General features: G+C 40.8%; 2 long non-coding RNA genes and 2 pseudogenes across 2 annotated transcripts in view; 3 read left to right on the forward strand and 1 right to left on the reverse strand.

Moving 5' to 3' along the window:
• The window catches only part of LOC129051493 (uncharacterized), a 3265-nt gene extending 2724 nt beyond the window's left edge, over positions 1–541 (forward strand). Inside the window, exon 4 of the long non-coding RNA XR_008515785.2 lies at positions 266–541. This is a non-coding gene — a long non-coding RNA (uncharacterized LOC129051493). The remainder of the gene's footprint in view (positions 1–265) is intronic.
• A 10228-nt stretch (positions 542–10769) lies between these two features.
• On the forward strand, positions 10770–28805 carry LOC129051492 (uncharacterized). Its single transcript, XR_008515784.2, has 5 exons — positions 10770–17592; positions 18122–18215; positions 26234–26520; positions 27255–27366; positions 28476–28805. It is a non-coding gene; the product is annotated as an uncharacterized LOC129051492 (long non-coding RNA).
• PONPYGV1R-PS1890 (vomeronasal 1 receptor ponPygV1R-ps1890 pseudogene) lies at positions 12160–13078 on the forward strand (annotated as a pseudogene).
• Positions 45822–46763, reverse strand: PONPYGV1R-PS1891 (vomeronasal 1 receptor ponPygV1R-ps1891 pseudogene; annotated as a pseudogene).

The raw sequence follows: 72089 nt of genomic DNA on the forward strand, positions 1-72089 counted from the left end.
AGGGAGTACAGCATTGACCACTCATCCATTGGTTGCTGCTTTAATTTCCTGGTTATGTTCTCCTTTAAATGTATCGTGTCAGATTCACCTGAAGTTTCACTGTTTTTTCCATCTTTTTTATGTTTTGAAAATCTTTTGTGTTTAGTAAATAATTTTACACTATTTCAATATGCACTTGGTAAGGATATTGATTTGTTTTGTATTAACAGTTAACAAGCAGTGTAGCTAATTAATTGGTCTAACAGCAGCTTCTTTTCCTCCTCAGGTGATCTCAGGCTGTGAGCTGAAGTCTACAGCCAGGTCTATGTTCTCTTCAAGTTCCCTTTGTCCTCTCCCGCAGAAGTTGAAGGATGGGCTGGATGAACACGGAACTTTCTTCCAACACAGACCGTCTGTTCACGATGAATGGATTGTCCAGAGTTATTTCCATAGTTAACCCCCTCTCATATTTTTCAGTGCCAACTATTAGGCCTTCTCAGTTTCATGATTTGGGGAATTCAATGTTATTTCTCAAAATAATAAATTAAATGCTTGAGATCAATGTGATTAAAACCACAATAGAGAAGTCTGTCCTGCCAAGGAGGGTGGAATGTGGCCTGGAACCTTTAGCGGGCATGGGTGCCTCTCTCCTGGGCTCTCCTCATCACCTCCCTGCCTGCCCCAGCACACACAGAGTCACAGGAAGCTGGAATGGCAGAGCCCAGGCCTCAATCTCAGCACAGAGCAGAGGCAGCTCTGTACTGAGGAGGGGCGACTGGCTCTGGGAGGGGAGCCTGGAGAAGGAGGCAGAACACAGTTTGGGGGTTAAGGCTCAGGAATGGAAGGGAGACGGAAGCTCAGGACCAGAAAGGAAAAAAAAAACCTCTGCCCACCCTACGCTGGTGACACTGTGCTCAGCAGGGACCAGCAGGGACTGCAGGGTTTGTGACTTGAAGGGGAGGCTCACTCCAGCCACAGTGGCTGGCACCTAATGTGTGGGCTTCACTCAGATGGAGGGTGTTTCGAGGACCGGAGTAGAAATCACTTGTCTGTTGGTCTCCATGTGGGAGTTCCTTGTTCCCGAATTCCTCTGTTCCGCAGAACCTTTTTTTCCCACGTGTTAGTTCCTTCTTCATTGTGGGGTTGTGGCACAAGAAGGATGTACTTGAAGCTCTAAAAGGCAGATGACCAATACTGTGGAGTAACTTCTGAAGACTGACCTTACCTAAGAAAGAAGCCTGAAAGAGGAAGAGAGAAAGAGAGGCTGGCCCTGGCACTTTTCCAGGTGAAAGTTGGTCTGGGTTGGTCTGCCTCCTCCATGCAGTGGTGTGTTTGGGTCTCTGTTAACCTCTGACTCTGCACTTGCCTGCCTGAGATGAGTTTGCTGGCACTAACTGAGGGCCTTACCTCAGTCCCCTCCCATCTCTATCTGATATCCACTGAAGTGGGATTTGTGAAGAGGCTCAAATAGGGAATCACCTCGGACGGGGCTGCACCTCAGACCTTCGTTCCAGGAGGCAGGAATGGGGTCCTCTGGGATCAGTGGAGTTGGGCTGCAGGGATGGTTTAGGGGCCACATGTAGATGCACTTTCTGATTTTGTGGATCTGAATTAAAGAGTCTGTACACATAAGTGGTGCATTAATGCGGAGAAATAGCTGGAAAACCCTGGACAAAGAATCAGGGGAAGATTGCACTTCTACAGCTAAATCAAGTGAGTCAGCGTGGTTCTGGCCTCCAAGTAGAATCCATTTGGAATTGAATGAAAAATTCTGAAACATACTCACTGGTATGAAAGAAAGGTTTCACTTCTACCAGATGATAAATGATGTTTTATTCCACCAGTGTTTTTTAAAAAATAATATCAACCTAAACACATAACAGGAGGATGTTGTTAAAATTATTGAGAATAAGTACATCCTGTGGAAGTTTTGTTGTTCGTGGAGTGGCTACCACACAGCAGTTGTTTGAATTAAAAATATTTAATAATTCAGCTGAGATTTTGGGGACAAAAAACATTTGTTTTTCTTTTTATACCCCGTTTTCAGGGCTCTGTCCAGCAGCCTATTTCCTCTGCTTTCTCTGAGGACCCTCATTCTCTCTGGTTGTCGTCAGTGTCACGGTGGTGTTAGCCAGCGTGTGTCCATGTGGCCAGGCTACTGTATTGCTCCAATCCTTTCTGGTTAATCAGGCACCTGTTCTGATTGGTCAGTGCCCACCGTTTGTCCATACTAGTTGTTGATATCTTGAATATTATCTTTGCACCATACCTGCATTGCTCTCCATGTATCCTTGAGTCCGTATCCTTGAATGTAATATACCAAGTATCTTAACTGGCCTGACTCTCGGGAAACTTGAACCCAGTATATCCCAAACAACTCAGGAGCAGCAATTGCTCCTCTGCCTGCATTTCTAGCCTGATTACCTGTACCCTCATCTTTTCAGCCACGTGCACCACAACCCCGGATATAATCCTAGCTCCATTCATCTGCCTTTCCCCCATCAGCTGGTCACTAGCACAGCCCATCCTGCCCTTAGCCATCTCTGGGTGCCTCCCCTCCTTTGCATCACAACCTCCACTGCTGACTTCAGGCCCAATCATCTTCCTGATCAACCACAAGGCAAATACCTCCTAGATGGATCCTCTTTCCACATTCTCCCCAATACATCACTGATGTATTTCTAGATTTTTCTTTTTAAGCAAAATTTTAAAGCAAATTGTATTATGTCTGTTAAAAATTGTTGAATTGATTCATGGTATCTTCAGCATAAACTCCATGTTTTAAGCATCGACTGGCCACTGCCTCCTTCTGCAGATTAGTTTCCAGCCAGTGTCCCCTGGTTTTCCATATCCTAGCCAGTCCAAGTTATCTACCATGGGAATTTATGCCTGCACATACCTGTTAGTTCTTTTGTCTCTCCTTCCTCCTGTTCACCTGGCAAACTGTGAAACCTTCACATCCAGCTGAGGGTAGGTCTCTTCTGACCTTCTCAAGGTGACTTCTGCTTAAATACTTCATCTGCATCATGCACTTTGTCTCCATTTTTACATCTAACCTTGATTTATTATTCTTCATCTCTTCTTCTGTGGGCAACTTGATAGCAAGGGCTGTGTCTCAGCCATCTTTGTATCTTTGTTCTCTGCCCTCAATAAAACTATTCTGAATAAATAAATTATAAATATTTGCACTCATATGGTATTTAAAGTTTATTATTTAAAAAATTCTTCTTTAGGCTGGGTGCGGTGGCTTACCACTGTAATCCCAGCACTTTGAGAGGCCGAGGCAGGTGGATCACGAGGTCAGGAGACTGAGACCATCCTGGCTAATATGGTGAAATCCCGTCTCTACTAAAAATACAAAAAATTAGCCAGGCGTGGTGGTGGGCACCTATAGTTCCAGCTACTCGGGAGGCTGAGACAGGAGAATGGCATGAACCTGGGAGGCGGAGCTTGCAGTGAGCCAAGATCACGCCACTGTACTCCAGCCTGGGCGACAGAGCAAGACTCCGTCTCAAAAAAAAAAAAAAAAAAATCTTCAAAATTGTAAATAGATTACCAAAAAAGCCCAGAGCAAAGTCAAATTGTATGCACCCTGTGAATGATTATGCTCCTTTGAGTAATAAAATCAAGATTTCAGATTAGACCTCCTTATACCCAGTGAATTTCTTTTTATTTTCAGAAACCAGGAAGTGTTTTTTGAGCCAGTCTGATGTACTTGTTTTATCAGTCTGTAACTGCACAAAGCTCATAGTTGAATTGATAGTTAATCCACACGTTCCATTGTTCTCTGTTACTGTTTCCTTCCACAGTATAGTTCTAACCTTTCAATTATGTGGTTACTCCTTAGATTTTATTTTTGCCCATTGATAGCATGGCACCCCAAGAAGGCTGATGAACCATATAGGAATTGTCATGATTTTTCAATCAGCTCATATTGTCTGCTGAGAGCACCTAAAACTAACAAGGGAAGGGACAATCACCTGCTTCAGAATCACCTGGGGCTGGTGAACCCATTCCAGACCTCCTGGATGGAGTGGTCCAGGAGGCAGTGATTTCAACAATCGCTCAAGGCCACTCTGCACACTGCTGGAGAAATGGTTCTGTTACACAAACCAAACTTTGAAATGAGCCAATTTTTCTTTTTTTTTTTTTTTTGAGATGGAGTCTTGCTCTGTCGCCCAGGCTGGGGTGCAGTGGCGCGATCTCAGCTCACAGCAAGTCTGCCTCCCGGGTTCAGGCCATTCTCCTGCCTCAGCCTCTCGAGTAGCTGGGACTACAGGCGCCTGCCACCATGCCCAGCTAATTTTTTGTATTTTTTTTTTTTTTTTTTTTAGTAGAGACGGGGTTTCACTGTGTTAGCCAGGATGGTCTTGATCTCCTGACCTCGTGATCCACTCGCCTCGGCCTCCCAAAGTGCTGGGATTACAGGTGTGAGCCACTGTGCCCAGCCAAAATAAGCCAATTTTTCTAAAAAACAGGAGATTCCAGTCAGCTTAAGTCAGAGTAACAAGGAAGTCTCCTCTGTTTTTACCCTATAAGGAAAGTAACTTTGAAACAACCAATCCACTGCTTGTTCTGTTTCCGCTTTTTTCAGCCCTTTTCTGCCTATGAAGCCAAACCCTTCAGCTCAGCTCATCGGAACATTCTATTTTATAGAGTGGTGTTGGCCAATATTAGAATCACAAATAAAAGCCAATTCGACATTTAAATTCAATTTGCTGTAATTTTGTCTTTTGACATTTCAAAGTCATATGGATTTAAGGAAAATAACAGCTGTTGTTGGTCCAGAATTTCAAGCAGCCTATAAATATACATAATGTATATAGCTGTATTTCCTTTGGAGATATTGTAAATGGGATTGTGCTCTTGATTTGACTCTCAGTCTGGACATTATAGGTGTATGGAAAAGCTCTCTGTACATTGATATTAATTCTTTACGATAATGAAAATATGATATAATGAAAATATAAATATATATATGTTTGTCAGAGATCTGTGTGGGTGGGAGGGGTATCAGTACAATTTGAAACATATTACTTTTCATGGATTTTTTTTGTTTATTCTTCATTGTGCTGATTAAATACCCTCAGCTTATATTAGAGTCTGAAGAATACAGAAGAGCAACCTAGTAAAGCAACTGCTTGTTTTTTCCACTTGTTTAACAACATGGGGATTTTGCTTGCACAGATTTTAAATAGTTTATTTAAATAATGTGAACAGATGTATACTTTTCTTTTTTTTTAAGTTTCACCTTTTACTTTAGGTACAAGGGGTGTGTGTGTAGATATGTTACATGGGTATATTGCACCCAGGAAGTAAGCATAGTACCCAATTCATTTTTCAGCCCCCCACTTTCTCTCCCGTGGCTAGTAGTCTTTGGTGTCTATTGTTCCCATGTTTATCTCCAAGTGTAGTGTAATGTTTAGCTTCCGCTTATTAGTGAGAACAAGTGGTATTTGGTTTTCTGTTCCTGCATTAATTCGCTTAGAATTATCGTCTCCAGCTCCATCCATGTTGCTGCAAAGGACATAATTCCATTCTTTTTTATGGCTGTGTAGTATTTCATGTTGTATGTGTACCATATTTTCTTTATCCAATCCACCACTCATAGGCACCTAGGCTGATTCCATATTTTTGCTATTGTGAGTAGTACGGAAATACCACTCACAAAAAGCATACAAGTACATGTATCTTTTTGGTATAACGATCTATTTTCCTTTGGGTATATACCCAGTGATGGGATTGCTAAGTCCAGTGGTATCTCTGTTTTAAGTTATTTGAGAAATATCCAAACTGCTTTCCACAGTGGGTGAACTAATTTACATTCCCATGAGCACTGTATAAACATTCCCTTTTCTCCACAGCCTCACCAGCATCTGTTTATAATAATAACCGTTCTGACTGGTGTGAGGTGGTATCTCACTGTGGTTTTGATTTGCAATTTTCTGATGATCAGTAACGATGAAAATTTTTTCATATGCTTGTTAGGTGGTTACATGTCTTCTTTTGAGATGTGTCTGTTCATGTCCTTTGCCCATTTTTTAATTGAGTTTTTGTTTCTTCTTGTTAAACTTTTTCTTATAGATGCTGGATATTAGACCTTTGCTGGGTCCATAGTTAATGAATATTTTATCTCATTCTGTAGGTTGTCTGTTTTCTCTGTTGATAGTTTCTTTTCCTGTGCAGGGCTCTTTAGTTTAATTAGGTCCCACTTGTCAATTTTTGGTTTTGTTGCAATTGCTTTTGGGGACTTACCCAAAAATTCTTTGCCAAGGAAGATGTTTGGAAGGATATTTCCTAGGTTTTCATCCAGAACTTTCATAGTTTGAGTTCTTAGATTTAAATCTTTAATTCATCTTGGATTAATTATTATTATTATTAATTTTTTTTTTTTTTTTGAGACAGAGTCTCGCTGTGTCACCCGGGCTGGAGTGCAGTGGCGCGATCTCAGATCACGGCAAGCTCCGCCTCCTGGGTTCACGCCATTCTTCTGCCTCAGCCTCCTGAGTAGCTGGGACTACAGGCGCCCGCCACTGTGCCCGGCTAATTTTTTTTTTTTGTATTTTTAGTAGAGACTGGGTTTCACCGTGGTCGCGATCTCCTGACCTCGTGATCCGCCCATCTCAGCCTCCTAAAGTGCTGGGATTACAGGTGTGAGCCACCTCGCCCGGCCCATCTTGGGTTAATTTTTGTATATGGTGAAAGGTAGGGGTCCAGTTTTTTTATTCTGCATATGGCTAGCCAGTTATCCCAGCACCAATTATTGAATAGGGATTCGTTTCCCCATTGTTTGTTTTTGTTGGCCTTGTTGAAGATCAGATGGTTGGAAGTGTGCAGCTTTATTTTTTACTTTTCTATTCTGTTCCATTAACCTACGTGTCTGTTTTTGTACCAGTACCATGCTGTTTGGGCTGATATAGCCTTAGAGTATAGTTTGAAGTCAGGTAGTGTGATTCCTCTGGGTTTGTTCTTTTTGCTTAGGATTGCTTTGGTTATTCAGGCTCTTTTTTGGCTCCAAATTAATTTTAGAATAATTTTTTTTCTAATTCTGTGAAAAATGACATTGGTAGTTTGAAAGGAATAGTGTTGAATCTGTACATTGCTTTGGGAAGTATGGCCATTTTAACAATTTTGATTCTTCCAATACATGAACATGAAACGTTTTTCCATTTATTTGTGTCATATCTCATTTCTTTCAGTATGTAGTTCTCTTTGTAGAGATCTTTCACCTTCTTGGTTAGCTGTATTCCTAGATTAGCCGTATTTTCATTATGGCTATTCTAAGTGGGATTGTGCTTTTGATTTGGCTTTCAGTCTGGATGTTATTGGTGTATAAAAATGCTACTGGCTGTTATACATTTACTTTATTATTTATAATAAGATTTATATCACATGGACATTATTTCTGTTGTAAAATTTTAAGCACACTCACCCTTAAAATGAATCATACATTATCAGATTTCTGACAAATATCTTAATGCAGTTATCAGGTTTTCTCACCTTTTTTTTTTTTTTTTTTGAGACAGGGTCTTGATCTGTCACCCAGGGTGGAGTGCAGTGGTGCAATCATAGCTCACTGCATCCTCGACCTCCCAGGCTCAAGATATCCTCCCACTTCACCCTCTTGAGTAGCTGAGACTACAGGTGCACACTGCCACACCCAGCTAAATTTATTTTTTAATTTTTTTGTAGAGCCAATATCTCACTATTTTGTCCAAGCTGGTCTCCTGGATTCAAGCAATCATCCCACCTCAGTCCACCAAAGTGCTAGAACTGTAGGTGTGAGCCATTGCACTTAGCCTCACTTTTTAATAGACTTTAGAGTAATTTTAGGTCCACAGAAAAATTGAGAAGGTACAGCATTTCTATGTATGTTTGCCTCCAGACATGCAGACAATCCCTGATATGGTTTGGTTCTGTGTCTCCACCAAAATCTCAAGTGGTAATCCCACGTGTTGAGGGAGGAGATTGGATCATGAGGGTGATTTTCCCCATGCTATTCTCAAGATAGTGAGTGAGTTTTCACAAGAGCTGATGATTTTAAAGTGTGGCACTTCCTCACTGTCTCTCTCTCCTGCCACCTTGTGAAGAAAGTGCCTGCTTCTCCTTTGTCTTCAGCTATGATTGTAAGTTTCCTGAGGCCTCCCCAGCCATGTGGAACTGTGAGTCAATTAAACTTCTTTTCCTCATAAATTACCCAGGCTCAGGCTGTCCTTTATAGCAGTGTGAGAGTGGACCAATACAATCCACCATAATCACAATTCCTCCCCAGAGTGGCATATTTGTTACAACGAATGGACATACACTGATGAATTAATATACCCTGAGGTGAGAATACACTCTCAATGTTGCATGTTCTACAGTTTGGACAAATATATAATGACATGTAAATTAATCTGTATGACTCTATATGGTAGATCCATATAAGACTCTAGATCTTATATGGACTCTAGATCTTATAAGACTCTAGATCTTATATGAATCTACCATATAGAGTCATACAGATTAATTTCATTGCCCTAAAAATCTTCTGTGCTCTTTCTATTCATTACTCCATAATGTCTCACACCAGGCAAGTCATCATTAGAAAGAACATGATTGCTACTAAGATTCCCAGAGAAAGTGGATCACTTGCAGGAGATAAAGCTTTACTGAAGCCAGTAACATCTCAGCTCACCAGGAAATATACCAGGGATTCTCAGAAAAGGTTATAATGTACATTAATTGAGCAAAAATTATATCCATTGGACAACAGCCAAATTTCCTCCTTTCAGTTGTTAAATGTCCTCCCTGCACTTGCGGGAACACCAGCTGTGCGGCAGCCAAACACGTGGGGAGGCAAAGGCTCAGCTCCACATTTGTAGGCTGTGGTCTCCAGTGAGGCACCCCAAGCCCACATCTCCCCTTTCAGCACTGCCACCTACTGAACAGTACATTTCCATGTAAGTGTTATTCCATTTTTGAATTTTGTATTCCATTAGTTTACCAGCCTTTTCATGATTCAATACCACACTATTTTAATTTCCAAGTCATTATAATATATGATAGGGAAAGTCACTCTTTTTTTTCTTTTCATTTTTAATGGATATTTTTAGTTTATTCCTCATTGCAATAATTTTTTTAAATCTCCAGAACACAAGAAAATAGTATTTATGTTTCGGAGAAACTCCACTTTTCAACTGATGAAAGGATTATTGACCTTACGAGGTTAATAGGCTATTGTTGAATCTTCCTACCAAAACATGTGGTATCATTGTTTTTCATGTGTATGGATCTATTTTCAAGTTTTTCAGAAATATTTTACATCAATTATTTATTAAATTGTGAAACATTCTTTCTTGTAGACTTCTGCCTTTTTTTACCGGGATGAACATGATCAGTTGATATTCTCATAATTTTATTAATGAGATGAATTGTATTAATAGATTTCTTAACATTCAATCCACTTCCCTTCATGACATAAAGGGTGATTAATTATGCATTAGTGTGTTGATGAAATGGTTTCTAATATTTAGTGTTTTCACTTTTATATGTATACATTCTATTTGTGTATAATATTCTATATGACTAAATCTAGACAAAGTTCTGGTATCACTCTTGCATATGCTTCTTAAAAGCCACTTTAGGAAAGCTTGACTACATTAGAACTCTTGAGTGGTTTAAGCAGCTTTGGCTTATTAATTAGTTTATTGGTAGAATTTCCTTCTGAACTATATAAACAGTGCCTTTGTGTGTGTGTGTGTGTGTGTGTGTGTGTGTGTGTGTGAGGAAAATCTTCATTAAATAACTGTTTCTTTTATGAATGTTGCTCTTTTTAGAGTTTATATCTATTGAGATAAATTTTTATAATATATTCCTAGAAAAATCTATAAAACCTACGTGTGCACATTAACTTGTATTAAATTACTTGACTTTGTCTCTATTTTCCTTATCAATATTGGACTTCAGGTTCTTTCTGGCACTCTAATTTGTTGACAAATCCTTCTCAAACTCTTTGTGTGATCCCATTTTTCTATTCATAATTAAACAATAGTGCATCTCAAGAATTTGAAGATTAACAGAACATTAGACTTTAAGCAGAAGCACAGAATCCAGCCAGACATGAGTGCTCTGCTATCCATCCCTCATGTCTCAGACTCCACACTTCCGACTCCCTCCGTGGGAGCCCCTGTCTGCCTGCAGAGATTATGGAACAGGAGAGCCTTCCCCAAGCACTTTAATCTCTCTAGAGATGCTTGCTAAGAAGTTGTACTTGTTTTTGGTAATTGGTAACTGGAATAAGGTTTAAAAAAATCTCTTCACCTCTCCAAGTGTGTACTGTCATTGTTGCTGCAGACGAGATGAGAATTGCAGTTCTGTGGGGAGGTGAGGTCAAATGATCACAAGCCCATATCTCAGACCTGGCTGCTTCCCTCCACATACTCACGGGCTGTCCTGGCCATTCCCCTGAGCCCACTGGCCCAGCACAGGAAGAAATCAGGTGAGTGTTTTGTATTTTGATCTCTGAGACAGAGTCTGCAAGAGAAAGAAGTGTATCGGGAAAAAGAGTAAGTGCTCTTGTCTGAACAAGGGACTCTACTGGGCTAGAAACTGACCAATGCCAAAGTCACGAAGAGAGAAGGAAATCATTGCTAAAATTGCAGAGAGTGAATAAAGTTCTAAGACCATAAGCCATTCCCTAGCTGCATTAATTTAATGCAATTCTCACCATTTGTTATTGTTGATTTTTGATGTATGAGGCCATAGAATCTGGTGGGTTTTTTTTTTAAGTTTTATTTTGTTTTAGTTCTCTAGTACATTTGGAAATTAATCTGCTAGATGTTCTATGTTCCCTACAAGAGTCAGGGACATTTCCAGGATTAGTAGAAGTATTTCTACAACGCCTTCATGCCTGTGATAATGTATAAGATGTAGCGGATTGAATTATTTTATTCTTCTCAAAAATATTAAATTTTTTTAACCTACTGTTTTTTTAACCTACTGTGTTTTTTTAACCTACTAGGGCATATTATATACACTTAATAAAGGCTATGATCAGGGAGTGACAAAAAACATCTGATCTTTGTCCATTATGATAATCCTGTTCTTCTTCATGAAGTCACGGGAGGAACATTAAGGAAAGGTAACTTGATGACCTTAAATTTCCATATTAGAAAAGAAAATCATGAGCTTCAGCAGTTTTCAGAATTAAATAATTTTGTGACCTTTTCTCTGGTTTCAAAAATGTTCTAAAGCTATTCCCAGGCTCAATACTGGGTAAGCTGATTCAGTAAATAATTTTCCCTATCTCCAGTTTCTGTTTTGCAATATCAATTTATGTTTTAATATGTTTAACAATTCTGACATTGAAATAATTTTATTTGATGTTTTATTCATAAATAAGTACTCATTATTCCTATAATTATTGGCAAATTAGTTTCTCTTATTCAATATTTTAACTCCTACTCATGATTTATATATCCTTTCTTAGCACACAGTAATCTCATTGTATTCTTGAAAAAGGTTATTCTCTTTTAATTCTAATATGGAATCATCTGTGCATTCTGTAAATTTCATTTAGTTTTGTGTGATTATTCTTGATTTATGCTAAATCAGGGCATTCATATTCTACTAGGATCTCTAAATCATTATAAGTGATGTTTGCCTGTCAAATAAATAATGAGATTTAAATAAGAAATTGCCACAATCACAACTTCTTTAAAAAGTACAACCATTTTCTAAAAAACTGACAAGATTTACAAAATACAAAATGAACAATGTATGATGTATTAGAAATGTATAACTATGTCTATGTTGAGACACATAGTTAGATACACTGCCAAATCCTGGCTGTGCTTCTTAGTAGGAGGTGACTTTAGAAATGTCATGCATTCTTCCTGTGCCTAAGATCTCCTTGCCTGTAAAAAGGGAATAATAAAGCACTTCATAGATTTGTTGTAAAAAAAAAAAAATGCATGTAAAACACTACTAGAGTGCTCTTATGGTGGAGAGACATATTTTTTTTTCTTTTTAGAGCAAAATTGTTATCAAAAGAAAAATGAGGTTTAATAAAATATTTTTGGGTTGAAAACAATGGCAAGCAGACATAAGAGGATTTCAGTTTTCCAGCAAAACAGACCTCATATGTCCATGCAGGATCTCTCACTCTGAATGGAATTATCAGTCCCTGGAAAATGACGAATGGCTCCCAGGAATTTGGCAATAGGCATGATCTTCTTATCTCAGACCATAGTTGGACTCCTGGGCAGTTCCTTCCTCTTTATCATTACATTTTCCTGTAGTTCACTAGAGGCACATTAAGATCCACAGATCTGACTCTCAGGCACCTGACTGTGGCCAATTCCTTGGTCATACTCTCTAAAGGAGTCCCACAGACAATGTCTGCTTTTGGATTGAAACATTTCCTCAGTGATCCTGGATGCAAAGTTGTTTTCTATGTTCACAGAGTGGGCAGGGGTGTGTGCATTGGCACCACCTGCCTCCTGAGCATCTTCCAGGTCATCACCATCAGCCCCACAGACTCCAGATGGGCAGAGCTGAAACGACAAGCTCTTAAACACATTGGGTCCTCCAACATCCTGTGCTGGATCCTAAACATGCTGGTAAACATTATTGTTCCTATGCATGTGAGTGGGAAGTGGAACATCAAAAACAACACAAAGATAAAGGATTTGGGATTCTGTTCTGGGGTAATAAATAACATAAATCCATATTTATTTCATACTGGATTGTTGTCATTCTTTGATATTATCTGTTTGGGCCTCATGACCTGGGCCAGTGGCTCATGGTTTTCATCCGGTACAGGCACAAGCAGCGGGTCCAACACATTCATAGGACCAATCTCTCCCCCAGATTCTCTGAGTCCAGGGTCACACAAAGCATCCTTGTCCTAGTGAGCACCCTTGTGTCATTTTACTCCCTCTCCTCCATGTTTTCATTATTTTTGGGTCTTTTTCATAATCCCATTTGGTGGCTGGTAAACACCTGTGCCATGATCACTGCTTTTTTCCCCACAGTCAGCCCCTTTGTCCTCATGGGCCGTGATCCCAGGATATCCAGCATCAGCTCTGACTGCTGTGGAAGGAATATGGTTTTATAGCTTGGTCAGATAGCTCCACATTTTATGTAGATTGTCTTTAAAAAATATGCGGCCATTTATTCATTCTTTTCTGAAAAAAAGAAAAAGAAAAAAAAACAAGGCTCTTTTTTTTTAAGACAGGATCTTGCTCTGTCTCCCAGGCTGTGTAGCATTGCAATCATGGCTCACTGCAGCCTGGAACTCCTGGGTTCAAGTAAACCTGCCACCTCAGCCTCCTGAGTAGCTGGAACTATAGGTGTGTCCACACCCAGCTAACCTTTTAAATTTTTGCAAGGACAGGGTCTCACAAATGAGACCCAGGCTATGTATCTCAGGCTAGTCCCAAACTTGTGGCTTCAAGCAATCCTGCCTTGGCCTAAAGTGCTGGGATTACAGGCATGAGCCACCACACCTGGCCCATTTATTCATTCTTTTCTGCAGAGGTTTAAGCACCACAAAGAGCAGTCACATATCAGAAAATCTGTGAACCACTGACTGAGTCTCTGCCCTTGTAGGATTCACCATATGGTAGTAATGACAATTACAGCTTCAGTGTTTTGCAAAGTGCTTTCATAATTTTGTTTTTATTAAACATTGCAGTGGAGAAGTTTAGAGACTAAAAGTTTCTTTTAAATGGGGACTCTAATAAATTTGGAGACACTGGAAAGTTTATATGGGTATGTAACTTTAAACCAATTAGTTTAAAATGTCATGGAATTAACTGAGCACAGAAGTAAAGAAGAATTTAATGAAATGGAAAACCCTACAAGACGATCATTGAGAAAGTGTGAAGGAAGCCATACTTCACTGCTATTTTTGTTATTAATTGATCTTTTTTTTTCTATTTTTCAAGTTGTAGAATTTTCCTTTTGTTCTTATTTATGCTTTACTTTCATGTGACTAGTTTTGGGTTATTCTTTTATAAATATTTCTACCCCTCAATAATTTTTCTCTAATTTGTGGATTCTGTGTTTATGCCTCTTATATTTTTTAATAAATGTCTACTCGGATCTTTTGCCTACTTTTTAATTGGATTATTTGATGTTTCCCTATCGAGCTGTTTGAGATCCTTATAGATTCTGGTTATTAGCCCCTTGTCAGATAGGTAGGTTTCAGATATTTTCTTCCATTTTGTGGGTTGTTTCTTCCCTTTGTTGATTGTTTTCTGTGCTGTGCAGAAGCTTTTTAGTATATAGTGATCCTGTTTGTAAATTTTTGCTTTGATTGCCTGTGTGTTTGAGACATTACTCAAGAAATCTTTGCCCAGATCAATGTCCTGGAGTGTTTCCCTAATGTTTTCATCTATGAGTTTCATAGTTTCAGGTCTTAGTTTAAGTCTTTAATCCATTTAGATTTTATTTTTGTATATAGTGAGAAATAGGGATCTAGTTTCATTTTTTTGCAAATGGATATCTAGTTTCCCCAGCATAGTTTATTAAAGAGACTGTCCTTTTCCCAATGTATGTTCCTGGTACCTTTGTAAAAAAATGAGTGCACTGTAAATACATAGATTTACTTCTGGATTCTCTACTCTGTTCCATTGGTCTATATGTCTGTTTTAATGACAATTCCATGCTGTTTGGGTTACTATAGCTTTGTAGTGTATTTTCAAGTCAGGTAGTGTGATGCCTCCAGTTGTTTGTTTGTTTTTTATCAGAATGGCTTTGGATATTCTGAGTCTTTTCTGGTTCCATATAAATTTTAGAATTTTTTTTTTCTATTTCTGTGAGGAATGTCATCAGTATTTTGATAGCAATTGCATTGAAACTATAAATTGCATTGGGTAGTATGAGCATTTTAACAATACTGATTCTTTCAAACCATGCACATGGAGTATCTTTCCATTTTTCTGTGCCTTCTTCAATTTCTTTCATCTATATTTTATAGATTCATTGTAAAGATCTTTCACTTCTTTGGTATTTTCTTCCCAGCTCTTTTATTTTATTTGTAGCTATTGTCAACAGGATTTGTTTTTGGGATTCTTTTTCAAATTGTTCACTATTGGCAAATAGGAATGATACTTATTTTTGTATGTCCTCTATATTTACTAAATTCCAAATCTCTCTTTCAAATCTATTTTGTGCAGAAGGAAAAAATGTAAATCATGGAAAGCTTTTGTGTGGCTAATACACTCATTATACAAAAACTTTAAGCAAATTTCAGTATGAATCTTGATGTAAAATTAGTATATATGTATACAAAATAACTGAGAAGAGTTCATTTCAGAAATACAGGACATGCCAATAAGATAATCAGCTCATATTATCTGACATTAAAATTAAATGAAACGATTAACATCCATTGAATAAATTGTTTTATACCCTTATAATATTTATAAGTAAATTAACTTCAAAAAACACTCTATCAGTGAACATTTCAATTATTAGTGATGACAACACATCAGGATATAGGAATAAAATACAAATGGCCCATGCATGCATGAATAGATTCTCAATATCTCTATTCAGTAGGAGAAGGCAAATCAAAACCACAATGAGATATCACTTTAAACACACCAGTGTAGCTGTATTCAAGAAAAAAGATAATTATGGGTGGGGATGTGGAGAAATTAGAACCCTCAAACAGTGCTGTTCAGATTGTAAAAGGGTGTAACCATTTGGGAAAACACTTTGGCAGTTCGTCCCAAGGTTAGCAAAGAGCCATTGTGTGGCCCAGCAAGTTTACCCTGAGGATATACCCAACAGAAATGAAAACAGATGTCCACACACAAGCTTTAAAAAATATGTTTATAGAAGTATTGTTACTAATAGCCAAAAAGTTGATATGACCCAGATATTTATCAACGAATAACCAGGTAAACAAAATATGGTATATTCATGCAATAGGAGATAATCAGCCATAAAAAGGAATTAAGTACTGATATGTGCTACAACAGGGATAAATAATGAAAACATTATGCTCCATGAGAAAAGACAAACACAAAAGGGCGCATATTACTATATTTGTGTAAAATAACTACATAGGAAAATAGAGACGGAAGGTGGATTGGTACTTACCAGAGAGGCTCTGGGATGGGAGAATGAGAAGTGACTGCTTAGTGAGTATGGAGTTTCTTTCTGTGGGGGTGAGGAAACTGTTCTGAAATGTGATAGTGGTGACAGTTGTGCAACATTGTAAATGTACTAAAAACACAGAATTACACACTTTAAAATGGTTAATATATTGAACTTCATGCTATATGAATTTAGCTCGCTGAAAACAACAAAGAAAAACAAACTCAAAACCACTATTAATAATAAAATAAACTAGCTTATCAGCTGTAATTGTAGGAAAGAAACACAGAAACAATAAATCATCAAAAAGCAAAATTAGTAAAACAGACAGCCAACCAAGTTCTCTTGGTGTTTTGGATATACCTAGGAGAACCAAGAAAAGACATGTGGACCTTCAACCGTGCATGTGGTGCATTTTTCTGTCATAAAAATGTGTGTGGTAGGAGAATCATTTAGGTGTGACTTCAAACATGTTTAAAAGATAATTTTCAAAAAGGATAAAGCTTGACATTCATACTGATATGAACATTAAAATATTTACTTAACTCATGAAGGATCAGCAGATATTGTAGCCAGTATAAAAAAGAATCCAGAGAATAGGCACAAAAATTGAAATAAATATGTAAATGCAGGAAAAACTGGCTTCTTTACAGTATGAGAGGAAACAAAATTCAACTTCTACTGGACGAGACATTGTGCTTTTCTATTAGTGATCAAAAACATACAAAAAGATAATAAAAACAGCTCAAAGACTTGACAGGTTAGAATTTTTTTCTATAAAAAGTCAATAGAAAAATTAAAGTTCATTCAAAAAGAAGAATTCAAAATAAAAAGTGAGTTAAATATGAGAGTGACCAGGTTCTCATCATGGGTATTTCTAAGTCCAGGTGTGATCAAGGCCAGAAGGGCACCTGAAGCCTAGGGTGTCACAAAGGCTGCTTCATGACCAGTGAGGGGCTGGCCTAGAGGGATACAGTGACTGGGACGGAGCACCCATGTGTTCAGTGGCCCAGGCCGGGTGGAAAATCCAGCTGGGCCCATTGGAGAAAAGCTCAGCAAACTCTGTTTAGGCAAAGGAGACACTGCAGCTGCTACAGGCGTAGAATGCAGACGTGCTGTCTTCTGTGAGAGCAGACCTGCAGGGCCCTATGAGCCATATGGACAGGCCCTGTGGGAGAGCCATTGTGCCCAGTGCCTGAACCCATCCACACCTAGTTTTCCTGCTGACACTCTCGAGTACCTGATGGCCAACACCTTGAAACTGGCAAGTGACAATGCTCACAACAACTGCAGGAGGACCCATCCGAGAACACAGGGAGAAGGCAGTGTGCAGCAGCCCTGAGATCCGTGTTTTCTTGAAGGATGTACCCATCTCCAGTTGGTGAGATGTGCTGACCCCGGAAGAGCTACTGAGGCCTTGGTCCCAGAGCCTGGTAGAAGTCATCACAGCCATACCCAGCACCAACGCACCTCACAAGGGAGGGAGCCCTGTACCGCTGCCATCAGCACCTGCTACTAAAGGTGCGTTTTTGACTCCTCTCGATTGCTGTCATTTTGAGTTGGGGGTGTCTGTGGCACATCCAAGGGAAGATATCTTACAAATTGTTGAACAGAAGGTGGTGGTCAGTGTGGGAGGTTTGTCAGTGATTTCAGAGAGGAGCAGTTTCTCATGGTGACTGTGCAGTCCTGGGTGGCTGGAGGTGGCTGAGGTGGTAGGGCAGAGAAGACTTCCTCATTGGCTCTGAGGACTCCAAGGCATCTGTGAGGCTGGCTGTTAGCTGGAGGCCTGCTTGGCAAGTTGAAGTTCTAGAATGCTGGTAGTGGTTACCATGGAGATGAAGACCCTAACTGAGGTACTAGAGTCTTTATCCATAAAGGAAATGGCTGCACATCAGAGGGTGATGGAAATGGGCTTGGGGATGGAGATAGTGGAACAGAGCTTGGCATGAACTCAGAGGGAGCAAGAGCTTTTACATGAAGATTGAGAACTGATGGAAAAACATCAGAGGCATATACAAAAATAAATTATGTTGATTTCGCTTATTTGCAGACAACTGAACTCCAAGAAGACTTGAGGCAGGGATTATTAACCAGTGTTTTGATTCCACTTGTAGAATATATTCTTTCCTCTGTTTAAGTTACTGGTAAGTTAAGTGTTATTATATTACGTATTGTATTATAAATACATGTCTTATGCCATATTCTATGTGTGTGTATATAAAATGCATATAAATAAATATAAATTTTATATAAATAAAATGTAGACAATATATTATTTATAATACATGAGTAACATATGATACATATTTTATGTATGCATACACACATACAGTTTATCTGGCCTAAGACATGCTTTCCAGCACTTCCTAGTGGTTATTAAATATTGATGTTTGGACTTCCTTACAAATGTATTTCATGACAAATGCAAGTATCAATCTCATTCTTAGATCAAACACCTATCTGCCTAATGACTGTATGTTTGATAGAGGTATACAGAGTTGTGAGTGGCTGAAAACAAGATTTCTGAGGTAAAAGTATATTCCACATACACTGTGTTACTAGTGATGCACTCAAAAGCACCTGTAATGCTTACATGCACTTTCATCTGCTGCATGAAGTTAAAAATGCACGTCCTGTCAAGTGTTGTAGCAATATAACCCCTTGCTTGTGAGCACCAACCTTTGAGGTTTTCACCTGTTCATCAAGTGTGTCCTTCTCAATTAAGACCTCCCCAAAGTACCTCATGGGCTGCTGACTTATCCCCCTTCACCCTATACCATGTCTGCACCTGTGCACAGTTACACAACATGGCCCATCCCGCAGTCCCTGGGGAAAGCCTGGGTGCTACCAGTCACCAGCTTTGAGGAGACATAGCTGGACTCAGGCACAGCTCCTCCTCTTACCAGTTCTGTGTCCTGGAACAAGTCCCCATCCCTCTCAGGGCCTCCCTAGGCTCCCCACCCTCACAACGGGGATCATTCCAGCATGCACTGCCTAGTGGTCACTAGGCAAGAGGAAAGACCTATAAACCCCATGGACTGGTGTTGCATGCAGCTAATGCACAAGCTTAGAGACAAAATAATTAGAAAAAGAGGTGAAACACAGCATGGAATACAAACGAAAACAGCCTGAGTCTGGTCTGGAACCTGGGAAAATTAACAGAAATTTGGATATTGCTTCCTTCTGGTATAAAGCTGGCAATGACTTTTTTTTTTTTTTTTTTTTTTTTTTGTGACGGAGTCTCGCTCTGTCACCCAGGCTGGAGTGCAGTGGCGCAATCTCAACTCACTGCAACCTCCACCTCCCAGGCTCAAGCTATTGTCCTGCCTCAGCCTCCTGAGTAGCTGGGATTTCACCTGCCACCATGCCCAGCTAATTTTTGTATTTTTAGTAAAGACTGGGTTTCACCATGTTGGTCATGCTGGTCTTGAACTCCTGACTTCATGATCCACCTGCCTTGGCCTCCCAAAGTGCTGGGATTACAGGCGTGAGCCACCGTGCCTGGCCCCAAAGGCTTTTTATAATGTTTAGAATTAGACCCACATCGTTCACCTCAGCCTGTGCGGTGGGCAACCCCCACAATGGCTTCCAGCCATCTCACCATCTGTTCTACAAGTCTTTGTGCAAGCTTCCCCTCTCCAGGGTGGATCAGGCTTAGTGACTGGCTTCCAACCAAGACAATCTGTCAAAAATGATGGGATGTCACTTCCAAGATTGAGTTATTAAAAGTGCAACTTCTTTCTTGCTCATTCTCTTTGTTTTACTTCCCCTACCTCCCCTCCCTGCAGGGAAGCAGAGTGAGGAATTATTAATTTCCCTATGGAGAGGCTCCAGTGGCAAAGAACCAAATGGAGGCCCCAACCTTCAGAAAGAAATGAACAGAGACCCTCAGTGCAAACTGAGACCTGCCCATAACTCATGAGGGAGCTGGGAGGAAGTTCCTGTCCCAGGCGAGCCGCAGCTGAGACTGCAGACCCAGCTTCCTGAGAGTCCCCGAGGCAGAGACACCCAGTTCAGCTATGCCTGGGTCCCAGTTTACATAAACAGCCAGATAGTAGACGTCCATTGTAAGTTTGGGTGATGTCTCTCAGCAATAGAGAGCTAGTACATTCTGACCCTGCCCTCCTCCCTCTCACCCCTCTTCCCAGACAACCTCCAGCCACACTTTTCATCCTTATCTCTGGCCAGATTCACCTTTGTCTCTGAATTTCAGGACAATTGAGTCTTTCACTGGCACACTGTTCCCAGGTTTGTGCAGGGCTGGCCCCTCTTGTCTTTCTGGTGACAGTACAAAAGTCACCTCATTGAAGCCCCACATACCCGCACTTCTCGTAGCCCCAGCTCTCCCTCACAGCCCCTGCCCTATTTCACTACGGCACTTGCTCCTCTCCTTCACACGTATTTGTTGTGTGGATTTTCTGTCTTCCCCTCCAGATCATGAACTCGCTCAGGCAGGGCCCACGTTGGTCATTTTCAGCACAGCATATAGGCCTAGCACAGCGCCTCGCAGAGTGGCTGCTCAGGGCATAGTGGCTGAGTCAATCGGTGAGATGATCTCAGAGTCCCCCTCTCACTCTGAACCCCTCACCTTGTGGAGATGGATGCTGGAAACGAAAGGTGCATGTTGGGCCCCAGGAAAGGGGACACAGTGAACCACCTCTGGGTAGCTCTTCCCTGGCTCCGCCTGCTCCCGCAGAGCACAGTGGGCACCGTCTGCCCCCTGGTGTCTCCTCTGGTCACTGCAGTTCCAGGGAGAAGAACCAGAAACTAAAACATCACCCTTGTTTGGGTGTCCCCAAGGCAGCGGCTCCCTCTGGACCCCGGGGGGAGGGGAGGTGCAAATGAATGAGCCCTACAAGCTCCAGGACAATATAGGGGACCTCGAAAGCTTCCCTTGCTCCCCTGTTTGTCTCTATAGTGCTGGGGTATCCAGTTCACTCATGAGGCCTCCCCACCAGCCCAGGCAATGACTCTGGCTCCACTTCCAAAGAACTCAAAACTCTGACAGGGATACTCTTGTCCCTGGACCTCAGAACAGTGATCCGATGTTCTGCCACTTTCTACACTACCCCAAGGGCTCAGTCCCACAAACCCCCAGGCCACCCTCTGCTCTGAAGGACCTCCAGGAAGTAGAGAACATTTTCCAGGGGCCTCAGAGCACAGTGGAGAACCAAGGCCAACAGACTCTTTTCCAAGCCTTTGGGTTTTCGGGATCACCCAGGACAATCACCCCAATTTACAGAGGAGGAATCTGGGGCTTTCATTACTATGTTCGTCTCACACTGCGTGTGGAGGGATGCCTTCTCCTTTCCATTGCCCACAGCAGTGGATGCAGAACCTAGTCCTTAGTCTCTGGAGGCTTCACTGGGGACAGCCTCAGCCCAGGTGGACCCCTGGGAACCTTGAGGACCCCTTACCCATCAGCCTGGCGTCTCTCCCCTTCCCATGCTGTGGGCCCCAGGCATGTTGTTAGGAGCCTGGATGTCCCTACCCTGTGGCACAACCACCTTCATGCTCTGTCTTCTTTTTCCTTGTCATCTCCCCAGTGTCAGGTCTCCTTCTGACCCTCCACCCGGGAAGGCTGTGTGTGTGTGTGTGTGCGTGCATTTGTGAGTGTATGTGTGGGTATGCCAGTGTGTACGTGTGTGTGGTGTGGGTGTGTCTGGGGGTGGGTGTGGGTGTGTGTTTGTGTATATGCGTTTTTGTGTATGAGTGAGTGTGGTGTGTGTGCATGTGTGTGGGGCCGTGTGTGAGTGTTTGTGTATGTGTGTATGCGCCTGTGTGTTTGTCAGTGTGCATGTGTGTATGTTTGGGTCTGTGGTGTTTGTGTATGTGTATATGTTTGGTGTGTGAAGGGGTGGAGGGTGTATGTGTATGTGTGTGTTGTGTGTGCATGTGTGTGTCTGTGTGTGCATGTGTGTTGTGTGTGTTTTTGTGTGTGCACTTGCGTGTGGGTGTGTGTGAGGGTTGTGTGTGGTGTGTGTGTTTGTGTACGTGTGTGTTTTTGTGTATGTATGGTGTGTGTTTGTGTGTGTTTATGTATGTTTGTGTGTATATGTTTGTGTGTGTTTGTGCATGTGTATGTGTCTTTGTGCATGTGTATGTGGGTGTGTGTGGTATGTGGGGGTGTGTATTTATGTGTGTGTGTATTTATATGTGTATGTGCCTTTGTGTGTACGTGTGTGTCTATGTTTTAGTGTGTGTGCTTGTGTGTGTGTCTGGTGTGTGTATGTGTGGGTGGTTTTGTATGTGTATGTGTGCATATGTGTGTGGGTGTGTGGGTGTGGTTTGTGTGTTTGTGTCTGTGTCTGTGTGGCAGCGAGTGTATGTGTGTGTTGTTATGTATGTGTATGTGTTTGTGTGGTGTGTGTATGTGTGTGGGGGTGGGTGTGTATGTGTGTGTGGTGTAGGTGTGTATGTGTGTTTTTGTGTGTGTATGTGTGTTGGTGTGTATATGTCTGTCTATGTGTTTATGCATGTGTGTGCATATGAATGTGTGTGGTGGTGTATGTTTGTGTGTGTGCCTGTGTGTTTGTGTTTGTTAGTGTGCAAGCATATGTTTGTGTGTGTGGTGTGTGTTTGTGTGGATGTGTGTGTTTGTGTGTGCATGTGTGTGAGGGGAGTGTGTATATGTGTGCTTGTGTGTGCATATGTATATATGTGTTTTTGTGTGTATGCATGTATGTGTGTATGTGCGTGGGTGTGTATGTGTGTGTGGGTGTGTATTTGTGTGTATGTGTGTTTATGTGTGTATGTGCGTTTGTGTGTTTGTGTGGTATGTGGGCTTGTGTGTGTGTGTGTGTTGTGCATGTGTGTGTATGTGTATGTGTGTGTGTGTTTGTGTGTGTGTGTGTGTGTGCATCACTTGCATGCATTTGTGCGAGTTTGGTGATTCTGAGAGTAGCTTTCTCCCATGACAGAATGAGCAAGACTTTCCCATCATCGTGGGGACTCTCATTCTGAAAGCAAACCCTATGGGAGGGTTGAGCGTTAGCCAAGGAGGTCACATACCCCCTTATCCTCCTGACTCTGCCCACCTTGTGTGCTCTGGGCCAGTCTCTGTCTCTCTTCAGATCTCAGTTTCCCAGTTGTCTTGTGAGGGCTTGGAGGTCAAAGTGCTTAAGCCACGGCTCCACATAGACGTGGCCCCGACTCCCTATCCCCTGGGATGGGTATGACAGGGCCTCTCTCACTTGGGCAGAAACATATGGGTCATGCACTGGCAGCCAAGCCTCATCTCCAAGGTGGCACATGCACATGGCACCTCAAGGCTGTGCAGACAATGTGTGTATGTGAGCCTGTTCCCCAAAGGCTCCCCAGGGGGCATGCCTGTCCTCTGCATCCAGGAAGTGGTGTCATCCTCACTTCACACACTGACTGATTGTTGAGGAGTGGCGGTTCCCCTAAGAATCTGAGATGCTGTTAGCAGTAGAAGAGCAAATGCATGTGGTCTAGGTTTTGCACCAGAACTTCAGAATCCTACAAGCCTCCTCTACCTCTGCCTCCACCCTACAAAGATAGGGAAATGTCCTAGAAAAGTGACGTGTTTTATTCACGGTCACACAGTGATTCCATGTCAAAGCTAGCACTTTGGTCAGGATTACATTTGCCTACATATAGCAGAAAAACCAAAAGAAAAGTGGTAGAGGTAAGAGGTAATTGTTTCTTTCTCATGTAAAGGAATCCTAGGGGCTGGATGCAGTGGCTCACACCTATAATCCCAGCACTTTGGGAGGCCCAGTGGGGCGAATCATCTGAAGTCAGGAGTTTGAGACAAGCCTGGCTAACATGGTGAAACCCTGTGCCTACCAAAAAATACAAAAATTAGCCAGGCATTGTGGTGCACACCTATAGTCCCAGCTACTTAGGAGGCTGAGGTGGGAGAATCACTTGAACCCAGGACCCAGAGGCTGCAGTGAGCTGAGATCACCCCCACTGTACTCCAGCCTGGGCAACAGAGGGAAACTCCATCTCAAAAAAAAAAAAAAAAAAAAATTCCTAGAATTATCCACTATGGAAGTCAGCAATTATCTGTAATTTTGTTCTGAGATCTTAGTAAATGATTTCAACCCTCTAGGCTGTCTCATGGTCCAAGATGGCTGCAGGAGCACCAGCCAGGACCAAGCACCCATATGCATTTCAGATGGCAAGGAGGAGGAGAGACTCAAGGGCAAAGTGGCCCTCACAGATGACACAGGTGTCATCTCCACCCAAGCAGCCTCCCCTAAGTGTCACCAATACTTCCACTCACACCTAACTGTTCTGAACTTCCTCTGGTCACTGTTAGCTGCAGGACAGGTCAGAAACTACAGCCTTTGTGCTTGGTGAATTGCTGTTCTGAATAAAACTGCTTCCCCACTTCCCCTTTTTTTCGGTGTTTATTTATTCCCAGATGGAGAAAAAAGTCGTGGTTCTGACAGATTCCCTCTTTGACTAAAGGGTAATCAGGCTTCACTGAGCCCTCTTCTCAACCAGGTTTCAACTTTGTTTTGTTGCCCTGCCCTTGTTTTGAGAAGCCCAGCTTTTTTTTTTTTTTTTTTTTTAGCAATCCTGCTAAAATTGTTTAATGAGAAACCCGCATCCTTGATATCTGATCAAGAACATGTCTCCACCCTTGATATCTAAGCCTTGGCCTGCCTTTAGCCAGAATCCTACTGGGTCAGGGTAAGAAGAATCCCCCTGCCTCCTGATCTCATAAAATTCTTCTGAGTAATTTTCCATCCACTGACTTCTGCTCGTTGACTATAAATTCTGAGCTGTCTGTGTTCAAAGTTGAGTTCAATCTCTCTACCCTATTACAATAGTCATGACCTTTATTTCAATAGTATTGAACAAAGTATTTCTTCCTTTTTAAACAAGTGTCAGAATATTATTTTCTTTCACAGTTCCACACCAAGATGTGTGTGTAAAAACCTGTTTTCAGTTCTCAGGAAGAATGATGGGAAGCACTGTGTGGTTTTTATCTGTCTGTACCTGGTTAGTTCCTCAGAGGAAATCATCTCCTATTTCATGAAGGAAATGAGAAGAAAGAACAATTGTGAAGCTTTTTTTTTTTTAATATAAGCCGCATGTTCCTAAAATGCTACATTAAATCTGAAATCTTACAAATCAAAGAGGTAGAATGCTTGGACTCCACCATTTTTACCCCAAGTGCACTTTGATATCCATGGTAAATATTACTGGGAAAATAATCCACACAAAGTAAAACTGATAATAGTTAAAACTGTACATGGTACAATTTATTATTGATTAAAAATTGCTGTATGAAAAAAATGTTGTTGAAAACATTTGACTACTGATATTTTGTCCCAGAAAAGTTGACTGAGTATAAATAATGGTTCCTAGAGAAAATTTACAGTAGCAGAATTTATAGTCAGTAAATAATGCAGAAAAAAGTAAAATACCTTTCATTAAAAATAGTAATTCTGAGAAAAATAATTCCATTAAACTAAAAATTAGAGCAGATTAATTCAAACTGGTGATTGTGATCTGTTTTCAAAAATAGATCAAGGAATTAAAATGTCATAATGAAAATTATTATAAAGATAATTATTGGCCAGGCACAATGGCTCATGCCTGTAACCCCAGAACTCCACGAGGCCGTGGCAGGCAGATCATTTGAGGTCAGGAGTTCAGGACCAGACTGGCCAACATGGTGGAACCCCATCTCTACTAAAAATACAAAAATTAGCCAGGCATGGTGGCATATGCCTATAGACCCAGCTACTTGGGAGGCTGAGGCACAAGACTCATTTGATCCGGAGAGGCAGAGGTTGCAGTGAACCGAGATCACAACACTGCACTCCAGCCTGGGCAACAAAGTGAGACTCTGTCTCAAAAAATAAAAATAAATAAAATAATAAAAAAAGATAATTATTAAATAATGATCATTAAAATGTCATAATAAATTTCTCAACAAAAATGTTTAAATAATGAAACAATTCTGAGTTCAATGCTTTATTAAGCACATAACAAATTATTTTGTGTGGTCCAAGTTCTCTGAGATAAAATATCAGGATGAAATGGAAGGGTAAAAAATCATGAGGCCAAATTAACATTTGCCATTTTAAATGATGAGTTAATCCTGTGACTAAGTTTAAGTGGGTGCATTAGAGAGGTTATGCTAAAGTGGACTAACACCATGGCTTTGTCTACGTAACAGAGCTGATGGTCTTTCCAGAACACAGAGTTCTTCCATATGTGCCTTCCCCATCCCTGAAATTTCATCACCATCTGTGTCCTGTCTGCAGAAAGGAAAGAACATTGAGTTAGGCACATGAGAGGATTTAACCACTGGATCTGGAAGTGGCTACATCTGTCCCACTCCACAACATTGGCAATAACTTGCCACATCTGGTGCATGGGAGGCTGGGAAATGTAGTTCAGCTGTGTGCCCGGGGAAAAGGAGAATGCATTTTGATGGACACCTAGAGCTTTCTCTAACCACAGGTAACTCGTGGATTTACTGTGTTTCTCAAATATTGACTGAGTATCAACCATATCCAAGCAGTGTAATAAGAGCTGGAGTGGGGACAGAGAGCTGACTCAGCAGAGTTTGGGTCTGGGAGAAGCTCTTAGTCTAAAACCAAAAGAACAAACATGGCATAAAGTGCCTGCTGTCCTAAGAGAGAAAAGGATAAAATGAAAGTCCTCTGGAAGTTCAGTGACTTACTCAGGGAAGCTGCCTGAGGATGACAGGAGTTAAGTCCACTATCAGAGGTAAGTAAGATTTGGTTTGTGCAAAAAGATGGCAGCAAAAACTATAGACAGTAGGATGACAGGAGGCAGGCACCATGAGATGGGACAGGAAGCTGCATTTTCCCCAATTTGGCAGTGGAAGAGAGAGCTAGAATCATCCCGAAGTCACCCCCCACTGGAAGTGAGTCAATTTCCCTTTGATTCCATTCATGTTTGAAGAGTTAGTTTCTTGAGCCCTTGTGGGACTGTCTTGTGTGCTGTGGGTGGAGAACAGACTGAGAGTGACTCCGGTCTACAGAGAATTCACAATCACATTCGTCTCAGGATAGCCAGTACCCGGAGTCATTTTCAGAGGAGTTTCAAATGCCTGGGAGAGACTGGCCTCTGAACTAAAGAGACCAGAGTGTTGGGTGTTGTTCTCATGAAGGGCTGGACTCCGGTGGGACTGTGAACTCTTTGTTCTGTGTCCTCAACCACTGTCATAGAGCTCCGCGTGTCCATGTCTGTGAGGGATGAGCTGTGCATGTTTGAAGATGTGCTGGAGAGCTACATCCCTACTATGAACAAGACAGGGACCTGACCCCAGTCATCCTGCAGGTGAGGGCGCTCAACACCACCAAAGCCAACACCATCCCATCTCCACAATTCCTGCCCCTGTGCTGGAACCTGAGAGAGGGATCTGAACCTGGTGTCGGGGCACACCTGCAGTCAGGATTGCTGCTAGTGCTGATGCGACATTACTGAGGTCACTTGTTTGAGACGAAAATGAGTCACTGCTCACTTTTGCCTCCCTGGGATGACTAGAAGGACAAAGAGGTCAGGACTCAGGCTATTTTGTTCAAACAGTTCTGGAGCTAAACCGAAATGGTAACATGCCCTGAGAATTTTTTCTTCTCAAATTGACTATTTTGTCTCAATGGTCATGGGAAGAACTGAAATGATCATTTATTTCCAACTTCAGACAAAATAAATACCAAATCTCAGTTTTTCTAAGGTGGTATGAGAAGTTTATATCTTTCAAACTTTAAGTCACTTATATTTAAAAATGGCAGCTTTCTGTGAAAATTATATATTCCAGTGATAAGCCCATTGCACATGAGAAAGGGCCCTGTGGAATGGGCTAGGGTAGGAGGAATGAATGGTTTCCATCAGCTCCTGCAGCGTTGTCAGTTCATGGTGATAAATTATCAAATGTGCCCTGAAGCCATGAAACAGGTGAAACAAATAATTTTCCTCCAATACATCTATGTTAATAGAATTCAAAGATCAGAAGACCAGTTCTAAGATGAAATATTCAAGCAAAATTATTTAATGTGTATATGTGTGATGGAAAGTTTCACTTTACATAAACACTGTGGAAGATATTGCTTCTTCCATCATTCCAGAGTTTTTGCCCTACAAAATTTTGTGGATTTGTAGTGAAGATATTTGTTCAGTCTGACGGGTCCCTGAATTCCATGCCCAATAAGCTGATTTTCAATCTCAATAATACCCATGAATTCTATGTTTTACATCTGAAAACCACCATTTTCATCACTGTTCTGGTCATATCCTAAGCAAATCTCAGTTTCTTTGTCCACATGCGTGATCTTGAATATATTATCATCTCCACTTAGGTTTTGCCCTGTTTGTGATGTATTCATCAAATGTATAGCCACCATAATAATAAAAAAATAACATTTTCTTCTATCTCATTTGTCCCTCAGCTTTAAAATAGCTACCACCATCTCACCAAGAGAGATTCGTTAAGCTGCACATGCCTCACGTTTGTCTGGGAAGATAAAGATAAAGGCATGACAGTAAAGGTGTGTGCTGGCATCTGCGCTGCAGGCTGGAGCAAGGCTGCACCCATTGTCTTGTGGTGGCATCCTTCCCCTCTTCTTCCAAGGCTGCCTTCCCTCCAGTGCTAAGTATTAGGTTTGACCAATGTCATCTGGGTTAGTTGGGGTTGGGGATATAGCAATTGCTTGGTCTTTTTATCTCGGTAAAAAGACGTATCAGAAAATTAAAATAAAAGAAGCTTAGCTTTAAAAACATTTTTTTAGCTGGATGTGGTGGCACATGCCTGTAATCCCAGCTATTTGGGAGGCTGAAGGACAAGAATCTCTTGAACCCGGGAGATGGAGGTTGCAGTGAGCTGAGATCACACCACTGCACTCCAGCCTGGGCAACAAGAGTGAAACTCCATCTCAAAAAAATTTTTTGTAACAGAATTATTGAGATATAATTTCCATGCTATACAATCCACCTATTTAAAGCGTACAGTGCAATTGTTTTTAGTATATTCACAGAGTTGTGCAATCACAATTTCAAAACCTTTTCATCACCCCCACAAGGAAAATCTATACCCATTAGCAGCCACTGCCCATTTCCTTCGCCCCACAGCCCATGACAACCACTAATTACTTTCAGTCTCTATGTATTTGCCTATAAGGACTCACACAATATGTGGCCCTTTGTGACTGACTTCTTTCACACAGCCTAATGTTTTCAACATTAATCCATGTTTGTAGTATGTATCAGTAATTCATTTGTTTTAATGACTGGACACTTGGCATGATGTGGTTACACAGTATTTTGTTTATCCATTCATCACCTATTGTTACTTGGATTGTTTCCACATTTTGACTATCATGATTAAAGATGTTATGAACATTCATATACATAGCTTTTCCTATATGTCTAACTCCCTTGGGTACATACCTAGAAATGGAATTGCTGTATCATACAGTAACTCTATCCTTAACTTTCTGAAGAACTGCCAGGCTGTTTTCCAAAGGGCTGAACCATATAATACTCCTACCAGTAATGACTGAGTTTCCAATTTCTCCTATTCTTGCTAAACTTATTATTACCTCTCTTTTTAGTTATAGCTGTTGTAATGTATATAGAGTGGCATTTTACTGTAGTTTTCATTGCATTCCCCCAATAAATAATAATGTTGAGTCTTTTATGTGCTTATTGGACACTTGTGTATCTTCTTTGAAGAAATGTCCAGTCAGATCCTTATCTCATTTTTCTGATTATTTGTTTTGTGTCATTGAGTTGTAAAATTTCAATATATATTCTATACACATGTCTCTTATTAGATAGATGATACACCAATAGTGTATCCCATTTGGTGTGTTGCTTTTCACTTTCTCAGTATTGTTCATTGATGCACAAAGGTTTTTGATTATATGATATCCCATTCTCTTCTTTTCTTATACACTTGCTCCTTTCATGTTATATCTAAACAGTCATTGCCTAATCTAAAATAAGGAAGTTTTACCCTTATAATTTCTTCTAAATTTTTTTATAGTTTTAGATCTTATAATTGTGTCTTTGATGTATTTTGAGTTAATGTTTGTGTTATTAGGAAGGGGTCTAATTTCATTCTTAGTGTGTGAATATCCAGTTGGACTAGCACCATTTATTGAAAAAAATATTATCCCCTGTTGAATTATCTTTTCACCATTGTCAAAAATTAATTAACTGTATGCTATGGTTTATTTCTGGACTCTTAATTCTATTCTATTGATCTATAGGTCCATTTTTATGCCATACTGTCTTCATTACCATAATTTTGTAGTGTGCTTAGAAATCAGGAAGTGTGAATCCTCCACCTATGTTCTCCTTTTACAAGATTGTTTTGGCTATTCTGCACCTCTTGTATTTCCATGTGTCTCTTGAAATGTGCTTGTTAATTTCTGCAAAATTGTCAGCTGAGATTCCACTATGGGTTGTGCTGAGTCTGGAGATCTACTTGTGCAGTGCTGCCGTCATAACCGTCTCCTAATCCATGAAAACTGGATTTTAAAAATTTACTAGGCCAGGCACAGTGGCTCACGCCTGTAATCCCAGCACTTCGGGAGGCCAAGGCGGGTGGATCACCTGAGGTCAGGAGTTCGAAACCAGCCTGACCAACATGGAGAAACCCTATCTCTACTAAAAATACAAAATTAGCCAGGCATGATGGCACTTGCCTGTAATTCCAGCTACTCAGAAGGCTGAGGCAGGAGAATTGCTTGAACCTGGGAGGCAGAGGTTGCAGTGAGCCAAGATCGCACCACTACATTCCAGCCTGGGCAACAAGAGCGAAACTTTGTCTCAAAAAAAAAAAGTATCATAGCTTCCACTGCACAAATTTTGTATTTCCTATGCTAAATTTATTCTTAAGTATTTTACTTTTGATGGTATTATAAATTTAATCTCTTCCTTATTTTTATTGTCCTTTTTATTAATACATAATTATACACAATTATGTTAATGACATACATTTATAGAAATACAACTTACTTTTAAGGTATTTATATTGCCTCCAGAAACACAGCAAAATCTGTTCCAATAGTTTTTGTGTTCCCTAGGTTCTTCTATAATCATGTTCACATACTTTGCAAATAGAAATAATTGTACATCTTCCTCTATAATCTCGATGGCCTTTATATATATTTTTTCCCCTCAGGAATGAAAACTTCCAGTAAAATGTTGAGTAAAACTGGCAAAAGCAGACCTTGCATGTCAAGTTCCTCATCTTAGGAGAATACATGCAGTATTTTATCGTGAAGTATGATGCTTTATACAGATGCTATGGATTACATTATGGAATTTATTTTTTATTTTGAGTTTTTTATTTAATCATGAAAATATGCTGAATTTTGCCAAAAAGCTTTCCCTGCACCTAATAAAAATCATACGGCTCTAACATTTCTGATACACAGGTAGTGAAGAGAAAATCATGGGGCATACATGTCACAGGGTCGCTGCCTTGGAATCATCATCAATATTTGAGCCTTTTGTCATCACTTGTTTGGAATGGGGACTCACCTCCAGTTTCACAACAGCCAGGTACACAAATCTCTTTTTTATTTCTAGTTTCTTTTTTTATTCATGAAAGGATGTTGAATTTTGCCAAAAGCTTTCCCTGCACCAGTAAAAATCAGCTTGCACAGCACTTTCTTTTAAACCAACAAATCATTTTCTTTTCCCCTTCTTCTGTCTCTCTGACACATACACACAGATCCTCTTTCTTTTTTTTTTTTGAGACAGAGTCATGCTCTGTGGCCCAGGCTGGAGTGCAGTGGCACCATCTCGGCTCACTGCAAGCTCCGCCTCCTGGGTTCACACCATTCTCCCGCCTCAGCCTCCCGAGTAGCTGGGACTACAGGGGCCCGCCACCACGCCCAGCTCATTTTTTGTATTTTTAGTAGAGACCGGGTTTCACTGTGTTAGCCAGGATGGTCTCAATCTCCTGACCTCGTGATCCACCCGCCTCGGCCTCCCAAAGTGCTAGGATTACAAGCGTGAGCCACCGCGCCCAGCCCAGATCCTCTTTCATTAGAATCAGGATTTAACATTTGTGAAGGATGAAGGGATGAACAACCAAGCCCTCTCGATCCCAGCTATCCTTGCATCTGGTTGTGGTGAAACGGGAGGTGAGTCCCCACCCCAAACAAGTGACGACAAAAGGCTCAGATATTGATGATGACTCCAAGGCGGTGGCCCTGTGACATGTATGCCCTATGATTTTCTCTTCTCTTTACTACCTGTACATTGAAAATGTTAGCACTAAAAAGAGGTTTGTGCCAAAAATAACATACATCAAGTGTGTGCTGCTAAAATGCAACAAAAAAGCAAAAACTTTACTTACCACAAAATGTGTTAAAGAAAGTACAAGATGTTTGGTTCAAACCTTGCTGATATCGGTTTATGCATTTGAAAGTCCTGTTCCTGGCTTGTTTTTTGAGGCTTTGCATACCCCTTTTCTATTGAGGAGTCTGGGTGCTGGTCATTTTGCCTGCTTCCCTCAAGTGCATGAGCTTCCTGTTCTACATTTTGTCCTGTTACAGGTAAGAGGGCTCTGGGGATCACCTCTGTGTCTTCATCAAGGAACCTGTCTACCTGACTGTTCTCAGAATTGCAGAGCAGGGCCAGCAGTGCTGAATGTAAAATACAAAGTTCAAATTGTACAGAGACATCATCTGCAAAAAGACTGTGGCACTGAGTATTCTAGAATTCCCTAAATATCACTAACTCTACTGTGTAAAAGGTACCTTGAATTGATAAAGGTGCTTTGGAGAATGAGAAACAAAAAGATACACCAACACACACACAGAGAGACATATTTCACATATACAGAGAGAGAGACAGAGAGATACACACATGTATTTCAATAAACTGACTCTCCTGTGATCATAGGGGCTTACAATTCCAAAATCTGTAGGGCAGGGTTGTAGACTGGAAACTCGGACAAAATTCAACGTTGCAGTCTTGAAACAGAATTTCTGCATCTCTAGTAAATTTCAGTTTTGCTGTTAAGGTCTTTGACTGATTGAATGAGGCCCGCCCACATCACCCTTATTTAAAGTAATCTGATTGTACATGTTAGCCACATCCACAAAATAACTGCACAGTAACAACTAGATGATCGGTGTGTAATTACATAACAGGTACTACAGCTTGGTCAGGTTGCCCACAGAAGACTAACAATCACAGTCCATGAGTGAGTCTGTTTCTTCCACTATAACAAAATACCTGAGACTGGGTAATTCACAAAGAACAGAATTTTATTTCTCACAGCTCTGGAGGCTGGAAGTCCAAGATCAAGGCACTGACAGGTTCAACGTCTGGGAGGGCTACTCCCTGAGCTTTAAAATGGTGCCTTGTTGCTGTGTACTCCACAGAGGACAAGAATTGTTTGAGGTCTTCTTTATAAGGGACTTTATCACATTAAGAAGGGAGGAGTCCTTATGTCCTAAGCATCACCCAAGGGCCACACCTCTTAACACTATTGCATTGGAGACTGTTTCTACACGAGACAAAAACATTCAAACCATAGCAGTCCACATCCCCCCCCTCAACTGGTACCCATATACATCTTCTCAAACCATACTTAATCTCCAGACAATAAGAAGGTCATACATCCATCTAACGTGGTAGCACTATCCTGTTGAAGACAAATAAGTTCTTTTTTTCAGAGGAAGAAGCAAAGTTCTTTGGTGATGTCCACCCTTCTCCTTGATATCCTGTAACTTAAACACTGGGTGTATAGCTAACTAGTATTAGTGTGTCTGATGGTATATGTTGTGTTATATGATGAGGGGATAAGAAATGGAAGAAACTGTATTTCACATACACACAGTCTGCAGTCTTTGCGGAATTCCTTGGTTGGTTTCTTGTGCTGAGGCTTCTCTGAATGGCTATGGGATGTTTCTTGTCTTAGAAAGGCACATGGAAAGGCAGTCATGTGGTAAACATTTCTCCTCTGACAGCTCCCACGCTGGCATCAGTGGCAGTTTTACAACCAGCTCCAGAGCTAGGACTAGCCCAACCCCATCTCTACCACCAGCTCCAGAGCCAGCATCAGCTTCAGGGCCAGAGTCAGAGTCAGCGTCAGTTCAGGAGCTCCACATGGCTGCAGAGTGGCTCTAGCACTATCTATGGAGTAGACTCAGCACTGGCACCTTCCCCAGAACTAGGCCTAGTGGCAAACAGATGTAGAGGCCACTCTAATACAAGCTACTGCATCAGCTCTAGAGATAGAGCCAGCTCCAGTTCCAGGGCCAGTTCTAGGGTCAAGCCAGTGCCACTTTTGAGCTGCAGCCAGCTCAAGCAGCAGCTGTAGAATTAGAGACCACATTATCCCCAGCCCCTGCACCAGCCTCAGTGCTAGAGCCAGCTGTGTGGCCAGCCTAGGGTGAGAGCCAGTGCCAGCTGCAGAGCTACAACCACATCTTCAGCACCTCCAGCACTAGCTCCAGAGCCCTCCTGTGCCTTGCCTGGGAGGTTAATTATTTGCAATAGCTAGTTCTTAAAAATATACTTTATGGGTGCCTGTATATTATAAAACTTACATGAAATAGAGTTTAGCTTTTAAAATATTTTAAATTTTATAATTTAGAGGTATTAACTGCATTTGCTAAGTATGCACCACTGCTATCTAATTCCAGTCCATTCCATTATCCCAAGCAGAAACCCAGTACTCACTGAGCAGCAACTCCCCCAACCCCACCCCCTCTACACCTGGGCAAACTCTAAGCTGCCTTCTCACGCTATTCACTCCCTGTTATGGATTTGTCACAGAAATGCAGTCGTACAATATGTGGCTTTTTATGTCTGGCTTCTTCCATTTACATAATCCTTCAGAAGTTCATCTACATTGTAGTCTGAAACGGTACCTCGAAAAAATGAACAAATTCCTAGAAATGCAAAAATACCAACACTGAATCAGAAAGAAATAGAAAGCCTAAATAGACAAATACCAAGGAGATAAAATCAATAATTTAAAAATCTCCAAGAAGTGAAAAGTTCAGGATCTAATGACTTCATGAGATAATTCTACCAAATATTTGCCCAGATATGGTGGCTCACACCTGTAATCCCAACACTTTGGGATGCCAAGGTAAGTGAATCACCTGAGGTCAGAAGTTTGAGACTAGCCTGGCCAACATGGCAAAACTCCGTCTCTACTAAAAATACAATAAATAAATAAATAGCTGGGCATGGTGGCATACGCCTGTAATCCCAGCTACTCTGGAGGCTAAGGTGGGAGAATCGCTTGAACCTGGGAGGCAGAGGTTGCAGTGAAATGAGATCTTGCCACTGCACCTCAGCCTGGGCAACAGAACAAGACTCCAGCTCCACACACACACAAAAGATAATTCTACCAAACATTCAGAAAAAATGAACACCAATCCTTCTTAAATTCTTTAAAGAAAAACACTTCTGGGAGGAGCCAAGATGGCCGAATAGGAACAGCTCCGGTCTACAGCTCCCAGCGCGAGCGACGCAGAAGATGGGTGATTTCTGCATTTCCATCTGAGGTACCTTGTTCATCTCACTAGGGAGTGCCAGACAGTGGGCACAGGTCAGTGGGTGAGTGCACCGTGCGCCAGCCAAAGCAGGGGCGAGGCATTCCCTCACTCGGGAAGCGCAAGGGGTCAGGGAGTTCCCTTTCCAGGGGTGACAGACGGCACCTGAAAAATCGGGCCACTCCCACCCGAATACTGTGCTTTTCCGACGGGCTTAGGAAACGGTGCCCCAGGAGAGTATAGCCCGCACCTGGCTCAGAGGGTCCTACGCCCACGGAGTCTCGCTGATTGCTAGCACAGCAGTCTGAGATCAAACAGCAAGTCGGCAGCGAGGCTGGGGGAGGGGCGCCCGCCATTGCCCAGGCTCGCTTAGGTAAACAAAGCAGCCTGGAAGCTTGAACTGGGTGGAGCCCACCACAGCTCAAGGAGGCCTGCCTGCCTCTGTAGGCTCCACCTCTGGGAGCAGGGCACAGACAAACAAAAAGACAGCAGTAACCTCTGCAGACTTAAATGTCCCTGTCTGACAGCTTTGAGGAGAGCAGTGGTTCTCCCAACACGCAGCTGGAGATCTCAGAACGGGCAGACTGCCTCCTCAAGTGGCTCCCTGACCCCTGACCCCCGAGCAGCCTAACTGGGAGGCACCCCCCAGCAGGGGCAGACTGACACCTCACACGGCCGGCCAGGTACTCCAACAGACCTGCAGCTGAGGGTCCTGTCTGTTAGAAGGAAAACTAACAGAAAGGACATCCACACCAAAAACCCATCTGTACATCACCATCATCAAAGACCAAAAGTAGATAAAACCACAAAGATGGGGAAAAAACAGAGCAGAAAAACTGGAAACTCTAAAAAGCAGAGTACCTCTCCTCCTCCAAAGGAACGCAGTTCCTCACCAGCAACGGAACAAAGCTGGACGGAGAATGACTTTGACGAGCTGAGAGAAGAAGGCTTCAGACGATCAAATTACTCCGAGCTACGGGAGGATATTCAAACCAAAGGCAAAGAAGTTGAAAACTTTGAAAAAAATTTAGAAGAATGTATAACTAGAATAACCAATACAGAGAAGTGCTTAAAGGAGCTGATGGAGCTGAAAACCAAGGCTCGAGAACTACGTGAAGAATGCAGAAGCCTCAGGAGCCGATGCGATCAAATGGAAGAAAGGGTATCAGCCCTGGAAGATGAAATGAATGAAATGAAGCAAGAAGGAAAGTTTAGAGAAAAAAGAATAAAAAGAAACGAGCAAAGCCTCCAAGAAATGTGGGACTATGTGAAAAGACAAAATCTACATCTGATTGGTGTACCTGAAAGTGACGGGGAGAATGGAAACAAGTTGGAAAACACTCTGCAGGATATTATCCAGGAGAACTTCCCCAATCTAGCAAGGCAGGCCAACATTCAGATTCAGGAAATACAGAGAACGCCACAAAGATACTCCTCGAGAAGAGCAACTCTGAGACACATAATTGTCAGATTCACCAAAGTTGAAATGAAGGAAAAAATGTTAAGGGCAGCCAGAGAGAAAGGTCGGGTTACCATCAAAGGGAAGCCCAACAGACTAACAGCGGATCTCTCGGCAGAAACCCTACAAGCCAGAAGAGAGTGGGGGCCAATATTCAACATTCTTAAAGAAAAGAATTTTCAACCCAGAATTTCATATCCTGCCAAACTAAGCTTCATAAGTGAAGGAGAAATAAAATACTTTACAGACAAGCAAATGCTGAGAGATTTTGTCACCACCAGGCCTGCCCTAAAAGAGCTCCTGAAGGAAGTGCTAAACATGGAAAGGCAAAACCGGTACCAGCCACTGCAAAATCATACCGAAATGTAAAGACCATCGAGACTAGGAAGAGACTGCATCAACTAATGAGCAAAATAACCAGCTAACATCATAATGACAGGATCAGATTCACACATAACAATATTAACTTTAAATGTAAATGGACTAAATGCTCCAATTAAAAGACACAGACTGGCAAATTGGATAGAGACTCAAGACCCATCAGTGTGCTGTATTCAGGAAACCCATCTCACGTGCAGAGACACACATAGGCTCAGAATAAAAGGATGGAGGAAGATCTACCAAGCAAATGGAAAACAAAAAAAGGCAGGGGTTGCAATCCTAGTCTCTGATAAAACAGACTTTAAACCAACAAAGATCAAAAGAGACAAAGAAGGCCATTACATAATGGTAAAGGGATTAATTCAACAAGAAGAGCTAACTATCCTAAATATATATGCACCCAATACGGGAGCACCCAGATTCATAAAGCAAGTCCTCAGTGACCTACAAAGAGACTTAGACTCCCACACATTAATAATGGGAGACTTTAACACCCCACTGTCAACATTAGACAGATCAACGAGACAGAAAGTCAACAAGGATACCCAGGAATTGAACTCAGCTCTGCACCAAGCGGACCTAATAGACATCTACAGAACTCTCCACCCCAAATCAACAGAATATACATTTTTTTCAGCACCACACCACACCTGTTCCAAAATTGACCATATACTTGGAAGTAAAGCTCTCCTCAATAAATGTAAAAGAACAGAAATTATAACAAACTATCTCTCAGATCACAGTGCAATCAAGCTAGAACTCAGGATTAAGAATCTCACTCAAAACCGCTCAACTACATGGAAACTGAACAACCTGCTCCTGAATGACTACTGGGTACGTAACGAAATGAAGGCAGAAATAAAGATGTTCTTTGAAACCAACGAGAACCAAGACACAACATACCAGAATCTCTGGGATGCATTCAAAGCAGTGTGTAGAGGGAAATTTATAGCACTAAATGCCCACAAGAGAAAGCAGGAAAGATCCAAAATTGACACCCTAACATCACAATTAAAAGAACTAGAAAAGCAAGAGCAAACACATTCAAAAGCTAGCAGAAGGCAAGAAATAACTAAAATCAGAGCAGAACTGAAGGAAATAGAGACACAAAAAACCCTTCAAAAAATCTAGGAATCCAGGAGCTGGTTTTTTGAAAGGATCAACAAAATTGATAGACCGCTAGCAAGATTAATAAAGAAAAAAAGAGAGAAGAATCAAATAGATGCAATAAAAAATGATAAAGGGGATATCACCACCGATCCCACAGAAATACAAACTACCATCAGAGAATATTACAAACACCTCTACGCAAATAAACTAGAAAACCTAGAAGAAATGGATAAATTCCTCAACACATACACCCTCCCAAGACTAAACCAGGAAGAAGTTGAATCTCTGAATAGACCAATAACAAGAGCTGAAATTGTGGCAATAATCAATAGCTTACCAACCAAAAAAAGTCCAGGACCAGATGGGTTCACAGCCGAATTCTACCAGAGGTACAAGGAGGAGCTGGTACCATTCCTTCTGAAACTATTCCAATCAATAGAAAAAGAGGGAATCCTCCCTAACTCATTTTATGAGGCCAGCATCATCCTGATACCAAAGCCTGGCACAGACACAACAAAAAAAGAGAATTTTAGACCAATATCCTTGATGAACATTGATGCAAAAATCCTCAATAAAATACTGGCAAACAGAATCCAGCAGCACATCAAAAAGCTTATCCACCATGATCAAGTGGGCTTCATCCCTGGGATGCAAGGCTGGTTCAATATACGCAAATCAATAAATGTAATCCAGCATATAAACAGAACCAAAGACAAAAACCACATGATTATCTCAATAGATGCAGAAAAGGCCTTTGACAAAATTCAACAACCCTTCATGCTAAAAACTCTCAATAAATTAGGTATTGATGGGACTTATCTCAAAATAATAAGAGCTATTTATGACAAACCCACAGCCAATATCATACTGAATGGGCAAAAACTGGAAGCATTCCCTTTGAAAACTGGCACAAGACAGGGATGCCCTCTCTCACCACTTCTATTCAACATAGTGTTGGAAGTTCTGGCCAGGGCAATTAGGCAAGAGAAGGAAATCAAGGGTATTCAATTAGGAAAAGAGGAAGTCAAATTGTCCCTGTTTGCAGATGACATGATTGTATATCTAGAAAACCCCATTGTCTCAGCCCAAAATCTCCTTAAGCTGATAAGCAACTTCAGCAAAGTCTCAGGATACAAAATCAATGTACAAAAATCACAAGCATTCTTATACATCAATAACAGACAAACAGAGAGCCAAATCATGAGTGAACTCCCATTCACAATTGCTTCAAAGAGAATAAAACACCTAGGAATCCAACTTACAAGGGATGTGAAGGACCTCTTCAAGAGAACTACAAACCACTGCTCAAGGAAATAAAAGAGGATACAAACAAATGGAAGAACATTCCATGCTCATGGGTAGGAAGAATCAATATCATGAAAATGGCCATCCTTCCCAAGGTAATTTACAGATTCAATGCCATCCCCATCAAGCTGCCAATGACTTTCTTCACAGAATTGGAAAAAACTACTTTAAAGTTCATATGGAACCAAAAAAGAGCCCGCATTGCCAAGTCAATCCTAAGCCAAAAGAACAAAGCTGGAGGCATCACACTACCTGACTTCAAACTATACTACAAGGCTACAGTAACCAAAACAGCATGGTACTGGTACCAAAACAGAGATATAGATCAATGGAACAGAACAGAGCCGTCAGAAATAATGCCACATATCTACAACTATCTGATCTTTGACAAACCTGAGAAAAACAAGAAATGGGGAAAGGATTCCCTATTTAATAAATGGTGCTGGGAAAACTGGCTAGCCATATGGAGAAAGCTGAAACTGGATCCCTTCCTTACACCTTATACAAAAATCAATTCAAGATGGATTAAAGACTTAAATGTTAGACCTAAAACCATAAAAACCCTAGAAGAAAACCTAGGCATTACCATTCAGGACATAGGCATGGGCAAGGACTTCATGTCTAAAACACCAAAAGCAATGGCAACAAAAGCCAAAATTGACAAATGGGATCTAATTAAACTAAAGAGCTTCTGCACAGCAAAGGAAACTACCATCAGAGTGAACAGGCAACCTACAAAATGGGAGAAAATTTTCGCAACCTACTCATCTGACAAAGGGCTAATATCCAGAATCTACAATGAATTCCAACAAATTTACAAGAAAAAAACAAACAACCCCATCAAAAAGTGGGCAAAGGACATGAACAGACACTTCTCAAAAGAAGACATTTATGCAGCCAAAAAACACATGAAAAAATGCTCACCATCACTGGCCATCAGAGAAATGCAAATCAAAACCACAATGAGATACCATCTCACACCAGTTAGAATGGCAATCATTCAAAAGTCAGGAAACAACAGGTGCTGGAGAGGATGTGGAGAAATAGGAACACTTTTACACTGTTGGTGGGACTGTAAACTAGTTCAACCCTTGTGGAAGTCAGTGTGGCGATTCCTCAGGGATCTAGAACTAGAAATTCCATTTGACCCAGCCATCCCATTACTGGGTATATACCCAAAAGACTATAAATCATGCTGCTATAAAGACACATGCACACGTATGTTTATTGCGGCATTATTCACAATAGCAAAGACTTGGAACCAACCCAAATGTCCAACAATGATAGACTGGATTAAGAAAATGTGGCACATATACACCATGGAATACTATGCAGCCATAAAAAATGATGAGTTCATGTCCTTTGTAGGGACATGGATGAAATTGGAAATCATCATTCTCAGTAAACTATCACAAGAACAAAAAACCAAACACCGCATATTCTCACTCATAGGTGGGAATTGAACAATGAGAACACATGGACACAGGAAGGGGAACATCACACTTCGGGGACTGTTGTGGGGTGGGGGGAGGGGGGAGGGATAGCATTGGGAGATATACCTAATGCTAGATGACGAGTTGGTGGGTGCAGCGCACCAGCATGGCACATGTATACATATGTAACTTACCTGCACGTTGCGCACATGTACCATAGAGCCTAAAGTATAATAATAATAATAATAATAACAATAATAACAATAAAAAGAAAAAAAAAGAAAGAAATCAAAAAAAAAAAAAAAAAACACTTCTGAGCTGATTTTATGTGGCCAGAATCACTCTGATTGCAAAGCCAGAAAAAGGAAACTACCATAAAAGAAATCCATGGGCCCAAACTGTAATGAACATGAGTGCAAAAAATCCTTAGTCAAATCATGGCGAGCCAAATCCAGCAGCACATTAAAAGGATCATATACTATTGCCAAGTTGGATTTATCCCAGGGATGCAAGGATAACTCAGCATATGCATCCATCTGTGTAACACAAAGCATTATCAAAATGTCAGGAAATACATGATATTTTAAGAGATACAGACAAATTATTTGATTCAATATCAATTCATGATTAAAACTCTTTAAAAATTGTTATAGAAGGATCTTAACTTTCCCGCTAAGATCTGGTGCAAGGAAGAATGCACACTCCTACCAATTATTTTTTCAATATATTTCATATTGAAAGATTAATATAGTATAGTTATAGCCACAGCAGTTAGGCAAGAAAAATAAATGAAAGTCATCCAAATCAGAAAGGAAGAATTAAATCATTCATATTTGCAGATGACAAGATCATATATATATATATACACACACACATTAAAAATCCTAGAGACTCAAAAACAACAAAAACAATTTTAAAAACCATTAGAATTAGTAGACAAGTTCAGTAAATTTGCAGGAAACAAAATCAAAATACAAGTTACTTGCATTTCTATACATAAATAATCAACCATATGAAAAGGAAATTAAGAACACAATCTCATTCACAGTAGCAGCAGAAATACATTACCTAAAATTAAACTTAACCAAAGAGATGAAAGATTTGTACACTGAAAAAATACAAAACACTTATAAAGGAAATTAAAGGCAACACAGGTAACTGGGAAGATATCTCATGCTAATGGACTGGCAGCATTAATATTGCTAAAATACCATAATATCCAAAGTGAACTACAGTCAATGTAATCCCTGTGAAACTCCAATGTCATTCTCTACAAAAATAGAAACAAATTCTAAAATTCATATGGGGAAATAAGAGACCTTGAATAGCCAAAGCAATATTAAGCAATGTGAACAAAGATGGAGGCATCACACTACCTGATATGAAAATACGTTACAAATCTACAGTAATTGAAAGAGCATGATATTTCCAGGAAAACAGACATATATCAATGGAAAAGCATACAGAGCCTCCACACCAGTCCATGCTTCTGTGAGCAGCTGATCTTTGACAAAAGTGCTGTGAACACAAAATGGAGAAAAGCTAGACTATATAACAAATTGTGTTGGAGTAACTAAAAATCCGCCTTCATAAGAATAAAACTTGACCCTTGTTATACACAATATATAAAGATCAATGCAAAATGAATTAAGTCTTTAAACATGTGACCTAAAAACATAAAACTTCTGGAAGAGAAACATAGGAAAAATATTTTTGACATTAGACTTGGCAATGAATATTTTTGCATATGATTCAAAAGACTCAGGTAACAAAAGCGAAAATAGACCATGGAATGACATTAAACTGAAAAGCTTCTACACATAAAAAGAAACAAGAAGCAGAGTGAATAGACAACCTATAGAATGGGAGAAAATATTTGCAAATCATATATCTAATAAGGGGTTAATTTTCAATATACGTGAAAAACCCAACAGCAAGAAAACAAATAATCTGATATAAAAATGGGCAAAGGGGCCGGGCGCAGTGGCTCACACCTGTAATCCCAGCACTTTGGTAGGCCAAGGCAGGCAGATCACCTGAGGCCAGGAGTTCGAGACCAGCCTGGCCAACATGGTGAAACCTCATCTCTACTAAAAATACAAAAAAACCCAGCCAGGCATGGTGGTGCATGCCTGTAATGCCAGCTACTTGAGAGGCTGAGACAGGAGAATCACTTGAACCTAAGAGGCGAGATCGTGCCACTGCACTCCAGCCTTGGTGACAGAGTGAGACTGTCTTAAAAAAAAAAAATAATAAATAAAAAAAAGGGCAAAGGACCTGAATAGACATTCTCAAAAGAAGTCATACACATGGCCAACAGGTATGTGAAAAACTGTTCAACATCACTCATCATCAGGAAAATGCCTATTAAAGACACAATGAGATATCACCTCACACCTGTTAGAATGGCTATTATTAGAAAGACAAGAGACAGAAAGTATTGGCAAAAATGTGCAGAAAAGGAAATTCTTGTACACTGTTGATGTAAACGTAGATTGGTAAAGCCAGTATGAAAAATAGTATTACGGTTCTTCAAAAAATTAGAAATAAGAACTGCCGTATGATACAGTAATCTCACTACTTGGTATATATCCCAAGAAAATGAAATCAGAATCTCAAAGAAATATCCACACTTGCATGTTTATTTCAGCATTACTCATAATAGTTAAGATCTACACACTGCCCAAATGGCCCTCCATGGATGAATGAATGAAGAAAATCTAGGATTACACATGCCAAGTATGCACAGAAATGAACACACACACACACATACACACACACACACGTTATTCAGCCTTAAAACGAGAAAATTCTGCCATTTCTATCAGGGTGTGGAGAAGGGAAGAAATGGTGGATGTTGGTCAAGTGTTGTGAAGTTTTATTTATGCAGGATGAATAAATTATTGAGATTTAATGAACAATGTGACTACAATTAACAGTACCTTATTGTATATTTGAAATTCACCAGCAGGGTAGATCGTAAGTGTTTTCACTACACACACACACACACACACACACACACACACACACACAAGGTGTAACTATGTGATGAGTATGTTAATTAGCTTGCCTGTGATTATTTCACAATGCATAAAACCATCAAATTGTCTACCTTAAATATGTACTCTTTAATTGTCAAATATTTTTCAATGAAAAATTTAAGTCACACAATTTACAAAAACTGTAAAAATACAATTTTTAGTTTTTATTTTAAAAAAACAGCAGTGAGAAAAAAAGATGTGGATGGACTCAGGCACTGGGCACAGTGGCTCTCCCATAGGAGGTGTCCACGTACTCACATAGGAGGTGTCCACGTGCTCACAGAGAACTGCAGCAACTCTGCTCTTGCAGACAGAGAGGGGAGCGAGTCTGCTTCTTAAGCCTGTAAGGGTGCCAAAGTCTTCTTTTCCGAGACATGGAGTTTGGAGAGCTTTGCTCTCATTAGCTGAGCTGGATTTTCTAGCTGGCCGAGGTTCAATGTATGCCCATTAGGTAAAGCTTGCATATTGTGTCTCTCAAATATTAGACTCCTCAATACTTTCATCTGCTTTATCATACAATCACAATAATTGCAAAAGTACTGCTGAAATTTGTCACTATGGTGAAAGAGCCGCCCAGCACATTTCATGAGCCTATTATTCTTTCTTGTATGCGTCAAAGCAGAAATTATTCTCCCTGAAAAAACTGGAACCATGATCTTCACCCCCAGACACCTTATCCTCACCCCTCTATGGACAAGGAACATTTCCACCACAGATTCATTTCTTAAACTCAGAATACGCGGCTCACCCAGATGCCTCTTTCTTTTGAAAGTGTTAACTAAGACCATTGCTGAACACAGAATATTCTCTTTAAAGGGTTCCCAAAGCTAGCTGGTTTTCTTTACAACTCTCTTATTTATGAATTACAAATTGAAATTTAAGGACAACTTTTTAATATGCTTTTTGTGCTAACTTGGCCTCACTCGGGTCATTCTCTTTTTACCTGAAAATATTTGAAATCTGCCATTCTCTTCTCACACACACACAAAAAAACATATTTCAAATGACTCTCTTCTTAGGATTTCAAGTAAAATGGTGAAAACTGCTCTTCAATATCCTGCAGCAACTGAAACACTGTATCTTTCCCAGCTTCATCCAAGCCCACTTCCTGAGTTTTCCTTCTCACTCTCCTCAATAATTATTACTCAGGATTTTCTATGTCATTAAATCCTTCTTATACTTCTCTGCCCAGTTAATTCAAAGTCGCATACTTGGATAAACTTTCCATTGTCTGAAAATTATTAGAAGCCCAGATTTTTCATGAATTCTTCGGCAATGACTTATTCATTGCAACATTTAATAAAATGGAAGTTATGAAAGCACTTTGTAAAACATTTAGTCTGTATCTGCCATTGGTACCACATGATAAATCCTATGAAAGCAGAGACTAGGTCTGTTGGTCACACTCTATCTGTTATATGACTGCTTGTGGCACTTAAGCCACTGCAGGAAAAAAAAATTAAGCCATGTCTGCACATTGTTGTTTTTTTTTTAAAAAAAAAAAAAAAGTACAAAAAGCACATAAAATGTTGAGCTATCTGACCAGCTTAAGGCCAGACAGTGTATTCCTTTCACAGCAGGCAGAGCCGATCCTGGATATTCTGGGGTCACGGCCCATAAGGACAAAGGGGCTGACTGTAGGAAAACAAGCAGCAACCAGGACAGAGGTGTTCACCAGCCACCAACTGGAATTATGAAAAAGACTCAAAAATAGTAAAAACATGGAGGAGAGGGTGTAAAAAAATACAAAGGTGCTCACTAGGACAAGGATGCTTTGGGTGACTCTGGACTCAGGGGAGGATCTGAGGGAGAGGTTGGTCCTATGAATGTGATGGACCTGCTGCTTGTGCCTGTACAGGATGAAAACCATGGAGCCACTGGCCCAGGTCATGAGGCCCAAACACAAAACATCATAGGATGATGACAACATCATATGTGGTAATCCTGTAATTATGTTATCAACTACTACAGAACAGAATCCCAAATCCTTTTTCTTTGTGTTGTTTTTGCTGTTCAACGGGCCACTCACCTGCATAGGAACAATAATGTTTACCAGCATGTTTAGGATCCAGCACAGGATGTTGGAGGACCCAATGTGTTTAAGAGCTTGTCGTTTCAGCTCTTCCCACCTGGAGTCTGGGGGGCTGATGGTGATGGCCTGGAAGATGCTCAGGAGGCAGGTGGTGCCAATGCACACACCCCTGCCCACTCTGTGAACATAGAAAACAACTTTGCATCCAGGATCACTGAGGAAATGTTTCAATCCAAAAGCAGACATTGTCTGTGGGACTCCTTTAGAGATTATGACCAAGGAATTGCCTACAGTCAGGTGCCCGAGAGTCAGATCTGTGGATCTTAATTTGCATCTATTGAACTACAGGAAACTGTAATGATAAAGAAGAAGGAAATTCCCCAGGAGTCCAACTATGGTCTGAAATAAGAAGATCATGCCTATTGCCAAATCCCTGGGAGCCATTCGTCATTTTCCAGGGACCGATAATCCCACTGAGAGTGAGAAGATCCTGCAAGGAAACATAAGGCCTGTTTTACTGTGGCAACAGAAGTCAACTCTTTTCCAGCTACCATTGTTTCTCATCCAGACGTTTTCAATTAAATTCCACTTTTGCATAGAGTTTTGTTATTATATATATACACACACACAGATATGTACATATACATTTAGCCTATGTATGTGTATGTATATATGTGTATGTAAAAGGATCTTAGGCATAGGATGGCTAAATGACATTTCTACAGTCACCTCCTTGTAAAAGGCTGTGTCCGGGTGGGGCGCACTGGCTCACACCTGTAATCCCAGCACTTTGGGAGGCCAAGGTGGGTGGATCACGAGGTCGGGAGTTCAAGACCAGCCTGGCTAAGATGGCGAAACCCTGTCTCTACCAAAAATACAAAAAATTAGCTGGGCGTGGTAGCACGCACCTGTGATCCCAGCTACTCCCCGGAGGCTGAGGCAGAGAATTGCTTAAACCTGGAGGGTTGGAGGTTGCAGTGAGCCGAGATTGCGCCACTGCACTCCAGCCTGGGCGACAAAGCGAGACTCCATCAAAAAAAAAAAAAAAAAAAAAAAAGAGGCTGTATCCAGAATTGACAATGTACTTAACCACTACACTGTCTCAACATTAGATATGTTTATTTTTTAAATAACCACTATATTTTCTTAACATTTTAGTATATTCTGCTAGTTTTTTAGAGTGGTTGTTTGTTTTGATTTTCTCCAATCACGATTATGGCATTTTTTCATTTAAATGCAATTGGTTATTTTATAAGCAGATATTATCTATAGTGATCCAAGTAAAATAAAGATAAGCTGATTCCAATATAATCTCAAAAGAATAATCATACAAGATCGAATAAAATTACTGAATGAACAAATGTGTCCATGTTGAAATTGAAAGAGGAGACTCTTATTATTCAAGAAGAAGCACATGATGGAATGACTGGGTGCTAAGCAAGGGGACATGGAACATGAGTAAGAGATAAAATGCTGCAGAAGAGATACTAAGTTACTATTAACGTGAAAAGAGAAAATTAGTATTTGTGAATGTGAAAAAGCAAAATTATTTCAATGTCATAATTGTTAAAGATATTAAAACATAAGCTCATTATGCAAAAGAAAAACTGGAAGTAGGAAAAATTGTTCACTGAATCAATTTAAATAATACTAAGATGAGTATTACACCTGGGAATAGCATTAGAACATTTTAAACCAGAAAAAAATAACAAAATAATTAAGATCAGAAAACTGCTGAAGATGATGACTTTAAAATACAAAAACCTGAGGTCAAATTTTTATTATTATTTGCTGACTTCATGAAGAACGGAAGTCTCACCGTAATGAATACACAACAGATGTTTCTGCCGCCACACAATCATGGTCTCTATTAAGCATATAATATGGCCAGAGATGGTGAAAACTCCATCTTTATTATTTCTGAGCAGAGTAAGGTAATTCAATCAGTTATATCTCATGCACTGTCACAGCATGGAGCTGTTGTAGAAATACCTCTACTACTCCTGAAAATGTTGTCCCTGACTCTTGTAGGGAAGATAGAGCAGCCAGCAAACTAACCTGTAAATTACACTAGAGGACTTCAAAAGACAAATTTCTTGACTCTTCAAAGCCAATAATGATGAACAGTGAGGGTTACATTACATTACATTAGAAGCAGTTAGAGACTGGTTCACCATCTTGCCTCCATTCCTTCTCCACAAGTTCAGCCCATGGCTCAGGGATTGCTTCCTCCTTCCTGCGTGGCTTTGGCCCTGGCTCTGTTTCTAGCCCAGAAGAATCCCTTTTTCAGACAAGAGCAATTACTCCATCTCCCAGTATACTTCCTATCCTCACAGATTATGCCTCCCACACTAACATACAAAACACTCACCTGATTTCTTCCTGTGTTGGGCCCGTGGGCTCGGGGTGATGGTCAGGACAGCCAGTGAATGTGGGAGGAGGCAGCCAGGTCTGCGATACGGCTTTGGGATCCTGTGATCCCACCTCCCCTTAGAACAGCAATGATCATTTCACCTGTAGCAATAATGACAGTACACACTTAGGGAGCTAATGATAGTTTGAGAAACTTTGTCCCAGTGACCATTTATGCAAAACAATTACAACTTTCTAGTGAGTGCCTCCAGATCAAGGAGAGTGTTTGGGAGAGGCTTTCATTGTCCAGGATCCCTGGAGGGACAGGGGCTCCCATGCGGGGAGCAGGAAATGCTAAAGGCTGAGACATGAGGGGCTGACAGCAAAGCAGGTTTGTCTTGCCAGACTCTGTGCTTCCCTGAGATGTTCCCCTGCTAATTAATTAAAATTGAATCTAACTAGAATTATATTTAAATCTAATTTTCTGTTAATCCTCAGATTCCTAAGCCAAAAACTATTATTTAATTATAAATAGAGAAATGGGATCATACAGAGAATTTGAGAAGGATATGTCAACAGGCGACCGTGCAAAGAAAAACTTGAAGTCAAATATTGATATGACATATAAATAGGAACAAATTTGTGCAATGCAATGAAAATTAACATGCAAATGTAGATGTTACATATGTTAGGAATACATATTTTATCAACATTTACCTCCACAGAGTTAGAAATTCTAAACTGTACGATATTTGTAGAAGAAACACAAACATTTGCCAGAGTCCCTCTCACACAGAAAAAAACACTGAGTTTATATAATCCAGAGAGAAATTTTGCTAATGAAGTAATTGACAAACTGATGCTACCTAGACTAATGAAGAGTTTTAAATTAGTCAACCCTCTCAACAGTTTTTAGGAAGGGTCAATAAAGGTGATTTGAGAACTTCGCCTGGATTGAGATATACAGAATATTAGAGATACACAGTACATATGAATATAAATGCAAAAATTTCAAATATTACAAACCACTGTGTCAGCACATTGTAACATACAGTGACCAAGTGCCCTTTACACCAGGAATACAAGTGAAATTCAGCATTTGGAAATCCATTAATACAATTAATCACATAATAGAATCAATAAGAATGTCACATGTTCGTGTCCGTAGTGTTTTTTTGTTTGTTTTTTTTGTTTGTTTGTTTGTTTTTTTGAGACAGGAGTCTCACACTCTGATGCCGAGGCTGGAGTACAGTGGCATGATCTCAGCTCACTGGAACCGCTGCCTCCCAGGTTCAAGCAATTCTTCTGCCTCAGCATCATGAGTAGCTGGGATTACAGGCATGCACCACCATGCCCAGCTAAATTTTTGCAATTTTAGTAGAAACCGGGTTTCACCATGTTGGCCAGGCTGGTCACAAATTCCTGATCTTAAGTGATCCATCCACCTCAGCCTCCCAAAGTGCTGAGATTACAGGCAAGAGCCACTACGTCTGACTGTTCATAGATTTTTTTTAAAGGTGTTGCCAAGATTCAGCAGAAAATTATATTTGAAAAAAATTCAAGTGATAAGGATTTAGAGTAAAATATTTCTGAATAACATAAAAATAGATTTATACACATGAAAAAATAATGACACTATATATTTGGGAAAGAATATATAACAGTATCAGAAGGTCAATGATATTTTAGTCAGTTTATATATTTTGACTTTAATATAGACCCTATCTGATTGCATTCTGGAAGGATGAAAAAACACACATGAACATTCTTGGTTTCCAAGAATGACGTGACTTGTGTTTCAATGTTTATGAGAGCCAGAAATGTTGTTGGTTATGTCTGTCTCCAAGAATGATCAGTGCTGTATGGGGGCAATTCTCCCCTGGTGGAGGGACAGGGGCCAGGGAACCACCAAGTTCCTAGGATAGCGACTGGGGAGGCTGCCAGTTTTGCAAGTCTGCAAAAGGGGTCAAGGGCAACTGCATTGGTGGTACAGAAGCGGCAGTGGTACTGGAGAGGTTGCTGCTATCCCGTCCACATGGTGCGGGGGCGGGACCCTTGGAACACTTTGGCCAGCATGGTAATTTATCAGTCAGCTGACTTGTGGTGAGATGGTACTGCATTCCTGTGCTACACAGCTGCCAGTCAAGAGTGTTTGTTCCAATTATTTCTCCTTCCTGGCAGTTGAGGGAGTGAGTGGCCTCTCTTATTCGGAAGATGCCCATGTGGTGGTGAATAATAAGGGGCATTGAATCCTCATCTGCCTTTTGGAAATGGCCAGGATGTGGGCTGTGGGAACCCCAACCTGCACTGAGAGCCAATGGGCAGCCAATATCTGAGCTTCTCTGGCTCCTTCTTTTTTGTACCAGGCTAAGCCATCCATGGAATCTGAGGCATATTGGACCATGCCTGAGGTTTCTGTGAACTGGAGCAAGATTGCCTTGTAGAGTTTGTCGGGGATGCTCCTTGAAGGAAGAATCTCTTGGCCTCTGCTCCTAAGGAGCTTCCTCTGGGCTAAAGATAGTGATGGGATCTGTGGGGGAATGATGCTCAGCAAAGTGACAGACCCAATGCATCATGCCAATCTATGCAGCAGAAATCTAGCCCTCTCCAAAGTTTTCCAGTCTCCCTGTGCCTCAGCAATAATCACTGCCTTGGAGGGATGAGCCTTCCACCAAGCCACAATGACCCATTTGAGAAGAGGCAGAGCCTCCTCCCTGACAGTCAGTTCCTCCTCATCACTTTCTCATTCATCACCCCAATCTTATCGGTACCCTTGACACTGTGACTCCAACACTTATAGGAGCATCTCTGTTGCAGAGGGGGAGCTCTTCCCTGATTTCATAGATAAACCTCACTCTAAGTACCTTAGGGTTTTTAGCAAATTATATATTTTGGGGTTCTTGGCCAGCCCCATCAATTGGTACATTTCCACTGCTGTGAGCAGCAGCTCAGCTTTCATATCAGAAACCCTTAATAACCAATCTGCTCCTTTTTTCTCCCTTTCATTGCACGATTTTTTCTAGGAAATTTTGCATCTCCACCATGGTATAATTATGTGTCTCCATCTTGTGTTATTCTGGACATCTCCTGATATTTTGGCATTTGGATGGTGACCAGGAATACTTGGGGAGGAGAAGGCTGACTCTGCATTTTGCCTCATCTTGTAGGCTGCCACTTTCTGCTCAAGAATGTCCCAGTTAATCTTGGAGGGGCCTGGGTCAGTGTCTACCAAGTTAGGGCAACAGGGGCTGTTGATGTGGTACCCAAGCCTCAGGACTGCAAAATTAGAGCCTTGGCATTTTGGTGGGCTGCAGTACTTAGGAGTGCTCAGGCCATTTGAACAGGTATCTTACAAGGTATCCACCTCCTTTGGAGACTCAGCAGGAGCTGCCATGCCATGCTCAGTATTACCACTCTTTGACAACAGTCATTTGAACTCCTCATCATGTGTGAGTCCCTTGTTGTTCTTGATAGGAGACAAAGAGTTACATCAGCAAGAAGACAACAGAGAAGGTACTTGCCTGAACAGTACATACACTTATGAGGCACCATGGGGATGCAGGTGAAGTTACCCACATCATGGGTGAGGGTTACACAACCAAATCCTTTCACCCTGTTCCCCTCACAGACACAGTGAGCCCAGTGTTGCATCACCCCCTGACATTTGCTGGGGAACATCCTTGTTCCCCAGAGCTTGGTAGCACACATCTCTATCACTGATGATATGGGGTTCCTGATCAACTCTCTCTGGCTTGACACCAGGACCTTGCAACTTATAGCCAGCATAGTCCTGACCACAACTAAGACCCCAGGTCACCAGAAAAGTACACCTCGACCAAGGGGGCAACACACCCTCCAGTACTGGGCCACTGTTGAGGGACCCATTCCCAGAAGCTGGGGTGCCATACAAAAGGCCTGTGCTGCCCTCACTTTGGTGGATGCTGACCTGGACCTCTTGGATATTGACTGGGACATGCTTGAGCAGAATGCAGCAGCCTACGAGACAGGGCAGAGGCATCTTCCTCCTTCTCTCATATTCCCAGTCATTATCTGATGCACCAAAATGCCAGGGGATGCCAGAAAAGCATGAGATGGAGACACACAACTATAGGATGTTCACAGGAATGGCAGCTGATGCTGCATTGGGAAACATGCCCTTCCTACACTGGGGCCTGCCCTCCAAAGCTGAGGGGCATCTGATGGCGCCAAGCATTGCCTACAGACGCCACAATTTCAGGAGAAGCCCCAAGGCAGCACCTGACAACTCCAGTACTCACTGCCACAAAGCAGTATGATTCAATGCTGGCAAGCAGTAATGTCATCAAAGACTGAATGGGCCATCTGATACAGAACATTAGCCAGCCATTTGCAGCTAGCAGATTTTGCCCAAGCTGGAGGTGCAATCCTGCTGACTGCATCAATTGTTCTGAAGAAAACTCTTCCAGTTTCTCTATTAACTTAACTAGTAGCTACTGTCACCATCAGTCACCAAAGGCCCAGACAGAAAAGCATGAACAGGGGATCCACCTGCATGGGTCCCTCCGGGTAGGCCTTATCCTCAGGGGTTGGATTGCAGGCACGGCTTCCAAGACACAATCAAAATGTAAAAGTTTGAGAGGTTTCATTACTTACAGATCCTGAAGCTGGGCAGGACAACTAGAGAGAAGCAGACAGAGCCTTCTGTCCCAAGCTTCATGTATCAACCATGCCCATGCAGGAGATGACTTCCCTGTTTAAGGGTCGTTTGGTGTAGGGTTCCTAACTGTACAGGCTTCATTTCTATTGGGTGCCTTAAACAACTCTGGCAGTGAGAGCAGTTGAACAGTTCAGCAGGAGGCTGAGGTTAAAACAGAGCTCCACAGAGGGACTTCTCTCTCGGTCAGCCTTGGCCAGACCTAGGCAGTTATCAACTGTTTTTTCTTCATTACACCAAAGACAATAACTTAGAAAAAATGGATAAATTTCTAGACCCATACAACTAACTAAGACTGAAGCTGAAGAAATACAAAACCCAAACAGACCAATGAATAAGGAGATTGAATCAGTAATTAAAACCTACCAACCAAGAAAAGCCTAAGATCAATAGCCTCACTGGTTAATTCTACCAAACAATTAAAGAAGAGTTAAGGCAAATCCTTCACAATCTCTTCCAAAGAACTTGAAGAGAAGAAAATACTCACTTCTTCAAACTTATTTTATGAGGCATTATTTTCATTACAAAGCCAGATAAAGACACACAAGAAAACTACAGTTTAATGTTCCTGATAAACATAGATGTAAAAATTCTCTATAAAATGCTAGCAAACTGAATTTAACAGTACATTGAAAGGGTTGTACAACATAAGTGAGATTTACCTCCAGGATGCAAGGATGGTTCCACATAGGCCAATCAATAAATCTGGTACACCACATTAACATAACGAAGAAAAAATTAATAGAATTATTTCAGTGCAGAAAAATCATTTGACAAAATCCAACACTCTTTCATAATTTAAACTCTCAAAGACTATGTATAGAAGAAATGAATGTCAAAATAATAAAGGGCTTATATGACAAGCCCACAGCTAGCATTACACTCAGTGGTGAAAAACAGAAAAGTTTTTCTTTAAGATCAGGAACAAGACAAATATGCCCACTCTCACCTCTTCTATTCAGCATAATACTTGAAGTCCTGAATAGAGCAATTAGCCATGAAAAATAGAAGTTATCCTAATGAGAAAGAAAGAAGTAAAATAAAATAATATCTATTTGTATATGACATGTCATCATATATCAGAAACCCTTCAAATTCCATAAGGAAAAAACTATAAACACTAGTAAATAAATTCAGTAAAGCTGGAGAATACAAAATCAGCATACAAAAATCAGTTTCATTTTTATACACTAACAAACTTCTAAAAAGAAAATTAAGAAAACAATCTCATTTATAATAACATAAAATTATTATTAAATACTTAGGAATAAACTTAAAGAAGTGAAAGAAGTGTGCGCTAAAAATTATAAAATATGGGTGAAATATATTAAAGACACAAATATATGTAGAAAGAGCTTTTGTGTTCGTGGATTGGAAGACCTAATATTGTTATATTGTTGAAGTCCCATATTATATCAAAATATCTATAGATATCATGCTATTGCTTTCAAAATCCCAATGACAACTTTTATAAAAATAGAAAAATATAACACGTAACATTCATATAAAACCACACACAAATAAACTCAAATAGCCCAAGGCAATACTATGAAAGAAGAACAGTGTTGTAAGCATTACATTTCCTGAGTTCAAAATATACTAGAAAGCTATTATAATCAAATTGGTATGGTATTGGCATAAAAATAGACATAATAACCAGTGGAGGAGAATAGAGACACTGGAAATAACCTACCCATATACAACAGATCTTTAAAAAGGAGCCAATAATATACAATATGGAAGGGACAGTCTCTTCAACAAATGATATTCAGAAATGGTATCCACATGCCAAAGAGTAAAACCATGCCATGATCTTATACCATACACAAAAACCAAATCAAAATCTATTCTAGACTAAAAAACTGAAATGAAAAAAATTCTGGAAGAAAATGTAGAAGATTAATTTCTAGGCATTGGTGTTGGCAACTATTTATTGAATATGTCATAAAAATACAGACAGCAAAAGCAAAAATAAACGTGTTACTACATTAAACTAAAAAGATTTTGCACAGCAAAGGAAACAATTAACAAACTTAAAAGACAATCTACAGAATGGGAGAAAATAGTTGCAAACCCAATATTTTATACACTATTAGTATTTAAAATATATAAGAGATTTGTATAACTCAGTAGCAAAAAACAAGAACAGAAAAACACCAAAAACCCACAAATAAGCAGATTTAAAAAATGGACAATGGACTGAGTAGATATTTATCCAAAGAAGACATACTTTGGTCAAAAGGTATACGGAAAAGTGCTCATCATCCTCAATCATCAGGAAGATGGAAATCAAAACCACAATGAGTGGTTTACACTACAGGGGCATGCCTGGGAATTTCCAGGGTCCCCAGTTGCTGGGAGTAGCTGAGGAGGTGGGGAGCTTTTGTCGACGGATCAGAAGGTAGAGTCTCACCAAGACTCAGTTGGTTCTGGATATGCGCAGGCCCTCAAGTTTGCAGGGCTAGATGCCCTGACTTCCTGTGCCTTACAGGGTACTAGGAATCTGTGAGTGACATTGTGGTGTGGTTGAATGGACAGGCAGGTAACATCAGAGGAAGTGGAAAGTAGCTAATGGGGGTTGTGGGGGTTGGTTTGGTTGCCTATAGATGTCAGTAAAGGTGGATTGGCTTCTCAAGAACCCACACCAGCAGCCTGCTTCACTGTAGTCCCAGGCCTGGATTCAGTTCCCAGAGCCTCTTGGCAGCACAAAGCTGGGTCAGCCCCACACCGCCAGCCTTTGAGACCACAGCTCAGCTCTGGACACTGGACCATTTCCCTGGGGTGAGCGGGACCCTTCATCGGGCCTGTGAGCTCCCTCCCTGTGCCATGCACTGCAGGTGGTGGTTGGAAGAGGGCATGGAGCCACACCCCACACTGCCCTCCTGCCTGAGCTGGGACCAGAGGCTTCTGGAGCACATGGCTCCTAGTGTCTCCTATCTGATAACACATCAGCCATCTGTGTATGGCTTTCTAGTTCCAAAGAATTCGACCTTCTCCAAGAAGTGAGGACAGACTCTTTTGCTGTCCTTTCCCTGGACTCCGGAGCTCCTGGTTCTTCAGCATATCCCAGCTCATCCCCTCACTGTCCCTCCTGACTGTCCAACCTGACCTGCCCTCACATCTAAAGCCTGCAGCTAACCTAGAGGGCTTTAGCTCTGTCCTGCCTCATTTGTCACAAAGATGGCTTTAAAACATTCTAAATAAATTACTCTGACATCCCTGTTGGAAAAAGTGTCCTGCTGATAATTTCATTTTTTTTTTTTTTGCAAACGTCAAGCAGTAGATACAGTTGGGGGCATATTATATATTACACATGACCACTTCTGAGCAAATTTAGACCACCTTTAAGAACACAGAATGTCATCTGAATCTTTTTCCAAAGAAAAATAAGAAAGATAAACTCACATAGAAATGTGTTATTATTGTGAGAATCTTTTGCAAGTATTTTCTATGGTGTTTCAATGCCAATTATATTACTTTTACCATCAGAGATTATACTAAAATAACAGGTGTTAACCACCCCAACCACCACAGAAAAGTTTAATACATTCTATGGAATTTTTATTTGACCACATTTTAAACATGTCTTTATTGTGGTAAAAAAAAAAAAAAAAAAAAAATCCCATGAAATGTACCATCTTAACCATTTCTAAGTGCACAGTTAAGTAGTGAGTATATTTGCATTGCTGTGCAACCAATCTCCAGATCTCTTTCCATCCTACAAAACTCAGACTCTATACCCATTAAACCAACAACTCTCCATTTCCTCTTCCCCCCAGCCCCTGGTGACCATCATTCTACTTTCTGTTATTACAAATTGAGGAGGCCCTGAGAAGCACAATTGTCCAGGGACACATAACTGAGGAAAGGGAGGTGCTAGGCCTGAACCCAGCTCTGTCTCCTCAAAGCTGGGCCCTGGCTGCACCCAGGCCTTTCCCAGGGGCTGTGTTGCAGTAAGTTGTGCAGGTAGGGACATGGCATAGGGGTGGAGGATGATCCATTAGCAGCTCAGAAGAGACTTTGGGGAGGTTTTGTCCATGGAGGTAGCCCAGAAAAGTGGATCTTAAAAAATAAACTCACTTCCTTGATGACAGGCCCCAACGGAACCTGGAAACCTGGCAACCAGACACCCACATTCCAGAGACGGCCCTTTTCCCCTGCTCATTTTGCTGCAGACAAGAGAACCGGATGTTCTCCTGCTCCATTTCGAGTGCCTGAGGTCCTGGACTTGGAAAAACTCGGAGTGACAGTCTTTTCTGACTGCAGATATTTGCTCAGCCTTCAGCCGTGACACCTCAGGAATTTTGGGCAGAAGGACCAGAAGGTAGCTCAGGGTGGCCCAGGGCATGAAAAGCTACATGAAGCCACCAGTTTGACTCTATCTGGGCAGCCACACAATCCCTCCTTTTGTGTGTGTGTAGGGAAGAGTTATGTGGGGCTGGTCTGTCCTGGGCAGGAGAGAGTTGTTGGAGGGTTAGAAGCCTGGTGGGCCCCTCGTGTTCACATCTCAGGGCTTGGCTGGACACTGGGGATGGAGTGCTGCAGCGATGTTAATGATGTCAGTCTCAAGCCCTTGAGCTGTCATCCCATATGATCCTGAGTTGATGGTCTGTGCAGACACAGATCTGTGCCTGATCTGGGGAGCAGAAGGTCATGTACAGTAGAAGACACAGTGACAATGGACAGGCAGGGGTGTGACGTCTCCTGGCCTGGCAGCAAAGCTCTATGCAGGAAATGAGCAAGGTGTGGTTGACAGAAATACTTTATCTCCTCTGGTGAGGGGCAGGTGCTCCACACTGCCAGCGAGGGTCAGTGCTGGATGGGGTGAGTGCAGGTGCAAAGGGATCCCCGCAACCAGAGCCTGGAGATGGCCCAGGGAGGCCTCTTGCTCAGATGCCAGGCAGGTGACTCCCAGGGTTTCCTCCCAGATCCTTTCCTCTTGAGTGGCCACAGACTCAATCCCATTGAATCTGGGCTTTCTCTCTTCTTCTGGCTCCCTCATCCAACCAAAGCCTCACCAGGTGCAAGATCAACTTTTATATATTGGATGGAATATGTAAAATAATTAAATACTATTATTATTTTATGTTAGGCCATGAGTATTTTGTAGTCTGGAGAAGAAGGAACATTTACTGGTGGGTTGGGAGTTAATGGCTTCACATTGAGATATGTACTATTTTAGGTGCCCATAACACATTCAAGTAGAGTTTACACTTCACAGATGAAATCTGGACGTGATTCTTAGACATTGTTACTATACAGTTAACAAAAAATTGGAATAATTGAAGAAATGCATGAGCGTTCCAAGACAGTGGAGCATAAAAGAGGAAAAACAGTCTAGGAATGAGTCCAGCTACCTTATTAAAACATGGGCAAATTACCTGAATAGACAGTTCTTCAAAGAAAATATGTAAGTGGCCACAACCACACAAAAATATGCTCAGTTTCCCTCAGGGTTGTAGACTGGCTAGTTTAAGGAAAACATGTGCAAACAGGGGAACTTATTTATATCACTGTGGGGCTGACTGTCGAGTTTTATCATGGTCAGCAGCTGTGGGATGTGTGGGGTCTGGAGTCAGTGGGATGAGGGACAAGCACGCTGTATCACAAGCAACACCATGGCAAGAAAGGTTTAATCAAGCCAAAGAGAGCAGATTAAAACCAAGCTACAAACAATTTACACAAGGCCTAGATGCTAAGGCAGCAACTACATTAAACAAATTTCTGACAACCTTATTTTGAGAAAAGGAGGTAGACGGCAAAGTGTGCATTGTGATTCATTGCACAGTTAGGAAGCTGAGCAAGTTGCCAAACTGATGTATGTTACTAGAAATCAGAACAGATGCTGCATAGCATAGGACTGATATTGATGCAAAGTTCAAGAGGGACATTTCAGTGTTACAGTTATGGCTCATATATTGATAAGGTTGTTGGATGCTGTTGGGAGGGAGAGCATAGGACTCTCAGCATCTCTGCGACGATCTTCCGCCTCATTCATTCCCTTAGGTATCTATCTGTTTTGGGTGACAAAAGCCCCTTGGCAACAAAATTCTAGTGTTGGGAGTAGTCCACTCCTTGACTCTAAATTCTAAAGATTTTCCTGCCCAGCTACCTATCGGGAGAACCTACCCCCAATATTTCAACATAGGTTCTTTCTATTTTCCATAAGTGCCAGCCAGCTGAGAAATAAAGAGAGACAATATAAAGAGAGGAATTTTACAGCTGGGCCACTGGGGGTGACATCACATATCAGTAGGACTGTGATGCCCACCCGAGCCTCAAAACCAGCAAGTTTTTATTAAGGGTTTGAAAAGGGAGGAGGGGTGTAAGCACAGGGAGTAGGTACAAAGATCACATGCTTCAAAGGGCAAAAAGCAGAACTACTAATAAGGGTCCAACAAAGATCACAAGGCAAAGGGCAAAAGCAGAACTACTGATAAGGGTCTATGTTCAGTGGGGCCCATATTGTCTTGATAAACATCTTAAACAACAGAAAACAGGGTTCGAGAGCAGGGAACTGGTCTGACCACAAATTTACCAGGGTGGAGTTTTTCCCCACCCTAGTAAGCCTGAGGGTACTGCAGGAGACCAGGGCGTATCTCAGTCCTTATCTCAACCACATAAGACAGACATTCCCAGAGCAGCTGTTTATAGATCTCCCCCCAGGAATGCATTCCTTTCCCAGGGTATTAATATTAATATTCCTTGCTAGGAAAAGAATTTAGTGATGTCTCTCCTACTTGCATGTCTGTTTATAGGCTCTCTGCAAGAAGAAAAATATGACTCTTTTTGCCCGCAGGCAGTCAGACCTTATGGTTGTCTTCCCTTGTTCCGTAAAAATCACTGTTATTCTGTTCTTTTTCAAGGTGCACTGCTTTCATATTGTTCAAACACACATGTTTTACAATAAATTTGTACAGTTAACATAATTATCACAGTGGTCCTGAGGTGACGTACATCCTCAGCTTACGAAGATAACAGGATTAAGAGATTAAAGACAGGAGTAAGAAATTATAAAAGTATTATTTGGGAACTGATAAATGTCCATATTAAAATGAAATCTTCACAATTTATATTCCTCTGCTGCAGCTCCAGCCAGTCCCTCTGTTTGGGGTCCCTGACTTCCCGCAACAGGTACCCACAGTCTTCCAAGAGTGACAGCCTGTTTTTCTTTAAACAGATTGTTTTTTTCAAAGAACAGTGTAAAATTGGCATTTCTATTGTGGTAAAATGTACATAACATAAAATTTACCCTCATCTATTTTAAGTGTACAGTTCAGTGGTATTAAGTGCATTCATAATGTTGTGCAATCATCACAACCATCCATCTCAACAGGTCATTTTGCCCTGTAAGAAGTATCCTTTACACAATAACAACTCCATTCTCTCTTCCCCCCAGCCCCTAACAACCACTATTCTACTTTCTGTCTCTATAATTTTGACTACCCTAAGTATCTCACAGAAGTGGAACCATGTAGTATTTGTCTTTTTGTGGCTCATTCTACTTAGACTGATGTCCTCAACATTCATCCGTATTGTAGCATATGCATTTTTAATGTTTCGAGGAAACACCAGACTATTTCCCACAGCAGCTGTACCATTTGATATTCCCACCAGCAGAGTACAGGGGTTCCATTTTCTTTTTTTTTTTTTTCCAATTTCAAATTGGTTTCTCATTTATTGCCATCATTCTAAATCAAAGCACTCTACCTGTTCCCAAAGGAAGTAACAGATAAATAAAGCCCTTGAACTGGCAACTGGAAGAACTAGAAGTAGGCTTTTGCTCTTCAGCAGGCCCAGAAGACTATGACCACTGAGTTGGGCTGGTTTCAGGCCAATGTAGAAAGGAAGCAGCAGGCCTCACACTGGACTCCTCCAGCACAGGGAGCTGGTCCGCTCTGGATGCTGCCCATAGGCAGTCTTTTTCAGATAAAATACATCAGTCCCCTGGATTTAGGTGCCCCAGAATGTTCTCAAAAACTGTTCTTATATCTATCTTATTAAAGTAAAAATTACAGTGAAATACAGTAAACAGATGTTAAAGGTACAAGCTAACATGTTTTAACATATACCTCATGTAACTAACATACCAATTAAGATACAGAATTTTTTAATAGCCTAGAAAGTTATCTCAGGGCCTCTTCCAAACAGTCCTTACTTCCTCCCACCCAAAGGGAATCACTGCTATGATTTCTATTCATCGGGTCACTATTGTCCAATCTTGAAATTCATATAAATATGATCCATCTTTTTTTTTTTATTTTCAATTGTAAAATCTGTCTTTCTTTTTTCTTTTATTATTATTATTATTATTATTATACTTTAGGTTTTATGGTACATCTGCGCAATGTGCAGGTAAGTTACATATGTATACATGTGCCATGCTGGTGCGCTGCACCCACCAACTCGTCATCTAGAATTAGGTATATCTCCCAATGCTATCCCTCCCCCCTTCCCCCACCCCGCAACAGTCCCCGAAGTGTGATGTTCCCCTTCCTGTGTACATGTGTTCTCATTGTTGAATTCCCACCTATGAGTGAGAATATGCGGTGTTTGGTTTTTTGTTCTTGCGATAGTTTACTGAGAATGATGATTTCCAATTTCATCCATGTCCCTACAAAGGACGTGAACTCATCATTTTTTATGGCTGCATAGTATTCCATGGTGTATATGTGCCACATTTTCTTAATCCAGTCTATCATTGTTGGACATTTGGGTTGGTTCCAAGTCTTTGCTATTGTGAATAATGCCGCAATAAACATACGTGTGCATGTGTCTTTATAGCAGCATGATTTATAGTCCTTTGGGTATATACCCAGTAATGGGATGGCTGTGTTGAATGGAATTTCTAGTTCTAGATCCCTGAGGAATCGCCACACTGACTTCCACAAGGGTTGAACTAGTTTACAGTCCCACCAACAGTGTAAAAGTGTTCCTATTTCTCCACATCCTCTCCAGCACCTGTTGTTTCCTGACTTTTGAATGATTGCCATTCTAACTGGTGTGAGATGATACTACCTGACTTCAAACTATACTACAAGGCTACAGTAACCAAAACAGCATGGTACTGGTACCAAAACAGAGATATAGATCAATGGAACAGAACAGAGCCGTCAGAAATAATGCCACATATCTACAACTATCTGATCTTTGACAAACCTGAGAAAAACAAGAAATGGGGAAAGGATTCCCTATTTAATAAATGGTGCTGGGAAAACTGGCTAGCCATATGGAGAAAGCTGAAACTGGATCCCTTCCTTACACCTTATACAAAAATCAATTCAAGATGGATTAAAGACTTAAATGTTAGACCTAAAACCATAAAAACCCTAGAAGAAAACCTAGGCATTACCATTCAGGACATAGGCATGGGCAAGGACTTCATGTCTAAAACACCAAAAGCAATGGCAACAAAAGCCAAAATTGACAAATGGGATCTAATTCAACTAAAGAGCTTCTGCACAGCAAAAGAAACTACCATCAGAGTGAACAGGCAACCTACAAAATGGGAGAAAATTTTCGCAACCTACTCATCTGACAAAGGGCTAATATCCAGAATCTACAGTGAACTCCAACAAATTTACAAGAAAAAAACAAACAACCCCATCAAAAAGTGGGCAAAGGACATGAACAGACACTTCTCAAAAGAAGACATTTATGCAGCCAAAAAACACATGAAAAAATGCTCACCATCACTGGCCATCAGAGAAATGCAAATCAAAACCAAGGGGTTCCATTTTCTCTACATCTTTGCCAACACTTGGTATGTTCTTTCTTTCCTTTTTTGATGGTAGAAATACTAATGGTTGTGAGGAAGTATCTTGTGGTTTTGATTTGCATTCCCTTAATGATTAATGATGTTGACCATCTTTTCATGTGGTTTTTGGCTATTTTTATATCTTATGTTAAAAAAAAAGTCTATGCAAGTTCTTGCTTATTTTTTAATTGGGATGTTTTATTGTGGTTGAGTTTTAGGTTTGTTAGTATGTTCTGGAAATCAATCCAAAAAAGATATATGATTTGCAAATATTTTCTTCCATTGTTTGAATTGGCCTTTTTACTCTCTGGATAGTTTCTTTTGATATACTTTTTAAAATATTCATGAAGTCTTCTTTGTCTATTTTTTCTTTTGTTACTGTGTTTTAGGTGTCATATAAAAATTACTGCCAAACCTAATGTTGTAAAGCTGTTGCACTTTGTTTTCTTCTAAGAGTTTTACAGTTGTAGGTGTTAAATTTAGGTCTTTGATCCATTTTGAGTCAATTTTAGTACATGGTATGAGATAAAGATCCATGTTTATTATTTTGCATATTGTGAATATTACATTTTCTCAACACAGTTTGTTGAAGAGACTATAATTTTCCCATTAGATGATCTTGAAACTCTTATCAAAAGTCAATTGACTGGCTGGGTGCAGTGGCTCACACCTGTTATCCCAGCACTTTGGGAGGCTGAGACGGGTGGATGACGAGGTCAGGAGATCGAGACCACCCTGGCTAACATGGTGAAACCCCGTGTCTCTTGAAAATACAAAAAAAATTAGCCGGGCGTGGTGGCGGGCACCTGTAGTCCTAGCTACTCAGAAGGTTGAGGCAGGAGAATGGTGTGAACCTGGCAGGCGGAGCTTGCAGTGAGATCATGCCACTGCACTCCAGCCTGGGCGACAGAGCGAAACTCCGTCTCAAAAAAAAAAAAAAAAAAAAAAGTCAATTGACCATAGATGTCTGGGTTCTTTATTCTATTCCATTGGTCTATATATCTTAGGCAGTACCACACTATTGTGATTATCATAACTTTGCATTAAGTTTTGAAATCAGGAAGTCTGAGTGTTCCATCTTTGTTCTTTTTCAAGACTGCTTTGTCTACTCAGGGTCCCTTGAGATTCCATGTGAATATTAGGATGGGTTTCTCTATTTCTGCAAAAAAAGATTATTGGGATGTGAGTAGGGTTTGCACTGAATCACTTTGGGTGGTATTGACATCTTAAAAATAGTAAGTCTTCTGATCTGTGAACATGGGATTTGTTTCTATTATTTTATTTTAGGTCTTTTTCAATTTCTTTTATCAAAGTTTTGTAACTTTCATTATATTTTTTATGAGGTTGTAAATGGAATCATGTTTTTAATTTGTTTTTTAGTTTGCTTATTGTAAGTGTGTAGAAATGAAACAGATTTTTACTCTGTATTGTTCTACTTAGCTAAACTCGTTGATTATTTATAGGGTTTTTGGGTTGAATCTTTGGGGTTTTCTACGTATAAGGAGACTTCAAAAAGTTTGTAGGAAATGGAACTAAAAGATAAAAATTAAAAAGGTAAACTTTATTTCTCATCATAAGATCCATCAAGTTCAAGACACTTTTATTGGCAATGATACTAGCCATTTAGTACATCCCTAAATAACTGAAGGTCTTAGAAATTTAATCATGTTAATGCAATATTTTCTACAATATTAAGTGAAGACAGAATTAGTACCTTTAAATATTTTTTAAGATTGGAAAAGAAAAAGAAGGCTGGGCATGGTGGCTCACACCTGTAATCCCAGCACTTTGGGAGGCCAAGGCGGGCTGATCATGAGGTCAGGAGATCGAGACCATCCTGGCTAACATGGTAAAACACCGTCTCTATTAAAAGTACAAAAAAAAAAATAGCCGGATATGGTGGTGGGCACCCGTAGTCCCAGCTTTGGGAGGCTAAGGCAGGAGAACGGCGTGAACCTGGCAGGTGGAGCTTGCAGTGAGCCAAGATCGCACCACTGCACTCCAGCCTGGGTGACAGAGCGAGACTTCATCCAAAAAAAAACTTAGGACTTAAAGATGCCTAATGAATTCTCACTGAAACTTACAAAATTACTCTTGTTCCATGAGAGAAACAAGGAGGAGCATTGTCATGGGTGAAAAGGACTCCCTGGTAAATAATTTCCCAGTTGTTTTTCTGCTAAAGCTTTGACAGACTTTTTCAAAAAACTCTCAAAATAAGCGGGTATTATTCTTTGGCCCTCCAGAAAGTCAATAAGCAAAATGCCTTGACCATCTCCAAAAAACTGTTGCCATGACCTTTGCTCTGGACCACTTCACTTTTGCTTTTACTAGACCACGCTACTTCTTGGTAGCCATTGCTTCAATTGTGCTATCTTCAGAACCTACCGGGAAGCCTATATTTTATCCCCTCTTACAATTTTTTGAAGAAATGCTTCAGGATCCTGACTGCACTTGCTTACAATTTTTATTGAAAGCCAACTGATCTGGGTGCATCAATTTTGGTGCCTGTTGAGTTAAAAATAGCTCAATTTAAAATTTCCGTCAGAATTGTGCAAGCCAGTTGAGATTTCTATGGTGTTGGCTATTTTTTCTGCTGTTAATCGTCAGTCCTTTCCAATTAGGACACGAACAAGAATTTTTTCCTCGCAAATAAATGTGGATGGTCTGTGGCTCTAGGCTTCACCTTTAGCAGTGTCTGGTTCCTTCCTAGAATGAGTTTTCTGCTTGTAAACTGCTGATTTTTTTGGAGCATTTTCCTTATAAAGTTTTCATAAAGCACCAATGATCTGATTAGTTTTCCACCCAAGCTTCACCATGCATTCGATGTTTGTTCTTTGCTTCATTTTTAGCGGAATTTATGCTCTGATAAGAACTCTTTTCACACTGCTGTCTTATCCTTCTTAGTGCTTCAAACTGGACCATGTTCAGACATGTTATAATGCATTAGGATGAATTTGTTTTGGTACAAAACTACTTTGGAAATCCATGCATGGTTTTTTCATAATATGCATTTTCCATGAACATTTTGAAGACCCTCCTATAAAATCACATCACCTGTGAACAAGTAATATTGAGAGTAATCCACTCTGTTTCTCTGAATTCTGATGATTTCCCCTCTCAGGTATCCAAAATCTTCTGGCCTTGTTTCTTTTTCAAGAGCAGGTAAATTTTTTTCAAAGTACACGTTTTATTTATACAGATTAGTGCAATTTGAACATGAATATGGTTTGCAATTCAATTTATACAGCATCACGTGGGGGCTGGTTGTTCTGACCACAGGTGGAAGCAGACTGATTGGATTTAGTAAGGGAAATGACAAACATACTCACAATTTATAAGCAATCTAGATTAGCCAGGGAGTGATTTTTTTTTTTCTTAAACAATGTAGTCCCAAAGTACAGACAGCTTCTCTCTTCCTTACAGGCCAAGTCATAGGAGAAGCAAGTTTCTGAGTTTCAGCTGTGTTTCTGGGTTTTAGGCCTAACTCCTTCTAGTCCCAAGGTTTCTGTGACAACAAAACAAGGATCAACTTGCCTCTGACACTCCTTTCAGCCCCAAATTACTTTTTTACTCCTATTTTCTTCCTATCTCCCAAGTATCCCTGGGATACACTGGACCAAGCAGAACAGGGCTGGGGTGCTGAAGTCTTCCTCTGGGAGGACTGATTACAACATCCCAGTGTCTTCTCCACTGCCGTTCAACTGTCTAGGTCCAATTTAATGCACTCATCATCTCAGTCATTGGCTTTCTGTGTGGTGAGCAGTGGGACCTAGACCAAACCCTTGGTGTTCCAGTAACAAGGGGGAGATTCAGTGCCACATTGCCACTTGCAGATTAAGAGCTCTCCTAGTCTGACAGTTCACAGGACTGAACAGCTATAAGAAGACGGGGACAGCCTTGGTAGAAACAGTGAGGCTGTCACAACTTCTCTTTCTAGAATCACCAGGCCACCCTGTATGGTTAGTGGTTCCCTTCATCGCTTGGTCAATGCATGGCTCCCAGGCACATGAGATTTAAAGGCACACCCACCCATCCCACTTCATGTCTTCAGCCTGTGGTGATCACATCAACAGTCCCTGGGGTGAGAGAGGAATTCTTAGGGTCCTCTCTCATCCTTCCTCCTCCATTCGGGGAGTCCCACCTGATGGAGCTCTCAAAGAAAGAACAAAGGTCTCATCTCCCTACTCACTGCCTGTCGGACTGGATTTTGTTTCACCTTCAGCTGCTGACTATAAGAGCTCTGGCCCAGGGATGAAGCTGAGATGCCTCCCATGGTCAGTGGCAAGTCAGAACACTTCTGCAGAGGCAACCCGAATCACCAGGGAGCCTAATTTTCACACTGCAGACCCTGGTATTCACTGGACTCAAAGCTTCCCAAACACAGAGTTTCTGAGATAGAAGAGGCAGGCTGTATAAAACAAACGAGTAAAGACCTTTGTCTCTGTCCCACTGGTTCCAGGTTCTGCATATATAGTTGGACAGTAAGTCTCACCTTCCTGTGATAACCTATGCTCTTGAATTATCTATTTGCTGTCTCACTTGCCTGTGATGCAAGTCCTGTTTCATAACCAACCCCAGCATTCCCATAAAATTAGAGTCCAGCTTGGAATCTGCCTTTCCCTCCACACCAGCTGGACCATAAGCTCTGAGAGCAGACAAGGTTTGGGGACCCATTGAACAAATCCATGCATTCCAAGAAACTCACAAACTCCTTCACACCACCCAAAGGCCTCAGAGTTTGGCCCAGAGGCCGCAAGGCAGTACTCCCTGGGAACGAGGCAAATAGAACACCAGTGCCACATGAAAGCAGGTGATGTGGACTGAGGAGACCACATAAGCAATATCCTCTGTGGCAACAACTCAGATCTCTTGGGTAGAAATGGGAGGAAGGAATAAAATGGCCAAGTACAGTTAGAAAGTTTTCCTATAACAAAATGCATGCCTGGACTTCTCTAGGGAGTAACACTGTAAATCAGTCAGCCAACACAGGGCCCATTCAGAGCTGACAGTGAATCCAGAAAGACCTTCCACTTGTTCTTGATGAGAACCCACACTAGGTATGTGCCTTCTGCCATGTGTGCCATGGGTCAGAGGGCATCTGATGGGCCCTGGCATTAAGTCCGACTTCTTGGCATAGCAAGCCGCAAGCCTAGTGATTCTGATGACAAGAAATGTCCTGTCACAATTTGCGTCTCCATCGGAAGCCCAAGATAGGTTTTCTCAATGCTTGGCAGGTCTGACACTTGGGTTCAAAACTTGCAGCTCTCCTTATTCAAAGGACTTAAAAAATTGCTTTCCTCTGCAGGTCCTCAGCGTTTGAGTTCTTATTTTGTTTCTTGGCTGGAAAAAATTGTAGTGACATTCACTGCAGTTCCCAATCCCAATCCCATATCTTGGGAGGAGTTGCATTCTCATCTGCTGGGCTTGGCACCAATGTCCTGTAAGCATGTGCCACTCCACTGTCTTTCAGTGGATCTTATCTGGTGTCAGGGAGAAACCAACCCAATTGTGCCACAGACAGTTTTGTTTTGTTTGTTTGTTTGTTTAATTTATATAAACATAGAAGCTGACCCTTCTGGTCTTAAAGCTTGAAACTTGTATTTGTCTTATCTGAGTTCTTTCCTGAGGAAATCACCTTCAGGCCTCTCAAAAAAGTATCAAAAAATTGAAACTCCTCAGATCACCATGTCCAGACATGAGATGCTGGACCTGGACTGCTTATTCCCCTTCCCTAGTTCCTGTTTTCTTACACATTGTTTGTTACATTTCTCCCCTGCTATATAAGCCCCTAGTTTTAATTGGTCAGGGAGATGGATTTGAGGCTGAGCTTCCATTTGCTTGGCTGCAGCACCCAGTGAAAGCCTTCTTCCTTGGCAACAGTCATCGTCTCAGTCATTGGCTTTCTGTGTAGTGAGCAGCGGGACCTAGACCAAACGCCTGGTGTTTCAGTAACGAGGGAAGATTCAGTGCTACCTTGCCACTTGCAGATCAAGAGCTCTCCTGGCCTGACAGTTTACAGGACTCAAAAGCTGTAAGAAGGCAGGGACAGCCTTAGTAGAAACAGTGAGGCCCTCACATGCCAGTGAAGTCTTAAAGGTCTCAGCACCAACTTCTGGTCAGGTTTTGGCTTCTAAGGCTGACTTTCCCTTGGAAACTTCGTATATTTCAGAATGGAAAGAGCCCTGACCTGACAAGCGCAAGCAATTTGCATATCAGAATGTGGACAGGACTGGAGGCAGGAGCAGTTGGTTGGGGTGAGCTGGCCCAGGCAGGCCAGAGCTGGAGCTTGCTGTGGAAACCATTGGGGCTGCTTGGCAAAGCCCACCGATGGCCAGCTGGTGTGTGTGCTGGTCAGTAAGGCTCTGTCTTCTGCACTTCTAGCAGAGTGAGGTGAGGGATCCAACTCTGCCTCCCGAGTTCAAGTGATTTTCCTACCTCAGTCTCCAGGCTAATTTTTGTACTTTTGGTAGAGACAGGGTTTCACCATGTTAGCCAAGCTGGTCTCGAACCCCTGGCCTCAAATGATTCACCTGCCTCGGCTTCCCAAAGTGCTGGCATTACAGGCATAAGCCACTATACCTGGCCCAATTTATAAATTTTTAAAGAATTGTTGCTCTCTAGTTACTACTGAATCGTCTTTCTCAAACTTGTACTGCCATAATTTTCATTTGTACAAATCTATTTGCATGCTTTTTATAAATATTTTATAGCAATTTGATATTGATTGAATTTTTAAAAATACAGTTTTCTGTAGAATTCTGGCAATGTCTTTATGCATCTATGAAGATAAACACATGACATTCTTATTAATTCTATTAATGCAATTAATTATATTAGTGGATTTCTTAACGCTGAATCTCACTTGCATTCCTAGCATGAAGGGTGCTGGTAATGACATAATATTTTAACGTGTTGACACAATGGTTTCTAATATTTAACAAATTTTCTTTTATATTCATATATTCCATTTGTCTGCAATTTTTTTTGGCTCAATCCATCTAACAGTCTCTTATCACCCCATATACCTTTTCTAAAATCCATTGGGAAGATTGACTGCTTTATAACTCCTGAATAGTTTAAACATCATTGGTTTATTAATTAGTCTATCTGTAGAATTTTCCTCCAGACTATACCGACTTGGTGCTTTTGTGTGTGAGGAACTCAGAAATGTTTCTATATCTTCTATGATATTTTACAGTTTAGAATCTCTATCTCTGTGGGGTAAATGTTCATAAAACGTATATTCCTGGAATATATATTGTCTACATTTGCACATTAATATGCATTGGAGTGCACAATTTTGTCCCTATTTATTTTTCACATTAATATTTGACTTAAAGTTATTCTTTGTACCATAACCTGTTGACATATCCTTCTCAAACTTACATTTATCTATTTATTACAAAGGATATTTTAAAGAATACAAATGAATAACCACATGAAGAGAAACACAGGAAGAGGTTTGGGAGGGTCCTCAACACAGGAGCTTCTCTCCCCATGGAGTTTGGGTGAGCCACCCTCCTGACACATGGATGTGTTTTTGTGTATAAACCCAGAAGCTCTCCAAACCTTATCCTTTTGGGTTTTTCTGGAGGTTTTCATGCAGGCATGTTTGATTACATCATTGCCCATTGGTGATCAACTTAACCTTCAGTTCTCTCTGCCCTCTCTGAAGGTGGAATAAGGCCAAAAGTTTTAACCCTCTATTCACATTGTTGGTTCCTCTGGCAACAGCCTCTCATCCTGTGGTTTTCCAGGGATTTTCAAAAATCACTTCATTAATATCAACTCATGTGGTTGAAAGGGGCTGATTAGGATAAAAGATGCATCTTTCACCTTTATCACTCTGGAGCTCCACTGGAGCTATTTCAAGAACTGGGGACAAGAGTCCAAATGTTTTAACAAAAGATAATCCTATTGCTCTTGTCACCTAGGAAATTACAAGGGTTTTAGGAGCTGTGAGCCAATATCACAATCTCCCTTCCCACTAAACTGGGAAGGTACTCAAAATCAGGCCCTCTGCAGTTTGTCTCCATTATAACTTGGTTATGGCCTTCTAAAAATCCATGTTTCTTGCCCACGGGTCAACTGGAAAATCACTCTGGATTTGGATAGATAGCACTCTGCTCATAAGAAAAACCCATGATGGGCTGCACTGTGCAGATGACATTGCCCTTCTCCAAACTGGAAAGAACTCCATGGTTTTCTGAGATACAATTTATGTTACTCAATGTCAAATACACTAGGCAATTTAGACATAGAGATCCATTAAGTACAATTAAAATTCCAGAAATAAACCCATACACAGTCAATTGATTTTCAAAAATGGTGCCAAGAATAGGGAAATACTCTTTTCATAAATTGGTGCTGTGACAACTGAATAGCCACATACAAAATACTTAAGTTGAACTGCACTCCATATTATAATTTACCAATACGGCTCAAAGGCTTAAATATAGGGGGCAAAACTATAATACTCTTAGAAGAAAATACAGTGGAAAATACTCCTTATTTTGGATTTGGCAAAGAATTCTCTCATATGGCATTAAAAGGAAAATTAGCAAAATAAAAACAGATAATTTGGACTTCATCAAAATTAACAACTTTTGTGCTTCAAAAAAGTGAAAACACCACTTGGAAACCTTGTGTGCTGTTGGTAAGAATGTAAAATGCTGCCGCCACTAGGGAAAAGAGTATGGCTGCTCCTAATAAATAAATAAATAGATAGATAGATAGACAAATAGAAACCATGTAGACCATGTAGACAAAAAGTAACCATGTGATCCAGCAAGTCCACTTCTGAGTATACTCCTCAAAATGAAAAGCAGCAACTGAAACAGATATTTGCTCAGCTATGTTCATAGGAGCACTACTTACAATAGCCAAAGGTGGACGCAATCTAGATGTCCACGAAATAAATAGATGAACAAAACGTGGCATCTTCATGCAATGGAATATTATTCAGCTT

The sequence above is a fragment of the Pongo abelii genome, chromosome 17 (assembly GCF_028885655.2).
Source record: "Pongo abelii isolate AG06213 chromosome 17, NHGRI_mPonAbe1-v2.0_pri, whole genome shotgun sequence".
Classification (NCBI taxonomy): Eukaryota; Metazoa; Chordata; class Mammalia; order Primates; family Hominidae; genus Pongo; species Pongo abelii.